Raw genomic sequence first — 72,089 nt, 5'->3', positions numbered from 1 at the left:
TATAAACTTCTGGCTGAGGTAGCGGCTACTGAAGCAAAGTTTCCATATCACGAAGTGCATGTGCATGCATTTTTTTACTCCCCTATTTCATGACGAGTATGAGTTAGTGACGCCTGGTACCTGTGTCCTAACTTTTGTGTATACGTGGCAATTCGCGCTTTTCAATGTGTGTAGTGTGTTTTCCGATGTTTTCGCAATTCGGCATTGGTTCAGACACCGCCGCATCGCCGTTATCACCGGGGTTGGCCACTCGGTACGACTGATTATTAAAAGAAAGAAAGAATGGAGAATGGAATGGCACTGTTACAAAATATGGCTCCCGATTTTGTAACCATTGATTTTTTTTATCCGTTCTTTTCGCCCCCTGTCATTGAGTCTCGATCACGCCACCCTTTTAACCGTGATCTGTCACTCCACGAGACGAATATACGAAAACAGTAGGATTGAAGGAAAATAGAAGGCGGAATAGTCCGCCGGGAAGTGCGGACGCGCAAACATCGGCTCCCGTTTCCTCAAATGTTTTCGGTCGTAAAGTCCGCGGAAAACCTTGATTATTGTGCATCATTCGACGCAGTTTGTTGCGGGGATCAAGCCGATACCGGATTTATTTCGGTAGGTGTTTTTCTGGAACTATTATACGACTTTGAACTTTTCGCCACGCCATGTGGAGCTAACCCTAACGGGCTAACACCGGTGACGAGTACGGGCTAGGCCTAGGCCTAACTCGGTGGTGGTGGGGCATCATGCCCGAAGTCTAGATGGTGGAGGGGGTAGAAATCACCCCCGAAGAAGCAAGGTGCCCCGGCTGGACCACGGCAACGGGCAAGAATAAGAAGGTAAGGCAAGAGACGCCCAAGTCAACGCAGAGCCCGGTAAAGCAGGGTGGCTGCAGGGGCGGTCCGCCGCACGGCAGCCCCGCGGAACGCGCTGAAGAAGCTGGCTGCCGCCTCAAGGCTCCCGAAACTTCCTCGGGACCATATTCGAGTCATCTTTAGGCCACGGGGTGGCCTCGACGTGAAAAAGATCAGCACTATTAGGGTGGTACAAGCGTTGGCTATGGCGGCGGCGCTTTCCCCCGACGAGGTAGGTGAAGACATCGTCTGCCCTAACAACGTCAAAAACATCTACGTCGTATCAACACCAGAAGAAAGGAACGCGCGTGCTTACGCGATAGTTCAACAGATCTGCCTGCGCGAAGGGGTCTTTGAGGTGGCCGCGTACATGGCCGCCTCGGACAATACGTGCAAGGGTGCAAGTGCGAGGGGAGTCGACGCCGAGTTCAACGACGCTCAGCTCCACTCAATGATCGTAAACCAACGGAACCCCACCGCATTGGAGGTGCGTCGCATCAAGACCACCACCACGGTTATCGTCCTATTCGACGGACTGAGGGTGCCGAACTTTGTCATGTGCGGCGCGGGCATGCTGCCCTGCACTCTATACAGAAGGCAAGTGGATGTGTGCTACGGTTGTGGGGAACAGGGCCACAGGGCCGATGTATGTCCGACCCCGAGTGTGAAGAAGTGCAGGGGATGCGGAGCAGCGTCCCCCACCGAAGGCCACCAGTGTGAGGCGAGATGCGGCATATGTGGGGGCCCTCACCCAACGACTGATCGTAAGTGCGAGCAACGCTTCCAAACGCCATATGTCGTCAGGCGGAGACGCCGAAGACGCCGGCGGAAGAAAACTGCCGCCGCCAAGAAGGGCGCCAACGCGGCACACGAGGTGAGCCAAGCACTACGTCAGCGCTAAGGAAGAGGAGTTCTTCGAGGGAGCGCTCCCGCTCGAGGGGGCGCTCCCGCTCCAGAGGGCGCTCCCGCTCGCAGGGGCGCTCCTTGCAAGGAGGGCGCTCTCAGTCCAGGGGCCGCTCCAAGTCTAAGGTGCACATCCCAGGAGGTCCCACCTGGGCCGACAAAGTGAAGCAGACGAAGCCGACGGTCCAGACGAAACACGCCGCCGCACAGGCGAGCGAGCGGGCGCACGATCCTAGGATCGCGCAGTTGATGAACGAAAACGCCAGTCTCAAGGAGGAAATCCAGAGAATGAAGGCCGACTTCGAGGCATTCCGAAACGCTAGCGCCGCCCAAGCGGCCGCGGCAAGGCAACCTTCTGCGGAAGAAGGAGCCACAGCAAGGGCGGCCAAGCGCAGAGCCAGCTCATCCCAGGGTACGGTTGAGGACGTGAGCACGGCGGAGGCTGCCATGCAGAGGTCCTTAGACCGCATGCAAAAATCGTTTACCGAGCTGGTACAGAGCAACCAGACCCTTCTACCCAGAGTGCAACTGCTCGAGAACGAGCTTGCCAAGCGCTGTGACGTACACTACAGCGACGCCGCCAGGCCGGAGGTGATGTCCAGTGAAATGCTAGAAGACAACCAGCAGTCGCGGGCTGACGAGCAAGATGGCATCCCAGCCCACCTCCGGTTCAACAAGCCCAACCATGGCGAGACCGGATAGTAAGCTCATCGTGTGGCAGTGAAACTGCGCCAGTTTCCGGAGGCGCAGGCCTCAACTGGTGCAGTTCATCAAGAGCCGGGAGCCGCAAGAGAGGCCCCACGTCATTTTGCTACAAGAAACGGGAATGGAAACAATTACCCTCCCGCGGGGTACCGAGCCGTCTCCTCGTTAGCGGAGAACGGGCACGGCATCGCGACACTCATTGCAAAGAAGTGTGCCTTCCAAGAGCACAATCTCCGCCTTGGTAACACCAGATCGTCGCGAGCATACCCAACAGCTGGCTCAAGAACAGCGTCTACGTTATCAATGCGTACTGCTCTCCTAGGGACAACCGGCAGACCTTCTACAGCCTAACAACCAAGGCATCGTCCAAGGCGAGAGAGACGCTGCTCGTTATGGCCGGTGATTTCAACGCGCCGCACGAAGCCTGGGGCTACGTGAGAAGCATTCCCAAAGGCTGCAGACTCATGCAGGCAGTAACTTACAGCTCCCTAGAACTGATTACCGACCCCCATTACCCCACGCGCATGGGAAACTCGATCTCGAGAGACACCCCCCCCCGGACACGGCCTTCGTCAAGAACACACCGGGAGCGGAGTGGCATAACTTACAAGAGAACCTGGGCAGTGACCACTACATCGTGGAAATCTCCCTCCCGGTCAGCGCGGCCCCACAGAGGGCCTTCAAAATAGTGGACTGGGACGCCTTTTGCAAGAGAAGGAAGGCCGACCACGAAGAATACGAGACCTTCGCGGACCTCGTAGCGAAGCTCAAGAAGGACGTGGCTGCAGTCACCAAGACCGTTGAAACGGACCTCAAGCTCGACCGCATGGACGCTCGATTGGCGCACCTGGTCGAAGCCAAGAATTCCCTCACGGCCAGATGGAAGACGCAGAAGCTGAATCGAAACCTCCGGAGGAGGATCGCGGCCCTCAACCGCGAGATCGAATCACACTGCAAGGAGCTCGGCCAGCAGCAATGGAACGAAGTCTGCGCGTCGGTCGACGGACAGATGCACGCGGGAGGCAAGTGGAACCTCCTCAAGCAGTTACTGGACGACACGCAGTCCAAGAGAAACCACACTCTGGCCATCGACAGGCTGGTTCACAAGCTCACTAGCGAAGGCGCATCTGCGAACGAAGTGATGGACAAAGTCGCGCGTCGCTACCTCCCCATCGGGCAGTCCGGGCCGGAAGATTACCCGGCCTACGGTGGCAAAGCGGACGAGGACCTCGACGCCCCCTTCTCTGTCTCGGAAGTCAGAGCGGCCCTTCAAGGCCTCAACGGAAGATCGGCGCCCGGGCCGGACGGAATATCGAACAGACTCCTCCGAAATCTGGACGACGGCTCGATTGAACTGCTTACCAAGAAAATCAACGAGGCCTGGGCGGCCGGAACCGTACCGGATGCCTGGAAGGAAGCCACAGTGATCCTAATTCCGAAGCTAGGCAAGACACCGGCCATAGACAGTCTGCGACCCATTTCGCTCACGACCTGCGTGGGCAAGGTGGCGGAGCATGTCATCCACAACAGAATATCGAGGTATGTCGAGGAACGACAGCTCCTCCCGCCGAACATGGTCGGTTTCAGACCATCGCTGTCCACTCAAGAGGTCATGCTACTGATCAAGAGGCAGATAGTCGACGTGGTCACGAGAGACGTCCGAGGCATCTTGGCGCTGGACCTCGCCAAGGCTTTCGACACCGTCAAACACAAGCACGTCCTCGACTCTGTGTCGAAATTGAACCTCGGCGAACGCTTTCACGCGTACGTCAGCTCTTTCCTCAGGGATCGTAAGGCCACGATCAAGTTGGGCGAGATCAAGTCGGACGGATACGCGCTGGGAACCCGCGGCACGCCTCAGGGTGCGGTGCTATCCCCACTGCTCTTCAACATCGCCATGAGAGACCTATCGGTCCTGACTCGACCGAATCGGGGGCGTCAATCTCAATTATGCTCTCTACGCGGACGACATCACCATCTGGTGCAGCGGCGGGTCGGACGCAGCGGTGGAGCGGGCTCTGCAAGAGGCCCTGGACGTCACGGAAGAATTCCTCGAGGGCACGGGACTGGTCCTCTCGCCAACCAAGTCGGAGCTCTTGCTGTATCGGCCCGACAGAAAGGGCCGCAAGTTCGACACGCCGCTGGATCAAGTACCGATCGATCTCAAAACGAAGACGGGTCAGCGCATCCCGAGGGTTGATTATCTCAGGGTGCTCGGACTGGTCATCAACGCAAAGGGCAGCAACGTGCAAACGATCGCGCGCCTGAGGGCGAAGACGGAGAACATGCTCAGACTCGTTTCTCGAGTGACGAGCCGAAGGGCATCAGCGAAGCCAACCTCCTAAGGATCTACCACGCCTTCCTCATGAGCCATATAAACTATGTGGCTTCGGCACTAAACTGGTCGCAGTCTGAGGAGAACAAGATTGACGCACTCATCAGGAAGAGCATTAAACGAGTGCTCGGTATCCCTGTGACGACCAGCACGGAGAAGCTAATGCAGCTCGGGGTCCACAACACCCTGAGCGAAATCGTAGAAGTACAGAAAACGGCACAGATCGGTCGCCTGTCTGCCAGCAAGTCCGGCCGCCGAATACTCGAGATGGCGGGCCTCACCGCCATGGCCGCGGAGTCGTGCGCCGTCCCCCTCAACCAGGAAGAAAGGGACGCCTTTCGAGTCTCCACATTCCCGAGGAACGTTCACCCACAACACAACGAGGCCAGGGGCGCAGCCAGGGCCCGAGAACTCATCAAGACTGCCCTGCAGAACCCAGAGCTCGCGTACTTTGTCGACGCGGCGCAGTATCCCAAATCAAACTCGTACGTGGCCACGGTGGTTGACCCCCAGGGCAAAATCCTGAATGCAGCGTCCATCCAACACTCTACGGCGTCCGTCGCAGAGCAAGTCGCAGTGGCGCTGGCTCTGAGTGATCCCGGGCGCACCCAGATCTTCACGGACTCCAGGTCGGCGGCGATGGCCTTTCTCGCCGGCTCCGTCTCGGTCGAGGCTGCGGCGGTGCTTAGGACCCGCAAGCCAGGCATGGTCCGTCACGTCATCACTTGGTTCCCGGCTCACATGGGTCGGAACGTCTCTCCCGGCTCGATCAACCTCAATGAGCTGGCCCACGACCAGGCGCGAGGTCTCGTCAACCGCGCCAGTCTGAGGGGCCCGGATTCGCAGGGGATCGACCGGACCACGGACCCGCTGCTTGCTTTCCACGACATCACGGCTCACTACCAGCTGGGACGCAGGTATTTCCCGGCTCCTCACCCGAAGATTGGCAGACCCCAGGCCTCGGTGTTGAGAATGCTTCAGACGGGCTCATTTCCGTCTCGATCCAGGCTGAGCCACTACGCTCCGGGTGTGGATCCCCGCTGCCCCGACTGCGGCGAGGAAAGGTCCACCTTTAACCACATGCTGTGGCAATGTTCTGCGTTGCACCACTCGCCTTTCAACAGGCAAGAAGACTGGGAAGAAGCCGTCAAGAGCGACGACCTTCAAGTCCAGCTTCGGGCTGTCCAAAGGGCCTGCGAAAGGGCTGAAGATCACGGTCTTCCGTCCCCGGTGCAGGTGTGGCCCGCGACTACGACAAAGTAGTCCCTTAGGACAAGATAAAGTTTCTGGTCTGTCTGTCTGTCTGTCTGTCTGTCTGTCTGTCTGTCTGTCTGTCTGTCTGTCTGTCTGTCTGAAGGAAAATAACTTTGACGCAGTGGAGCAAGGCTTATGACGGACACGCAGGCAAAATGTGCATCAATTCTGTATAAATTTTGAAGTTTCAGTATAAATATTTATTTGTCACACGGACGAGCATCGTATGGAGTTCACACTTTGTGTCAATAGTGCGTGTTCAAGTCATTATCGTGCTAGAACTCATAAGGTACGTATACCTTGTATCAAGCCATATCAAGACCTTACGACGATGCATGCATATGTGCTCTCATATAAAATTATATAGTTTTCATACATGTTTATTTACAAGGGTTGTTGTAAGATCTCTTTGGTAATACAAAATCGCGGCTTTTATGGACGCATTTGCGCAACGCCTTAGGACGGCGGGCAATATGTCCTGTATAAGTACAACTCGAGTGTTCCTATCTCAGTACGCCATGATGAATTGGACGCGCTTGATACAATGCAATACTTTGCTGGTTCCAATGCCCTATTGGAACCAGCAACCAGCACAATATTTCGACCTCTAGGGTGTTAAAGAAGTCACTACGAAACAAACACACACACACACACACACACACACACACACACACACACACACACACACACACACACACACACACACACACACGCACACGCACACGCACACGCACACACACACACACACACACACACACACATTCTTGTTATATATATATATATATATATATATATATATATATATAACAAGAATGAAGCGGTCACCATTTCGCGGCTTCGCACGAACGCGACGGCCCTTGGCTGCCATTTTCTGCAGGATGCGTTCGGCATGCGAAATATTCCGCGGCTAGCAACGCACAATCCTCGAGTGCGCCGTTCTCCTCGTCGTTCGGAGAAACGCGAACACGCAGGCATGCGATGAGTGCGTCTGATATTCCACCCGTTGGGTTCTCCTTACTCCGGCACGCATTGCCTTATAGAGGCAGCCCTTGTACTAGAGCACTGCACGGGCCGATTTTTGCGGCCCGGGCCCGGCCCGGGCCCGTTTTCACATTGGGCGGCCCGCCCGAGCCCGATCAAAACTTTTATGGCGAGACTCGGGCCCGGCCCGGGCCCGGAAATAATTTACGTTACCCGCCCGGCCCGGCCCGCCAAACCTTTACCTTAAGCCCGAGCCCGGCCCGAGCCCGACTCGAAACCGGCCCGAACCCGGCCCGAGACCGAATAATACATGTTTTTCAGAGTTGAGAAGCCCGAGAATAACTCGCAGAAAGCCCGAGCCCGGCCCGGGCCCGCGTCAAAAAAACCCGAGCCCGGCCCGGGCCCGGGTCAAAAAGCACACGCCGTGCCCGAGCCCGGCCCGAGCCCGTGAAAAAACTCCTCTACCCGGCCCGGCCCGGCCCACGGGCCGGGCCGGGCCCGGGCTTTCGGGTAAGCCCGAGCCCGTGCAGTGCTCTACCTTGTACATCCTCTCAGTTTACACACACACACACACACACACACACACACACACACACACACACACACACACACACACACACACACACACACACACACACACACACACACACACACACACACACACACACACACACACACACACACACACACACACACACACACACACACACACACACACACACACACACACACACACACAACACGCACGCACGCACGCACGCACGCACGCACGCACGCACGCACGCACGCACGCACGCGCACGCACGCACGCGCACGCACGCACGCACGCACGCACGCACGCACACACGCACACACGCACACACACACACACACACACACACACACACACACACACACACACACACACACACACACGCACGCACGCACGCACGCGCACGCGCGCACGCACGCACGCACGCACGCAAAAGCTCTTGATTCGCACTGTTTGCTTTGGCAAATCGTACACAACGAACGATGTCTGAAATTGTCGGGGGCCAAGCACACAATTCAAGTAGAATAGCATTTTCGTTGCCGAACGGCTTTCCTTTGGGCGCATCGAAGAAATACAGGCCAAGAAGCCATGTCTTTAGAACGACACCTTACTTTGCTGCGCCATTGAAATGCGGGTGGTCTTACGACGCTGAATAATGCATTAGACCAGGGTAGTGATTTCGGGCAAGTTAGTAGATGTTCATGATTGAAAACCAGCGCGTTGCATGAAGTGCAGGGAGAAAATATGTACAATGAAACGAATGAATTTCAGTTGTTAGGCCAGTAACTCTTTCCGTTTCACCTAATGCTTTCGTGTTTCCTGCGCTTCGTGCTTCGCGCTGTTTTTCACTTGTGAGCTGTGGAATGTATATATCACTCCACTTAATCATCTCTGCGAAATCTGCGCCACTCCTATAGGAAGCTTTATTTTGTGTTCGTACATGGACGCTCGGGGACAACGTGCACGGCTCTTTGGACGCGAACCTATACGTGATTTTTTTTCGCTTGAATTTATTTTCTAATAACAGCTTTTATGAAATGTCAATTTTATAGATACGCGAAAACTGTATTGATGATTTTGTCTCAAATGGTCTCTCGAAAATCAATACACGCGCCTTTTTGTTATTAGGTACACACGGAAGAACACCTGTCCGTCGCTGTAGCTGAGTGTAGTGTAGAAAATATTCGCTAGCCTTCAGTGCTTCCTGTAGCTCGTTTGGCTTTAGATCACATAAGATTGCTACTCCTTCCCTTCAGCATTGAGAAAAAGTGACAGAAATACGGTACAGCCATAAAATTTTCCACAGCTATATACGATGGTGTCGAAAGGCCTGGAGTTATTATTGAATTATAGAAGTAGCAGCATCACGGCCTAAGCAGAAGCCGAACGCGCTGGATGGACAGTGACCAGTCTAGCCGAGGCTCAAAAGGGCAAAACTGAAGACTTACCCGCCACCTCTAAATAATGTGGTACAAAAAAAAATGGTTCAATTCGACAACTCAGGAATCTGTTCTATTTTAAGGGCTATAGTTCTTGTTGCTTGGCGTATCTTGTATTCCTCCCTGACAAAGCAACAAATGTCTTGATTTATCTTCTTGCGAGTGGCAATGCGGAAAACCACCGAATATTTCTGTATTTCTTCGTCGTCGTCTCGCCCGGGCTGCGCTCAAAAGTGCAGACGTCGCTTAAGGATATAAGGGAAACGCTTAGGTCAATAAAGCGATGCGTGAGAAAGACGCTTCCTTGGTTCTCGCACACGTGCGCAGTCACTGCGCGCCAGAGTTCAGTTCTGTTTACGCTGGGAAAACCTGTTACGGGTCCCGTCATATGCGACGACTGCTGGCGATCGCTGAACTGGAGATCGATCGGTTTGCACTATTCAAGCTACGATGGGCAAGCTATTAAAAAAAAACAGAAAACATAACGTATGCCTCCCTGGCAGTTTCCAGCTACGCTTAGAGCGCAGCCGGCGTCACACACACTGCGAAGTTCGGGGCAGTCCGCGCGCCGTCTCGTCCTGGGTTACGCGTCCGCGGGGAGGCGTAATGAGGAAGTGTGTGTAGGTCGACGAGAACAAGGTACTTTGCGCGACGTCTAAAAAAAGGCGACGACCTTTGCTAACCCCCAGAAGGTATAGAGGTGTCTCCTCTGTGCTCGAGAGAGAGAGGAAAGTTCTGTTCCTTCTTTTTCTTTCTTTTCCTTGGGCGAGAGAGCGCAGAGACAGCGATATACGGAGAACCCACTTTCTAGGTTATGTAAAGCGTAGTCCTGGCAAGTTTCGCGTGAGTCGGGTAATGCACGCGGATAGTGGTCTAAAAATGTGGCTCGTCGCCTTTCTGTTTCGGTTCCCAGCTCCACGGGTGTCTGCGCTAAGTGCATGGGCGCGGAGTGTACAGTGCGTGTTAACATTAACTCGGGGCTATCTATGAAACTTACGACGGCGAGAAAAAAGTTAAATGTTGATGTTTGCTTTAGCTCTTCAGTTCTATTTCAACTTTTCTTTTGGGGCAGCTGCCCCTAAGCAAGCGGTAAAAAAGTCCTTTCTTGGCTAAATGACCGGGAGTAGGGTGTTTAGAAATGGGCCGTGTTGCTGAGTATTTAGGGCGCAGAAATGTAACGTCTGCGCGAGGAAGCCATTTCGAGGTAGACATGGAGTGGTGTGCAGAAACAAATAAAATGTCGGGCGGCAGAAGCGCGGGAAAAAACAAAACAAACGAGGTAAGGTCGTGAAACTTTATTTCGCTCCGTTATGATGTCTTCTAATTTTTAATCAGAATGTAAGTTACTTAATATGACATCGCCACTTAGACCGGTTCGCAGTGACGCTTGGGGAAGCAAAGTGCCCTTGTTTAAAAAGAATCGTGTCAGAATTGTCACCGGTAGATGGCGAACGCAAGCCGATTAAATATATATTTGCTACTGGGCTTAGATGAAATTAGGAAATGTATAGGTATCACAACATGTAATATATGGCATAAACGTTCAATGTAGACCCAAGGCAAGTGGGCGCACATGTTGAGCGGCCGGCCTGGTGAATAGGTGACGCTAGAAAAACAGGGTAGTTATCTTGAAAAATGAAAGAAACGGGAAAGAAGTCACTATTATTATGATCTTTTCCAGTATTTTTCTTCCGTTTCGACTCCGAGCTGGGCGCCCCTCAGCAAAACAATTGTCATTTGTCAGCAATTATTGGCTATGGCGAAAGCCTATTGCGCCTCTGTCGAATAGCTTTGCACTTTTTGTGATCCTTAGTGATGCGCCAAGGGATGCGCTTAGGATGCGACCACCTTCAGCGCCACTTCCGAAGACGGCTGCTTGCCAATGTTATTGTTGTGTTGCAGAATTTACCACTGTCGCGACGTGAAATCCTTCAGGCCAGTGGCCTTGACAGTCACGAGGGCATTGTGCGTGCGCGTGTGTGCGTGCGTGTGTGCGCGTTCGCTGTACTTGCACTCTGAGTTCAAAGCAAGCATCGGAGTATGACTTGCAGTATTAGCTCAAATAATAAGAAACACTTTTGAGGCAAGATAGCATGTTATTTAAATATTCATTGTGGACATTGACCCGAGAACAGCAGTCAAGAACACCATCAGCTACAACCTCTGAAAGGCAAGGGACTGGTGCTCAAGCAGCACATGCTGCTTATGGTAACAGTGTTTGCTCGTACGTTCGTCAGAGGACTTCTTCAGACTCTATTAACTGAATGGTCAAATCTACTATCTGCTGTATGTTGCTTTTCGAACAATACTTCACTATTCAGATATTGCGGTGAACATTGTGAAGGATTTCTGCAATTTTTTTTACTTCAAACTTTCGTCACAAGCCTTGCGAATTCAATCGTTTCCCTTCAAGTGAATGAGTTCCTGGAAGGCGCTTAATTCAACTGCGCTACACGGCAACCGCGGCGCGCGCGGCGAACTGGTTTCCAGGGCCTTAGGCCTGCTTACTTATTCTAGGCAATACTCCCAAGAGGTGTGCGAATTCCATTCGGTCTATTTGAGAGGGCAGTCTGCACGGCAGAATAAATATGAAGGATAAGGTCGATAGTTTTGAGGAAAAAGAAAATAGGTGGCTCTGTACGTTTGATTCCGCACTAATATTCTCTGACCTTAATTCCATGAACCACAACTGCAGTTATTGTTATTGCTCTTTGTTGTTAGCAGGCCACTCATCCTTTGCTGCCAATGTTCTCTTTTTGCGAGGACCGTCTGCTCAATTGACTTACTCGACGTCACTGGTCGAGTTCGCGCAATTTGACCTACAGGTTGTTGTTCGTTAGCTTTAGATTATATTTACGAATGTTTTTTTTTCTACTGGTTATTGCTTTCATAAGGCTTACTGCAACGGTGTCAGTAGCTGCACGTACTTAAATGGGGTATCCACGATATTTCATGTGCACTACCTGCTTCAGCTAAAATGAAATAATTTGTTAAGACAGCGCAGGACAGGTAAATTGATTTGTGTTTTTCGGCAGCACGTTTTCAATGGCGGCACACAGAAGACGAACGTGATGAGTTACCAGCCTGACGACGAAGACAAAATGAACTAAATTCATTGTTTGGTAGTAACGTTAGGAACCACCACCAAGATGTGTCACAAAGTACATTCATGTTTAACGCAACACTGTTTAACGTAACGTCCCGAATTGTATGAAGAATGTTGTTTGTGAAAATAATGGGGGCAAAACCGGTGTCTATCGCGGCACATTTTGGGGGCGGATATTGCTGTCGCGAAGCGGTTCTAGTCCTGCAGGATTTCTGGTGTATGTATGTGGCCACGATGACTAGTTTCCCTCATCTTCAATGTTGCGAGATGTGCCTAACGATGTGCACGTGTTACAGAACTGCAAACGAGTTGCTCATGCAGAAGCGCGGCTCTGTTGATCTCGCTTCACTAATGTGCTGTGGTCTCTCCCGGCGTAGTTTGACAATATGTGCTGGTCATGGGGCATCTGTATATATATAATATATATATATATATATATATATATATATATATATATATATATATATATATATATATATATATATTCAAGGACGTCCACTGCCGCGGGATGCGCGCAGCATTTTTGCATGCTAGTGAAAGTTTAATAGTTGGAACTGCTAGTGCTGTGGCAAATTTTCATGAAGAGGTTCGCGAGTGCCACGTTATTTGTTCAATTTATTCTGACAGGCTCACGCGAGCATCGAGCATTTTGACGCCGGCAACAGCGCTGCGATCGCTGCAGTGAACTAAGTCTCGGGCTACATTAGTCGTACAAATCTCAGTTCGCAAAGTTTACTGACTTACCAGAAGCGGTATGGTATTAAACCGCCTTTTGGCTGCTGTACCAGTAGAATGGGTCGGCAAATTAGCACCATGTCTACCTATGTATTAATTGGGCTGCTGTAGAGATGTTTTGGATAAGACAGAAATAAATATTGGCTTTATTTGTTCTACCGCGACAAAAAGGAAGCAAATTCAAAGAGAGATAGACAAAAAGCGAGAGAAAACAAAATAACAAAAAAGACACGAATTCTTATTATCCCTTCCTCCTGACGCGGCTTTTCGCTATGGAAGTTGCTGCTCCTTATGGAGGGCGTCAAACTTGAGCCTTGCGTAATTCGTCAATACACGTGCCTGAATTCCATTCAAGCTCGCGAAAGAGTCAGTCTTTTCTCGCTCTCTCCTTCAGCAATGCTAAGAAAGAGGTATACGTGGCCTAGTTTCGAATTGACGGCGGCAACGCTTTGAGCGGCCTGAAAGTTAACGCTCCGTTCTCTTCTTTTCCTCTCTGGCGCTCGCGGGCGTTCGTTCGTACGGGCACGTGCCTTTTAACGTTTGCTCACAGATTCCAGAAAGAAACGAGTTGCGTGATAGCTAGCGAGTGGGTGAACTGGGTGTTTGGGAAAGGACAACGCGGCTGGAGAGCAAAAGAGTGGAATAATAATAATACGAGCGTGTTAGCGCCCGCGGGAGCGCCGGCCGACCTTCACTCTCGCTGTGCGCCGCGAAATGGCGTCCCGTGCCAGATTCGCTCTCCTTTCTCCATCCAGCTGCGATCGCGTTCGCGGTATGGCATCAAAATGGGGCGGCTGCGAAGTCACTGCAGTCTGGCACGGATTTTCTGCCGACCTCCGCAGAGTATTATTTTTTTTTTCGTTCTTCCCCGACTCACACCGCGTTTATTATAGTTGTTGTTTGCTTTATTTGCTCATTTACTTTTTTTCTTTCTTGGGAAACACACTCTTGCGTGCTGGGATTTGGAAAAGCGAGAAGCCGCGGTCATCACAGCGTTCGCTTTCTGTCGCCTGCTTTTTTTTTAATTATTTTCTTTCGTGGTTTTCCAACGCCGCCTGCAGCTTTCACTACTCCACGGCCATATGCCACACGACGACGCGTTTCAGGGTCATCTTTTCTGTATGTGCGAAGAGTCCTTCGCGTGCTCCCGGGAATCGAGAATTTTACAGTGTCAACGCTGCTTCGTCGCTTAGGACCTGAAGTTGAAGTGCAGTAAGCGGCGTAAGGTCGTCGAAGCTGGCGAAAGAGTTTCAAGGTGTAATCCCCGAGGGCAAAAAGGCAGTGGCGCGACATCGCAATTGGTATGCGCCGTGAAAAATGTAACGGGACACAAGCGATATGACGTTAGCGCATTAACTGCTATAGCTTTAATTGTGTGCACATTCAACGCAGTGCTCGCACAATGACTATCCTTCTCTCCTTTTTTATCTTTATTTTCCCCTTTCCCCACTGTAGGGTAACAAACCGGGTGAGAGCTAGGTTAACCTCCATGCCTTTCCTTCTTGCCTCTCTCTCTCTCTCTCTCAACGCATAGGTGCAAAAAGTACCTTTACGCCTGTTGCGTAAGCTCAGCTGGACGTATTTTCTGTTTCTATTTAGTTAATTATGCCTTACTTTACGTGCTCCCTAACGGCGACCTGCGACTGTATTGCCATAGAAATACAAGTTATGAAAACACGGTGCTGTATACCGGGTATTCTTTTTTTTTTTTTTTTTTTTTTTAAAAAGGGTCCAAAGAATGGTGCAGATAGCACCATTCTAACCCTTGATCTAAATTACTCGACGACGCGGCCATTAGTTCAACGAGCAATCAAAATGATTAATTGAATAAATTAACATAAGAACGCACATAAACTTTTTAATTAATTACTTTACGGCACATATTTCAATCTACGAATTATAGCCGGTAAGTTCGCAAGGTACGCAAGGAACAAATTCTCTTGACTGCATCAGTATCGAGATATTACATTTCCGTGTGTCCGACGAAATGCATTGGCGTTCCAGTTACATTTTAGGAAGCGCTGGCTTTTGCATTGAAGCACAAAAGTAACTGGAACACCAATACATTTCGTCGGACACACTGAAAGGTAATACCTCGATACTGGTGCGATACGCTTGCGAACCGTGCTGCTGTAATTGTGCTGCTTTACGGTGATTAGCCTCGGCCGGTGCCCTTGAACCGAGGCAAATCAGAGAGTATTCAGCGCGTTATTTTTAGCTATGGCGCTTTTTGTCTTTACTGTGTTACTAGTTTCATATTGCGAGCATTTACGCATAAGCGAGCACAAATACAGTGAAAAAATACGGTTGACTCTGTAACTATGCACTGCACGCATAATGACCGCAATATAGAGAGTAACAACATGAAGTGATATGTAAAATTGATACGTAAAAATAAAATAAAATAAAAATAAACACGAGGAGTAGCCGGCGCCACCTAAGGCGGCAATCTCTCCTACAATTGTATAAAAATAGTAAAAATATACTGTTAGGTGTGGCCGTTGTGTTGCATAGTTCTTGTAGTTCTTGTTGCCGTCGTACCACACGTCGTGTGTTCCGTGCAGTGTGTCTATGCGAGATTCATTAATCCTGATATTTAAATTATGCAATGCTTCATGCAGCACCCGTCTTCATGAACTAGTAATAAATTGTGTGCATTCTTCTTAGAATCACTTGCAAATAATAGCAGCGAGGGAAAAGAGGTTGGCTTATCGATAACCTAACCTAGGAAAATATTTATAATCTTGAAACTTTCGGCAACAGCGCAAACAGACGACCACAAGAAGGGAGACACGTACACACAAGCTTAGCTGCACGCATTTTCTGTTTCTATTTAGTTAATTATGCCTTACTTTACGTGCTCCCTAACGACGATCTGCGACTGTATTGCCATAGAAATACAAGTTATGATAACACGGTGCTGTATACCGGGTGTTCGTGAGCGCTTGTGTGTACGTGTCTCCCTTCTTGTGGTCGTCTGTTTGCGCTGTTGCCGAAAGTTTCAAGATGTACCAACTCGCCCAAAAAGAAGTATTGATATTTATAATCATCTGGAAGCTTTTCCTTCGCAAGTGTTGAGAACTTTTCGGACCACGTAAGAGCAATCTCGTTGTTTTTAAGGTATTTGATGACAGGGACCGCGACTCAAGTGAACCTCAGCCACTTTATGCGTTTGACCTCTATACATTGCTCTGGGGCTTTATCCTCGAATTATAACTTTCGGGAATACTTACACCTTCGCGTTGCGTATATATAGCGTTGAGTGCGACGCCTCACAGGAGCAGCGGGCATTCTGAAAGCCGGCTCAGGAAATAAGTGTCAGTTAAAACTGATATCCCCGAGAGTGAGCGACCCAGAATGCGGCCCATGATGTGAACGAACAGCAACTTGAGTCGTCCTTTCATTACCCGAGCAGGAAAGTCAGTGACTCCTTCGAAAGCCTTGAACAAGATAATACACATAGGTCGAAGCTCGAACGCCCCATTAAATGCAGGTATACGTGAGCGCGTACTGCGATGATGAAAGGCCTGCGCTCTCTGAGGCCGATTGCATATGCACCGCGAGTTTCACTACCCATCTCATGCAATGAACGCATTCGAGTCACGGCCGTACCTCGTTTCTTCTTGGATTAGGTCCAGTGTCATGAGCTGTAACGCGGTCCTTGGCATCACTCACACGACGCGCATGCGTGTCATCTGAAGAGAGAGCAGGGATGGCGTGCGCCGCGCGTAATAATAATTACAGTAATTAAAAAGAGCGGCAATATTGCTCAAATCTGTAATAAAACTCTTGAATTTTGAGCGTCATGTGGTAGGTAAAATATGCGAAAAGTTAGATCGACAAACTACGCCAAGTTAAGGTGTCGTCTGCAATACACACGGTTCTTTTTTTTTTCATATTATCAATTTAAACAAGTTGCCTGGGCTAGAGTGCGCGATTATGATTTAGCCAGCAGTATGATATGTGAACAACCGAACATGACCCTGCGTGTAGAGAGCAGGGGCTGAATTCACAAAGCTTTACGTTCGTAAGAGCTCTTCGTTATTGGCCGGCCTCCTTTGCTAATAGTTCACGGCACAATCGTTCGCTTTCTCGGCACATTCGCACTGAAAAAATTTTACAAGGTGAAATGACCATGAAGAATTACAAGCGTTTTTTCTTCATTTTTTCCTTTTTACTTGAGAAGTGAAACGGTTTTTGAGAGCAATCATTGAGGGTTTTCTTTCTTTCTTTTGTTTTTGGTGGTTGTGATGGACGCTTCTGAGAAGGCTCTGGGAAGAAATGCTGCAATAACTGGACAAAATTTGACGAAGTGCTGAGCACAACTGCTAGCATACGGAAACGAGGGACACTCTTTTGTCGCTCATCGAACGATACATTAAGTGTTGAAATGAGTGCAACGCAGAGTAAGCTTAGCTAAAGAACAAACGAACGAGCAACTTTTGTAGCAAACGCAGAATCTGAACCTAGATCTTTCCTCGAGTCGCATCGCCATATCTGCCATGCCACTAGCGTAACTCATGCACCAAAAGGCAAAGTCTTTGGTGTGTTATAACGACGCTATAGCGGCATGCCTCATCAATGCCAACCAAGAGCATCAGTGTGGACATTCGTCGTCGTCACTGTTGTTGTTTAATAACCACGCACAAATGAGAAGGTATACAGGCTTCATTAGAACCCGCTATTGAAAAGACACAGTTGTGAAATCTAAACCACGCATTTCCCCATAAATACACACACGCACGCCACAAACGCGCATACATACCACGAACGCGTATATATACTATATAAGTCTACAAAATACTTAAACGATAAAAAAAAAAAACGAACAAGAACCGAACTAAGAGAAGTGACCCGCTGCACCCGCGTTTTTCATGTCCACTGTGTAATAAAAATGCTACTCTATGCGTAACACACGGATGTCATTCTTCAAGTAGTCGATCCTGACATCAAATACCCAATATACATAGAGTTCATAAGAATCTTGAAATCCAATCGGATTACTTGGCCATTCTGTCTGCAGATAAGTCCCGTAGGGCTATCAAAGCACATATCGGTTTAGCGGGGTATGACCATGGACCAAGTATTTTTGTAATGAAAAATGTATCTGTCCAAGTGCCTTAGTTTGTCACGAAAATGTACTCGTTGTTTATCCCATTGTGGACAGTATATCAGTGTATCAGAAAGTGTTCACAGAAGCATCTGGGTTGTCACAGTAGGTGCAGTTGGTTTCCCACGTGGTGCAAAAAACAGTGTGGACACTGTCATGCATGCCGGCTTAAACATCGCTGAGATGGGTCGATGTCTAGCGAGTGCTTGTAGCCAGTCATGCTTTATAAAACGACTACGGGAGTGCACCCTTAACAGCTATCGCTGTGAGAGCTGTAAAAGAGGGACACGCCAAACGGTGTCACAGAAACATTTTGCTAGACATTTCATATATAGTCTCAGTGTGATCCGAGAAAGAGACGCTTAAAGGCGCTATTGTGTCACACCTGCTTGCGTTAACAATATCGACGTTTATATCAGTGGAGCAATGACGAAAACTGCGGCATCCGTATTGGAATAAAATCTTCCACGTTTCGGGGCAAACAAGTGAGCCTCACGAAGAATCCGATTCGCCACATTTGTGCCCCTTTGGACCCCATGGGGCTTTGCTGTGGCGTCTTGTGGCTACTTGCGCTTTGGGGTTGGTCGCAACAAGTAAGAAATCCGCTCACAGTTTATGTATATTGCATCATGATCACATCGGACCGTTTTGTATACACAGACAAAAACGCACCCTGATGTCTTCGTGTGCCTGCGATGCCCCTATTCCTTGCGTTTCTTGCTACCTGCAATTATTCGCGCAACGTTTATTAATATTTTTTTTTGTGTGTGTGTGGTCCTTCAAAAGATTACTTCTGTATACTTACACGTGCCGCCTCTGCGCTGTTGCATTGTACTGTAAAACTTCTTTTTCTATATATGTTCTACATAAGCACAAAAAAGAAAGAAATATGAGAGTTGTCAGTTGCAACACAACGGTCCTGTTTTCCCCGTGGCAATTTGCATTGTCTCAACATAAAATTAATTGTGATAAAATATTAGAGTTTCAGCCCCCTTCCCAAGAGGCTGCAAAATAAATCTATAGGGGCTCTCAAAAAGGAAGCTTCGCACTAGAAGAGAAATTCTCTGGACAAGGGAAATCTTTTTCATCTGCGAAGCTGTCTTTCTCAATACCGGTATGAGCAACCAGTGTTGAAACTTCGTGTGCCAACAGCAGCAGCACCATAACACACATCCTAGAGAACGGAGGAAGCAGTTTTCTACTGTAGCACACGCCGAAATATCGCGTCAGCAAATTCACCTCTTATCTTGATGGGTACATGTGTCAAGCTTCCGAGCTGACAGGGTACCAGCGTGAACGCATCGGCTCCTCGCAACGTCCAGGACCGTGGACAGAGCTCGCTTTGACGCATCGGGCTATGGCGTACGTTGATGCAGGCACGCGTCTGTTAGCATTCGAATTGTTGTGACATTTTCATGGCCTTCGTACCTGACTGTGTCAGCATAGTTGCACACTCAAAGCGCCGTAGCTTCTCCTGGCCGGCGCTAGTTTCATGCGGGTGTTAATTTTCCTTTTAATCCGTCATTCAAATTTTCGCTTAACTCAGGCTATAAGCAAAGTGGTGCTTAACTTAGTTGCCTTTTTACTGAAGGCAATCTTTGCCTTTAAATTTTCCTGCATGAACATGTCGACCTCATTTACTGAACTGAGCTATACTATAGTCCGCCATGACAGTCTTAATGGTATTATTTCTCCAGTTTCTACTGGCGAGTGAGTACGACTCGAAGGGCTGAACCTGATTGCGGGACATTTTTTTTTCTCTGTCAAAAAGACGTATACAAAATTAATCTCATTGTGCGCGTTTGAGTGCTTGTTGCAGCTGTACATAAACCATTGAAACAGCAGAAACGAATACCTCAATAAGCTTCGTTTCCTGGCTGCTTTGCTTTCACCCGTGCGCGATACGTCGGCCTTGTTCGCTGTTTTAACACGGTTTCCTTGTGCCATATACGCATTGCGTCGTCAGACTACTTGTTTTGCAATCTGCATTAATCAGGCTTCTTTTGAAAAAAAAAAACTGTACGGCTGTTTATTTTTGTTTCGTTTATTTTTGTGCTTAGTCAGAGGAAGTCTTCCGTCGCCGCTGCGTCAAAGCAAATATAGCGCCGCCCAAGGGCTCTTTTCTGGAACACACTTATCGTGGGCTGACGAGCTTGACCAATTTTTATTGAACCAGCGAGGCTTTTGCGGAATATTTCTTTTTTTGTGTGTGGCAATCGCATAAGAACCATTTGAAAAGCACAAGTTGGGAGACACCGCTGTTGCTGTATGCAGTTGTCAACGAAACGACGACGTTTTGATGAACCCATGCGGTTGCGAAAGGCGGCACTCTCGTGTATGTCCTCACTGCCAGCTTGATTGGATTCGGTACGCCGCCATTCTGCATCGCGGCACATCATGTATGTAGGTGGCTGACAGTGATGAACGAGAACGAACGACCATCAATAATTCGTGTTAGTCTCTTTTCTGTAGAATTCGTTAGAACGAGGGAAAACACAGCGGCAGCGTAACTACCGACTGGCAAGCGGCCGCGCTGGTATGGGCAAGGAAACGACACAAGCTTCTGAACGGTTGTTGAGAATGGCTGTGAGCCGCCAACAACGTATACTGGATTGCGTCTGTGCAAAGACGCCTGGAACGTCTGAATGAGAAACGTAATTGAATGAATATAAACTGGCGATGTTTTCCCATAATTACGCGTTTATATCTGGTATACGCGCTTTTCAACGCTATTCGAGATTTCTTTTTTTATCTTTCCGGGTGCGTGAAAACAGAATGGAGTTAATTATACGCATTACTGCTTGTTCAAAGAAAACTAAGTATTGCGGTGTTCTTCAAGGAATTATATTTCGCATTGTGCATCCTCACCACGCTGCAATTCCATCACGAACAACATATTGAAAAAAAAAATGCGTTTCTCTTCGCTTTTCATTATACGGACAGTGTGGGCAAAATATGCGATTGACACACCTGCACAAGGAACATATATAATTTTGGTGCTTTCCCACAAAGCTAAAACAGAAGAAAGGAAAACAAAACTAAGCAAAAGTAGTGACAACGCAAGCGATGGATATGGAAGAAGGCTATGCACTGCCTATTAGGTAAGTATGAAGGCGTTGTGCGCAGGAACTTTACTCACCAGAGCCGCTCTTATGAATCTTGTAAAATCTGTGATAATTTGCAGCAGATATGTGAGATGTGATAAAAATATCTTGAGGAGTAGGAGACTAGAAGTGACGGGGGAAGGGGGGGGGGAGAGGTGAAGGGGACTCTTCGGCTATATCAGTTTAGCTTGGCTTCTTTAAAGGGATCTACCCGCGACAGTTTCCCAGGATTCATATTGTACGAAAGAGAAGTGAACATGGCACCAGATAAGTTTCACAAATCTACTGTTAAATTATGACAAATATGTATAGTCTCGTACAAATCATACCTGACTTATTTTGACGACGTAGCGACGCAGGCCTAAATGAGAATGAAGTCGTACCATTTAGCGTGTCAATATTGTCGCGGGGTTGGGCACATTTTTGGACGCGGCAATGCACTAAGTATAGTGTTTCCACAGAAATTGCGTACAACCATGCCTTACGAAAAAAAAATATCTGCTCACAAAGCGTTGTTTTTTGTGGTCGTGCTCCAAGCAACCGCGTTAAAAGCAGAGCAGCGTTCCTCCGGGTTTCAGGGCATGCATTTCCGGGCGAATTGAAAGGGTCGGGGACACGTCGCCCAACTTATATCTCGTTCTGGAGCTAGTAGAGTGCCGCTCCGAGCGAATTGCACTTGTCACTCTTACAGCCTCCGACATTAGATTGTCTATGGGGCGCACTACCGGAACCGTGAGTGGGCAAGAGAGCGGCGCGCAACGGTGCACCCAATTCCGGTGCACGAACCTCGCGCACTGCTGTTCTCCCGGAGGAGGGAGCGTGGCGGTGCCTGCGGCCTCGTCGGTCGTGCGGCCGCTTCGTGGCAATGGGGCTACAAGCGCTGCGAGTAACGAAGAGGGGGGCGACGCCGCATTCTTGGAGCCGTCCCCCCGTCAGTTCTTGGCTGCAACGGTGGCTGAGGCGCCGACCCGCCCCGATGCCCCCGTGCAAACTCGTTTACACCGATCCGGGCAGCATGCATGGGGGCTGCTCGCGAGAATTAGCGGCTGCCTGCTCCCTAGGCCGTCAGCCACCCCTCGGCAGGCCCATCTTCTCTCACCGCTGCTGCTACTTGCGCGTGGATCGCGGAATGCGAGGCTCTCATCACGCGCGACTGCAAAACGGCGGGGCGGAAGTGCCGGTCATATACAGCAGCGTCAGCGGTCATATTCCGGCGGATGGGAGGAAGGCATCTGAGCGAATGATGCTCTGAAAGCTGCATGCTTCAAGGAACACTTGTAGATTGATTCAGATGCTAATACGTTGAATGTGCGTAATGATATGCACGGGCCGTCCATATAGGACACTCTTGAGAATGAATACAATGCCCAGTCTGATTCTTTCATTCCTTTCCTTTTTCAGATATATTATTACAATCGCATACTTAAACTGCACTGAATACAACCGGCATCTTTCATGTCACCTTGCTTTGATTACCATTACAAAGTTCATATTCCTCGAGGAAACACCGTAACATATTCTCATTCTGTTATACGAAAAAATTGCCGTGACTGGATACATTTTGTGTGAGCTTGTGTGCGTGTGCGTGTGTGCGTGTGCGTGCGTGCGTGCGTGTGTGTGTGTGTGTGTGTGTGTGTGTGTGTGTGTGTGTGTGTGTGTGTGTGTGTGTGTGTGTGTGTGTGTGTGTGTGTGTGTGTGTGTGTGTGTGTGTGTGTGTGTGTGTGTGTGTGTGTGTGTGTGTGTGTGTGTGTGTGTGTGTGTGTGTGTGTGTGTGTGTGCGTGTGTCACCATCTTCGACATTTCGTGTGCCTTATGAGTTCTGACACAAGCTGTTTTCTGTCTTTTTCTGTTTTCTGTAAAGTGAACTTCCTTAAATTTGGAAGTGTTCTTTGCCCCTCTCCTCAACAATGCTGTAAAGCGCTGAGGGTACAATAACTAACTAACTAACTAACTAACTAACTAACTAACTAACTAACTAACTAACTAACTAACTAACTAACTAACTAACTAACTAACTAACTAACTAACTAACTAACTAACTAACTAACTAACTAACTAACTAACTAACTAACTAAACTGCGATGTCATCGATGTTCATCGTCATCGCCATCGTTCCATCGTCTTCGACGTTTGTTGTTGGTGTAGCACCGTTGTTGTTGTCATCCTGACATCGTTGTCGTGCCGATAACTACTTTATTGAAATCAGTGGGCGGAATTCACGAAGCTTTTCGTTCATAAGCGCTGTTTGCCCCCCTGGCCGGCTGCCTTCGCTAACAATATATCCAACATCACGATTGATTGACATCTGTTTTTTTCGTACATTTCTAGCGTAGGAGCATTTTGTGAATACCAGCCTGTGTCTTTTTTACGTGTCGGGCGGGAACCAAGGCAGGACGAATGAATTAATGAGCAGGACTGGCCCGTTCATATAGAACTGTTGCTCGCAGTAAAACTATATAGAACTGTATATAGGCTGTTGCTCGCAGTAAAAAGTAAGGATATGCTGAGCATGCCTCATAATAAAATTGTGGTTTTGGCACGTAAAACCCCACAATTAAAAATTGTGCTGAATAAAATTTCTCATTGGATCGCTGGAGGGAACAGGAAGACTTCTTTGGCCAAACGTCTTGGAAGACCAAACGGCTTGTCTGGTCGGTTCCCGAGACCCATGCTGCAAAGAACAGGTATTCAGTAAACCCTGTGTTCATTTAATACCTTTAATAATGCTGTCTATACCTCGCAAATCTGGTGCCTGACAGAAGGTTTCACTTTGAGGTGGCCCTAACCAGAAGCATAGAGCGGCGGCATGCACATTTGCTATACTATAGCGCAACGCGATGATTAAACGGTAAACATATTGTAACGCATATTGAAAGGTAAACATATTGTAATATTCAATAAATCTACCAGATGATTTATTTTAATCGAAATGAATTGAAAAAAAGCGATATTTAACCAATGGGGCTTACTATTCGTTCTTTCAGCAAGAGTAGACGTCGCAGTCCGTTCCTTAGTGAACAAATATTAATTAATTAACTCTTTAATTACTGGTTTTAACACCAACTTCGCAGCGGTAGCATTGGAGCAGGACGCCGCTGAAGGCAAGAGCAACTTATGCGATTTTAAAAACGCCATTCGTTGTTGAGATATTCGTGGACAAAAATTCGCCTCCTTTCGCTCCGATGCCGGCGCTGGAAGCACTGCCCAAGCTATTATCGACGCTGCCTTGACGTAGAGCAGCCGACCTGCAGAGGCCTCCATTACGTCGTCGCGCGTTTATACCGCAACCGAAGGTTGGTCGCCGAGACGTGATCTTCGAGAGATAAAATGATAAGGGCGCGGGCAGGTGGTCAACACAGAGAAACCAAACGAGGCGGGAAGCATCGCGTGGGCAGTTCTTTCGGTTCTGTTCGTGCACCCTGTTTCGGTATCGAAGCGGGATAAGGTTCGTCGATGAATATCTTAACGGATTGCGTTTCAGCGTTCATCTCCAATACTGCCATTACAACGTTGGCGTTAAAAGCAGTGCTTAAAATTTACTTAAGCAATCTTAGTTAAATAGCGAACGGACTCCGATGGCTGCTCGAGCACCTTGTATCCGCCGTGCTGAAAGAATGAATAGTGAAAAAAGCATCATGGCAGCGCTTAAATCTTATTGAAAAAAAAATGTTTCCATTAAAATAGATCGAATGTTGCTGGGTGAATCCTTTAAAAGGGGGTGCAGAAGATCCGCTGCAGGCCATGGATTCTACTCTGAAAGCGAGCCAAGGCGTTATTCATTGCGTGTCGGTGCTGTAAGCTTCTGTTAAGCTGTACGGCCGAATACGTCATGCAATTTTCAGCACACTCACTGCAAGTATAAAAAGCTGAAGGTGTCGTACACCCCAGCCGTCACGGTGGTATACGCACGGCGTTTTATTTTCCTTCCTTTTTTATATATGGAGTGACCGGCAGAAGAAACACTAGCGCTGACTAGGCGCGCGACATATGAGAATGCATGTGTGCACCCACATGAACCTTACACTCCTCTTGTAACCACCTACACTTCCTCGCCTCAAGCGCCTCCCTGGTTTTGGAGAGAAGTCGTCCGACGTCCGTGTGGAGAACAGTTATATTATAGGGCTGTGACCGCCGCGTCAGCTTCCTCTTATTTGCGGGACCTTATTGAGCCAACTGCCGGTTTCGCATTGTAACCTGCTCTCTGAACCATACCAACTTTAGGGGGGGGGGGGGGGGGGGTGGAATCAATACACAGCTTGCTCATAATTCTCATCTTAGATGGTTGCGGCGACAAGTTCCATGCTAATTGAGGCTGTAGCAAGGGAAGTGTATAGTGGAAAGAACATTGCGCCAATGGGTGTGAGAAACTTTTTTCCAGGGGCTCTTTTGACCCGTGAGGACAGATGCCGATCTCGTTCATTCGGCTCAGCGTTGTTTATCTGTGCAGTGCTGATGACTCACGAGGTGAAATGGAAATGAGCCCTACTTGCGCCTTGCTGTTGTTCCCACACACACGGTGCTGCGCGCCAGGTAACGACTCGCGGTGGTCGGGCCAGACCGTTTTCAGACGACCCACGGCCCGGCGGAAGTAACACCCTCCCAGACGTTTCGTTCGCTCGCGCGCGACCCCGTTTCGAGCCGCTTTTTCATTGTCCCACACAGAACGTACGTGGACGTCTGGCAAACAAGTGCGTCTGATAAGCGCACTAAATGCGTCGCCGTAGGGTAGCATTTTACACGGTTGTCGACGCTTTCTGGTGACACCTTCGATTGTTTGCGAACGCGCGTTTCGTTAGTAACTCGCGCACCGGAAGTAGAGTAACTGGAGTTGAAGAAACGAGCGACGAACGATGGTGCAACCTTACCTGCGCTCCAGGTGGAGAAAATATGGAGGAAAATCTATTGCGGTGAACTGACGGCAAATGAGACGTGATGGCGGATATGCGACCCCTTGGTCGCCGTACAACAATAATGCAGAGACCCTCAATTTGGCACTGTAGCGAAACTATGGCCTTATCAGCTACATATACAGCGTGATGATTTTTTAAGTTTTACGGAATTTTTTAAAGATAGACTGCCGCACATAAGATAATTCTAGTCCTTGAGTTGGAGTATTCAGAAAGGCGGACATTACTTGTACGAGAAATCTAAACACATATTCAACTAATTAACAAAAAATCACTAATAAACTTCTTCATTAGTTACTTTACGGCGCAGTGCAATTTGCCAATTATAGCCGGTGAGGTTGCAAGGCGAATGAATTTACAAAATGGCGTCAATTTAGATATATGCGCCATCAAACTCCCCGTAAGAATGCACTGTTGTTCCAATTACATTTTTTTAACAAAACGCTCTTTTATACATTGAAGCACAAAAGTAACTGGAACGTTCATGTATTTCGTCCTACACTTTGGGAAATAATATTTCGAAACTGGTGTCATCTTAGAAATTCATTTCAAATGTACACGTCTTGCACGCTCACCGGGTACTATTGGTAAATTTCAATATGTGCCGTAAATAATTAAGATGTTTATTATTGATTTACTGTTAATTAATTCAATATGTGTTGCTATTTCTCCTGATAGTAATGTCCGCCCCTTCGAATAATCCAGCTCAAGGACAAGAATTACGCTACCTGCCACAGGTGATTTTTAAAGATTCCATAAAGCTTAAAAATTATATCCCCGTAGAATGGCCATATGCGTTCGGTTAACTATCCTCCTGAAGCGAAGTGGATTGCGTGATAGTCATAACTGATGAGGTTACAGTCCATGCTTCGTGAGGCCTATCCCTTCTCCATTTTCCCTACGCAGAGCTACGCAGGGTAGCAGATCAGAGACAAAGCTTCTCCAGCCGACCTCTCTGCTTTTCTCAGATTAAAACGTTCTCCCTCTCTTGGTCGTGAGGAGCATCGTAGCGAATGACAACAGATCAAATTACACCATTTCTGATTTTTTTTTAACATACGCCGCTACTGAGTATACCAGCGTTTTCTTTCTTTCTTTCTTTCTTTCTTTCTTTCTTTCTTTCTTTCTTTCTTTCTTTCTTTCTTTCTTTCTTTCTTTCTTTCTTTGATCTTTGTCATCATTGAAATGCATTCGCCGATGCCGGGTAGATAGGTTGCATGCTACCCGCTTCAGCAAATTTTAATTACTTTGAAAGCGAACAGAAAAGGAAAACGTAATTGTCTCGTCACGTGTTTGATTAAAAAAAGTATTAAAATACTTAGGCGCTCAGAACTAAGAAAAGAGAAAGTAGTCTCAGTCACGCTTCAGACACTGCACTTGAGAGTGATTTCATGATTCCCGTGCGGAAATTGCATGGAATCACGCCAGATACATGTTTCTTGTACCGGTGTTGTGATATTGGCAATGCGTGTGATGGAAGAAACGATGCAAGCTGGCCTGATGGCCACGTGTCAAGCTGAATCAAAGAAGAGAAACACCAACACGCCTAGTAATCTAGCGAGAATAAGAAATCCATCGGTGTTTTCCCGATGCATATCATTCAGCTGGTTTAGGAACGCGCGCCAGTCGCTCTGAAAAATTACAGACCTCTTAGGGTTGACACTTTCCATATCTAATCTTACTGGTCATTGTCGATTGCTTCCATAGAACTTTGGGCGCTGAGCACCGTAGTTAGCAATTCAGAAACCACAAAGCGATCACTACAGTCATTGACTTTGCTCAGACGTTACGTCCAATAGTTTAGAGCTGTCTAAAACAATTTTTTTTTATCAGTGGGTACAGATGTGGATTGATCGATTTCCTTTTCGTGATAATGGATGCTTTTTTCAAAGATTGCATTTGTCCTAGCACATTTATTTGTCCCTGACTTAGTTGTATATGAATGCATCCAAAATGCCAGAGAACACTCAGGGAAAAAAAGTGCATAGTCTTCTGACTTGAGCAAAATGAGTATTCTGGTAAATAAACAGTACATGGGTCGATCATGAGTGTAAGCGATTACTGGACAAACATATTGCTCCGTCATCTATCTATCTATCTATCTATCTATCTATCTATCTATCTATCTATCTATCTATCTATCTATCTATCTATCTATCTATCTATCTATCTATCTATCTATCTATCTATCTATCTATCTATCTATCTATCTATCTATCTATCTATCTATCTATCTATATATATATATATATATATATATATATATATAGTTGTCACACACTCTACTTAGCTACTCATATTTTAACTGCATATATTTTTTTTGTCTATCACTTTAAAATAACCGACTCTCATGTAGCCAAACTTTCCATGCAACAATATGCAACAATAAATTGCACACTTTGAAGATCTGGTAAGGGGGATAAACACGCAAAACGCGTACTGCTCATACTGCCATCGACCCCCGCGGTATTATTTCTCTTTAGTGAATAAGTGTGAGGCTTGAGGATTAGCCTTTTGTTTACAACACAAATAAATTTTTTTAATATAAATACCGCACCGCTCCTTTTTTGAGCCAACCCTAGAACATTGACTGTATTGAAATTCACTTCCGTACTCTAGAAATATCTTGTACCGTCTTTGTAAGTGGTTGCCACACTGGCCAGGATCCTGGCGAGTGTGGCAATTGCAAGCTGACAAGCCCCCCGAATCCTAGCCCCGCTTGACCCGCCCCCCCCCCCCCTCCCGCTTCCGTTTATGTCCCCTAATTCTATTATATCATTTGTATACAGACAGAGCTAGTGACTAATAATAATAATAATAATAATAATAATAATAATAATAATAATAATAATAATAATAATAATAATAATAATAATAAAACGCGAGGTTAGTCAGGCAGACGTCCGCTTCGCAATCCTCCACGGGTATATGAGATAGCACACGAACGTTGTCATAAGCGTTCGTTTCTAGCATCCTTCTGAAGCCGGATCTGAGACAGGACTTATTAAATTAAGCTGCAAAACGCCGAATCTGCTGAACACGAGAGGACACTCGGAGCCAGTAAGCAGGGCGTGCCCTTTTGGCATTTATGCGTTCTATCGGCGTGACGGTAAGAACTAAAATCAAATAATGGGCATAACATAAATTAGTGATAGAGAGAGAGAGAGGGAACGAACGAACGAAAGCCAAAGTATGAACTGAAAGCAAACAAGGCCAATCGCTTTCTTGCAATCGCAGAATACGTGCCGTACGCTAACCTGTTCCGATATTATCCTATTATCTTGCGCTGTGCAAGTAGCGCGCCATTTCAATAACATCATTCTTGAGTCGTCACGGTCATGTGCACCGTAAATGTTCGTATTCGTAAAAGCAAAGTCGTCGACACCCCTAACGCTTTACACGCCACGGCTTGTTTAAAAATCCTTGTCGTGTCGCAGCTAAAACCTACCGTATCCGCTGTTTCTTTTCCTTTTTTTTTTTTCGCACATTACAGATACAATATATTCAAAGGGATATATATCCGACTCCGCACCACGAGGTCCATCTGCTCTTCACATTCTTGGGTCATGACTATAGGCTGTTTGATACTAGAATCCGGTTCGTTGAGCTCTGTCTCCCCAGTCACCATCTGACCGTGGCCAGTTTTTATCCGTACCGCGGTCGCTCACCTCTAATTGTATCCTCCGCACGTGCACTACGCTGTAACCGTCATCCACTTCAGGCCTCCGGCGCGCGTGCATGAACTGCTTAAACCTTCAACAGCAATTTTATGGCAGCAAATGCTCAGAAAGGAATGGTCTTTCACATGGCGAGTTTTTGATGGCGCTCACACTGAAATATGTGTAGAAGATGTTACTCTCCAGCTTTCCATCTTGAATCATCAAACTGATGAGCTTATTCTGCTTGGCTCCATATAGATGTTAATATCTTGTTGCGTAGAGCGCGCTTTGATCGTTGTGCCGACTTAAGAGATCGATGCGACAGAGTACAGCAGAAATGTTGATCTCTGGGTGCGGATTGTAAAAGCTGTGGACACACTCCGTGTCTATTTGATCATATGTTCTGGCTGTGCCCCCAACCAAAGGGCTTCGGACCTCAACAGTGAGGAGGACTGGAGTCGACGCATATCCAGCGAAGTCCTCCAAGATCAAGTCCTGGCCGTCCGGAGAGCTCACGACATCGGGAAAGCCTTTGGCCCACCGGTGCCTACGTGGGCGGAGCGACCGACTTAGCCTGGCGGCTTTTGCCCTCGGGCCCTAGTTTCTCTGGACCAAAATAAAGTTCTTGCCATGCCATGCCATGAGTGCACCAATGCAAGTCTAGGGAAAATTGGAGGACGCTTAAGGTGGCGGTCCCCCTCCGGCGGCACGAGCACCCCGTTTTCCGTATTTTTGGAGCAACCGTGGTGGCTCTTCTACTTAGGATATGAAGTTGTCGTATAAACCATACAAAGCTTAATTCTTGTAGATTCCAACTATATATAATATAAAGAAATTGATTGATGTGATTTAGAAATAAATGTTCAAGAACAAGCATGAGATACATGGTTTTTGCGAACTGTGTCTCACTTGTGACCATATTTAGAAGAAACTACCGCACCTACTGCATTGTGGCTTGCTCTGTAGCTTTAGGACATATTTATCTAGTTCCTAGACGTAGAAAAATAATTTTGAATTTTTACTTTTTGGATAATTTGCTTTTGATAATTGCCAAATATCGCGATCTTCTGTTGTAAACAGCCCGGCAACTACATGCTCAAGGAAGCTAAATTTTGTATAAAGTAGAGTTCAAGGAATTTACATTTAGGACGCAAAATTTCATTCATGTAACTTAATTAGTTCTTCTAATATTGCGGCCGAAATTAAGCAATATTTAGAATTCTGGTTTTATTTTTGGCCATTTTTGCGGGAAGGTATTAAAGTTACGAAGCTCCGGTTTAAAAATAATAAAGGTACATGAATGAAATTTTGCGTCCTAAATGTAAATTCCTTGAACTCTACTTTATACAAAATTTAGCTTCCTTGAGCATGTAGTTGCCGGGCTGTTTACAACAGAAGATCGCGATATTTGGCAATTATCAAAAGCAAATTATCTAAAAAGTAAAAATTCAAAATTATTTTGCTACATCTAGGAACTAAATAAATATGTCCTAAAGGAGCAAGCCGCAATGCAGTAGGTGCGGTAGTTTCTTCTAAATATGGTCACAACTGAGACACAGTTCGCAAAAACCACGTATCTCATGCTTGTTCTTGAACATTTATTTCTAAATCACATTAATCAATTTCCTTAATTATATATAGTTGGAATCTACAAGAATTAGGCTTTTTATGGTATATACCACAACTTTATATCCTAAGTAGAAGAGCCGCCACGGTTACTATAAAAGTACTGAAAACGGGGGGCTCGTGCCGCCGGAGTGGGACCCCCACCTTAAGTTTCGCCTTTAAGAGAAGAACGCGATAGCGTTATCGGGACCCGCTCGCATCGCATCGTTCGCATACGGCATGTAGGCTTCATTCACTGCAACACTGAACGTGGGAAAGCCAGCTTACAAAGACCAAGCTTACACCAATCCCCTTAAAGTTTGCCTCACTTTTAAACTGAAATGCATTGCTGGAAAGACGTTTTTCCAGGGGCAATATAAGTGGTCTTATATTAAAATGTGAAGGCCCTAGCACCTTTTTTTATTCTTTTATTAATTGTTTGCTATTGCCCCGACGCGCGCAGGTCTGGTAGAAATGCTGGAAAAGGGGTTTGTGTTTGAGTTTCCTCGTAGCAGAATTAGGTTTTCTCGTACATTCAAATTGCAATCCGACGCCGATTGGTAAACAATCCGACGCCGAATGGTAAAGTCGTACTTTACCATTTTTCTGACTGATTTCATTTTGAGAAATTAAATTTTCGTTCACCAAAACCTTGCACCACGTGGAGGGCCTGCGCGCGCGATCGATGTGGTTGGATGCTTTTCTCCGCCACCCGCGATCACACGCCGGTAGCCGACGCCGGAGTTTCTGTGACACGGGACCCTAAACGCTGTCGCATTAAAACAACCTTCTGTATCGCTTGCCCTGTGACTTGTGGAGCTTCTCCAGGTTATTATTTATTACGATGTAGAGGTGAGAAAAAGCGCGTTGTACTCGAGGCGCGTGCTTGGTATATTTTTTGTTTTATAAAATTAGCATTACCGTTTCTTTATCACTTCATTTCTATCATCTTTTTACTGCTCCATGTTTCTAACATAGGAAAATTCCTGACATTATTAAAAACAAAATATGACGGGGAACTTATTCATAGAGTAAAGTTGGCTAGAAGGACTTGAAATCGCCTCTTCCACTTCGCCGAGTCGTTCCTTTCACTGCCATCTGAATGGTGCGGTATGACCGTTCACTGCTGAAACATTAAAGTTTCATTATATACTACAGTTGTAGTTGTAGTAGTTGTCGTTACCGTTGTTTTGCCTTTTCTTTTTCTAGTTCTTCTTATTCTTGATCTGCAAAAAAAAAAAAAAATCTTATCGGGGGGTTGAATACCAAATAAATAATGTTGACTTTTCGTGCATATCAGTCTGCCTGTTTTCGACTGCGGGGATCATAGAAGCTGTGCTTCTCATTCTTGGCATTTCTTTTTCTGTCCCTACACTTTGGCCTTACACATATCCCTATATCTCCTGCACTGTAAATGGAGTAACGAGTATCCTTAAGGCTGCAACAGTGCGGCTTGAACAAAGGCTTGAATGACAAGGAGAACGCACATTAACGGGATAATATCTTGTCGTGTGGCGCGGGTTTTTAAGTTCCATCCTAATCAGACTCACGCTGCTTCATTTTTCTCATAATAAAGTGGACCGACTATCCCTCGCCGAGATGTTGCCGGCGTCCTCATTTATGTCCTCTCCCCACCTCTTCTCTCAGAAATAATGAATCGTCCTCTTTCTCCATTCTGAGTAGACCGAAGCTCTGTCTATAGCGCAGCCGAGTGTTCTCCGCTGCGAGGTGTCTGCTTGCACACCGTACGGTGCGCGCGAAGCGAGAGCAGCCACTCGCGAGGAGCGCCTCGGTTTCGTCGCGGCTGCATCGTAGGCGCGTGCGCTGCATCGCAAGAGCGCAGGGCAGGGTCGCGCCCCGTGCACGCATGCATGCATGCAAGAGTGCGATTCTCGCTCGGGACCCAAAGAACCGCTGAAAGCATCTGGATCGCGCGCGCGCCTTCTTCGCTCGTGGCGCGGTTGTCTCACCGGCGGGGACGCGCGCGCGCTCGTCACAAGTCGGGCAACGGGGACAGTGTGTCAACGCAGTTACGCGCGACAGAGCACGTAATGGGGCGGGCACGCTTGGTCTTATACCCGCTAGGGGCGGCATGTGTGTATGTGTGTGTACGGGGGGGGGGGGGGGGGGAGGCGAGCGCTCATCCACGCGCTTCTTCTGTTTGCGTCACTCATTCTACGCGCTGGTGAGGCGGGGAGTTAACAAGTGAGAAGTGAGCGCGACATAGCGCTCTAATAATTAAGGCGTTAACATTGCGTTTGCGGCACCTTGACGACTCGTGGTTCGCGGCCTACTAGTTTTTTGGGTTATTACCGCCGTTGCTTCGGCGGATACGCTTGAATCACAGTGTAGTAATTATAGAGGTTGTTATGCGTGTAGTATTATAGTGCGACACATTCAAGTTGTGACTACATTACAGATGCTCCATCGTAAGCAAAGTCTGATAAAGCCAGACTGACGCGCCAATGGAAAATCTCTTTACTTGACTCCGAGTACTCCGCAGTCCCTGCTCAACGGCGCATGCAGGAAGATTATTATGCAGCCTCAGGAATTGGAAGCCGCACAACAGCGTGTATTACGGGCTGAGGAACACACACCGGCCCAGTGACGACTGCATGGTGTTATCAGGTGCCTGCACTGATTCCACGATAAGCAGAGCTCGCGAAATGCAAGAGTTTATTTGGGAATGTTGGGGAAATGGTTGGTGCCTCATAGCGACAACAAAATGAAAAATGAATGAATGAATGAAGGAAAAGAAAGAAAAGAAAGAAAAAAGAAGAGAACAGAGATACCGGCCGTACTTATGGCGTGTAAGTGAGGGCTGCCGAAGGTAGAAGCGAAAATCAGAGTGAGAAAGCATTGAAAGATAAAAGGCAAGAGGCGTACTGCATACGTCCAACCATTGCGCAAACAAAGTATATCACTTGTTTTCTTTTTAAGTTCGAACCCATTCTGTAAATATCACCCGCGACAGATACCGCTGTCCAGCTTTTTCAGGCGAATAAGAGGCGTAACTTACCAGCATGCGAAATTGCACTGTTTCAGATTTATAATTACCAATACTCACTCATTAACTTTATAATTATTCACTTTAATACCCATGTTGTAATTGCAAAGTTGAAGCCGAGCCCTATAGTGTGCTTAGAAGCAATCCTGAAACTAGTACCACTTTTGAGATATCCGTCCTTGGTGTTCTAGTTAACGATTTGCCAAAAGCATCCCTTATAGAAGTTCGGGAGGGTCTTAACACGAGTGTCAATTCGGTTTTTAGCATAATTTGGTGAAGAAGATCTCGAAAAGGGAGCTCGTCTGTCGATTGCGCTGCACTGCGTTAGTGGCGTTCTTTAGAGCGATTTCAATTGTGAATGTTTATTAAGTTACTCAATTTATCTTGATCTCTTGCTTTTGAAACTACTGATTATACTGAATTATTCCCGTAGAGTTGATCCGCATGTGTCAGTGCCGCCGCAATGTACTCGTCGCAGAAAGACATTACCCTCTTGTCGGTGAGGGTGAGTGCGTGAATTTAGTGAGAAGAAAGTTTCATTTTTTTCCCTCTAATACGTGTAAGGGGGCTTTGGCGTCCATAAAAAAATAAATACTGTTATTTTCTATCCTCTCCATGGCCACGGAACAGATCAGGGCCCGAATTCACAAAAACTTCTTCTGCTAGAATCTGTCGTAAGAAAACAGTTTAGCCAATCCGGATGCCAGACATATCATTAGTGAAGGCAGTCAGCTAATGACAAAGCGAACAAAAGCTTTGTGAATCTGGCCCCAGGTGTCCAATGATAAGTGAGGCAGTGACGACGCCCGTGGCTTTTCCAATTACTCCTTTCCTTTCTATGAATTAATTTAAATTACTACTACTAAGTCTTCTGCGATAAACCAATTGGTTCAGGCTTACGGTGATGTCTTTGTGCCATTATATGTCATACACTGTCGTGGTTTTCATGGGTCCGCACCAAGAAGCTGAAGAGTGGAATTTTTCAAGCTCCTTCAAAAACACCTTCTTCCGATATTAAATCTGAAGCGCAAGTCGGCCTTGCATTGTCTTCGTGTGAAGCTCGACAAATCAGATTGCAAGAAGCCTGCATTTTGATCTGGATTACATCAGATCGAGCGATGTGAAAGAGCCGCAATAAAATTGAATCTGAAAGGAAAGTATTTCTTCCTGCTTTTATTATGGATCGTGCTTAGTATACGTACTTTTTCATTGCGAAAATATATTGGAACGTTTAGAGCCGATTGAATGCAACAAATTATTCACTTAGCATTATTTGTAATAACAGGCACAAATGTACTGTTGTCAAAAAAAAAGCCCGACTTTGAGAACGATGCCGAATTTAATTGTCCAGTTCAAAATCTAGATGCTCCTGCTGCAATTTTCCCCAATAAAAATACGTGTATTGTTTAAACAAAATGACTGTACTCTTGGCTGCAGGTTAAGAAGGATTCATCCAACAGATTGCCACCATGAAGTAAGTTGCATGAAAACACCGATACTATTGGGTTCACAAGTGGCTTCGACATGATCTGGAGATGGTCACGGAAGTTACCACGCGGTTTATCTCTATTTTCTTGTCTTAATTATTCCCATGAGAGAGACAGTAATATTAGAATCAGGCGTGGAAGATGCCCCCAGTCCTTGCAAAAAAGAGAAAAGGAAGAAAACGCCATCTTTCGTTAGATCCGACTCCGTACAATACAATGGTGAGATCATGCAGGCATTCTAATTTAGTTCTGGCGTGCTCGACCTTGTTTAGCACCGTCGTCAAAGACGAGCGTGTCAGGAGAGTCTAGTCGTCGCGACGCCGCTACAGCGGAAATAATAAGAGGAGAGGCGACAGGACGAACTGAAAGCGCCGCTTGCTCGAGCACAGGTTGAAGCCCTCCCTCGCCTGAATGAATAAAACCCAGCCGCGGCAAGAGAAAGAGCAGCTGTCAGGCGGCGGATGTTTTGACGGCCTCTTCGTGTACGGAGCGCGCTCTGTCCGTGCCGCAGGAATCCCCGCTGCGCTGCATGCTCGCGTCACCTTCCGCTTCCTCGGCGGGGCTGCAGCGTGAAAGAAAGTACCGCCGGGGCTGCCGACCGCTGGAGGTAATTGGCCCCGTGACCTTGTACGCCGGGGAGCCTGCCGAGAGGCACAGCGCACGTCACAGGACAACCTATATAGGATCAGAGTGCCACTAAAGATAGCTGAGAATCTCGTTGTCCCCAAGCTTCGGCGGTTGTGAACTGTACCAAAGAGGTCAAGAAGGCTCGAGGCGAAAGAGGGCATAGCGCGGAAATGAAGTGCTTCCGTAGTGGATGATATTATTTTATGTTAATAGTAGATTCTGCTGTATTAAAGGTACGGTGAAATAAGGCATGATTGAAGAGGTGACGCGTTAATCGATGGCGAAAGATACCGTTACGTCTTCATATGCTCCAATAGTATAAACAACGACACTAAATCGATGTCATTCTTAAAGGCATCCCCTCAATAAAGATGTCCATACTACTATTCCCTACCCATTCTCTTATGCTTTCCTTGTGTTCAGTGCATTGGTGATCGGGGTGGTTGCAGCTAAAGGCGGGTTCAACCTGGCAATCTATAGGTCGACAACTGGTGCTCTTAAGCGTCTTTTTACTTTGTGAGTGCGGAGGCACCACCCTGCGTTTTCCATGGTTCTGGTGCAGGCTCGTGATGCGCCCAGGAGAGTACTGGTTCACAAGCACGCGCCTGCGGTGTACACCCGTTCTTATAAACGTACAATCTTGATTTCGTTTAGCGTGAAAGGCGTAGTATCGCCATTATTGGGTCTAGGCTTTCGCTGCGGCTTGGCATTGCGGGAAGCAAAAAGTGCAACTACGTTTTGTTTTTAACCTCGCACCCTCCCAGCATTTGGGCTCGGGCACGCGCCGTTTCGACCAAACGTTCCAGGACAGAAACTCTATTATAGGGTTCTGGCAACTTCTGCCACAAGCTTCTTTTAATATGAAACCTGGAAAGAACAAGCATTGTAAAGCCATTTCGTGAAGCCGCGGACAAAAGAGTAGCCATTTCAGTTAGGAGATTCGTTTGAGCGCTTTACTTGAGTGTACGTGGATCAGAGTAAAGTGGCGTGGGATGCAACTCCATTCCAGCATTTAACGTCCCAATAACAAGCAAGGTGCGAGCAAGAATCGGCAAACGTTGGTTTGCCGATTGTTGCTCGCGCCTTGCTTGTTGAGTGAATGAACCCGTTACACGGTGGCTTCGCAAGTTTAGCTTTTTTCAGGAAGCTTGGTTACCCGAAGAAAGAGGCTCTTGTTCACTATGGTGGCCGCCTTCTCGAGCGGCTAATAGCCAGCCTACGCCCCGGCTTGTTGAGAAGAGGCGAAGCCCTCGCGGAAGAGGTGCGCCAGAGCCTTGTGTGCGCGTTGACATCTTCCGGCAACCGGCGCTGACGGAGCCTCGTTTTTTCGCGACAGGACCTGTTTTCTGAAGACGAGCATAGTAAATGCTTGTTAGGAAGAAGTAATGAAACAAAACGGCTGAGCAGGGAAAATGGCTTGCGTCGTATGGTATAGATTCATGAGGTGTTTAATTAAATGGCACTGACAGCTGGTTAAAGAGCGTGCGTCATTCAATTAGGTCGTCGGTTTCTTATGATCGCTGGTGTCCGAACTCAGTTCGGAGATTTTTCTGCTGAGGATTACCTAAGCCTCACTGCTTATTAGTCAAGAGAGTAAATGCATGATGGCCGGGGACAAACTGTCGAACTGGGTGAATTAAACATACGCGACAGTTAACGTTAAACTACAGATGCTCTCTCATGCTAGACATCGGCACCACTTTTACAACGCAGCTTTCTATATTATTGGATGTAGGTGTCCGAATTACAATATTACCATTTTACGATTAATGATCAGGATACTGGACTTCGTGCTTCAGGTGTCTTGGTTACAAGTCTACAATGTCGCACTTAATATCGGGGTCAGTCTCTCGTTGAGCCTGATGTCGTACGCTGCAGTAACAATGTACATACAATGTACAGGGCGTCCACTCTGAGTACGAATACGGCGCAGCGTGGCCGTGGTCCGCGGAGCGCCAGCGCACACATCGCGGCCGCGCATAGAAGCTAGGCGGCGCAGGCGCACAGGGGCTTCGAGGTGGGGCTTCGTGTTGCAATTTTCCCTGTACATATAAAGTTAAGATATTGTGTGTGCTATACGAACTGTATTCTCCTAATTTGAACAATTTCGCTTATGTATAAGTTGACAAGTCCTAGCGCAGGTCTCTTGTGGTACAGTTACATTGTGAGAGCTCACATTTCTTCACGTACAGCTGCAGCGGAAAAAGATTAGCACAAGTGGCCGATGACCGGAGCTGGGAAATTGTGATACGCGGCGCTCTTGTTCGCGCGCACACAGGTATCCAAGGCGCCACATGATTCGTGTTTCAAAGAGGGGTATCTGGCACTCTCGTTTTCGGCGTGCTATAGGGAACTACAGCGTCGCGTGCCGCAATTCATGCGCTCAGATGATCGGCATATCGAAAGCAATTGCAAGCACACATGCCCGTCTTGTTCTGTTGCTTGTTAGATTTGGCTGCTGCGAACGTTATCCCTTCGTATTTCCGCCACTTTTCAGACGAAAACCATGGCAAAGTATGGTTATGTTTACGCAGATGCATCCCGACAGTTGGGTGTCATGTGAGAAAACTCGCTTTTCTCTGTCACATATATACTTCACATCCAATGCCAACTTCCGTGCGTGCGTGCAGGCTCGCTACTCGAGCAGAATTACCCTCTGAGCTTGCTACCCCGTTTGATTTGCTCGTTTTATCTATATCTTCCCGCAGGACTGGCAGTCGCTGCCAGGGGGCAGAACGCGAGGCGCATTCGCGGTCAGCCCAGCGTCCCGCTTATACGTGTGCGTGTGTTCGTGCGAGCGCCAAGACACACGCAACGCCCCTCGAGCATTATTTTTATGGCATATATATATATATATATATATATATATATATATATATATATATATATAGTAGTAACTGGATTTTTCAATGGGCCAAGCGTATTTAGGAAAGTCAGAAGCACAACTTCGCGGTTATCTTAGGTTTAATATTTTCCCAACAGTTTCGGTCGGTGGACCCTTGAAAAAGGTCGGTCCACCGACCGAAACTGTTGGGAAAATATTAAACCTAAGATAACCGCGAAGTTGTGCTTCTGACTTTCCTATATATATATATATATATATATATATATTCCTCTCTCCGCGTACGTTTTCTTATCTTAGTGCGCAGGACGCTCGTCCCTTCCGAATAGCACGGCGCTTTCGTCGTTGTATACCAACCACCAGTCGTCGTGCCTTATTTCTGCTTCTTTGGCCCCCGTCTGGGGCTAGCTAATCTGGCGAGGGGGGTCCCGTACGCGACTGCTGCCAGGGTCGTGTCGTTCCTCGGGCGGTTCCCGGCTCACAACCAATCGGCGTGCCTCGGTCTCCGCTTTGGAATTCCATCGCTTCAACGTCTGTCCTCGTCTTGACCTCCTCCTCCTCCCTCTCATTCTCCCTCCTGATTGCTTACCGCGCGCGGATCTGTGCGCCGGTGCAGGCGTTGTAACGGGAAGGGCGGGGAGTAGCCGAAAAGGAAGGAATGCTCAGTGCGCGGAAGAGGATATGGAGGTGTACATGCTGCTGGCAGAAGCACACACACGCACACACGCACGCACACGCACGCACGCACGCACGCACGCACGCACACACACACGCACACACGCACACACGCACGCACGCACGCACGCACGCACGCACCACACACACACACACACACACACACACACACACACACACACACACACACACACACACACACACACACACACACACACACACACACACACACACACACACACACACACACACACACACACACACACACACACATGTCCCTCGTTTATTTTAGATACAACGTACCCGCGTTTCCGCCTGACGCGAGTCTATAATTTGGTGCTACTTCGAAATCACTCGAGAGTGAAGTTTGAAATCATGCGGCCGCCAAGAGAGAGATTGCTTCCTTTCGCGCCAAGGGAGCAGAAACTATAGGGTTTATTTTTCGTTCTATTTTGTCTCTAGCCGTTCTGGCAAGCCACTGGCTGATGCACTGCAAGAAACAGAAGAAACGGAGAAAAGAGAGAAGCAGGCTCCGTTAAGCAAGACTGCTTCCTGCTTTCTTTTGTTGTCATCACTCTACACTTACGAATCCCAAAGAAAGATCCTAAACGTGCTTGATTGTAGAAATGGTATAGGTAGATTTGATATATGCGCCTCGATGTTTATTTCATCAAGCGGAAAAAAAAAGTGAGGGGGAGACCAATGCAGGAGAACAAAATGTGAATGTTTAGGAATGCTTTTTCGTTTAATGTTGGCTGTCAGTGGTGGCGCAACAAACAAACGTTCGGGGAGGATTTCTTGGTCTGTTAAATGCTTCAGATTTTACTCCTTCACTATGATCGCAATTTATTATTTGGTTCGCCCGAACCGATTTATTCCAGAGGCTTATTGGTCCCCATACATAGTTTTTTTTATTTTTTTAAACAATACAGATTTGTGATAAAAAATCTATTACCATGAGACACCTGTTGTCTTCGCATAAAAACTCTTCGTCGAGGCTGAAATACCTTGCCCCTGCTTAAGCTACTCTGAAAAGAATATTTAACAAAAATTTATTAACTTTTTTATTAGTGTCTTTGGGCCTGTTGTTTAAACTGTGAATTCGAAGGCAATCACATATTCATGCACCCTCATTTTTTAAAGATATGGAGAATCGCACCTAATTCGAGATATTTATCATGGAATTTCAACTGTAAATCCAGGCAATATCGAAACCGAGCGCCGCGGGAGCGCAGAAAAGGCAGCCCTGGGCCGGTATTTTGTAGCGTTGCGTTATGCCTTATTCTATACTAGTCTTATCATCCACCGCTCACGGCCGGCTGATCCCGTTGATAACGTGAGCGGACCGTCTCTCTGACCACTGAGCAAGCGCGATAAGCGCGAAAAGGCATTAGCATAGGAAAGGCATCACTACAAAATACCGTCCCTGGGCCGGTATTTTGTAGCGATGCCTTTAAAGTAGTAATGCCTTTTCGAGCTTATCGCGCTTTGTCAGTGGTCGGAGCGACGGTGCGCTCGTGTTATCGACGGGATCCGCCGGCCGTAATCGGTGGATGATAAGACTAGAGTAGAATAAGTCATAATGCCTTGCTACAAAATCGCGGCCCTGCTATCATATCAGACCGAAACGCCCCGTGACAAGAGCGAGGAAGTTGGAAACCGAACGTCTTGGCCAGTCGCGGCAGCAACTGATATGGCATTGCCTGGTGACGGCGTTGGATTTTCTGCGGCATATCATTAAAACTTCACCCCCCACCCCCCCTTCTTTGCTGGGCGTTGCCGTCTGACGCGCAACGTCGGGACGCGTTCAGGCTCGATAATGCCTGGAGTTGGCATTCAATTCCGATGATGAATATCTCAAATTACATGCGATGACACCCTACAAGTTTACATACAATTACACGCCACAAGTTCTTCATATAAATAACTGCCCTCACGTTAATAATTATAAAGTTTATTAACATATTTTTGTTAATTAGTCTTTTCAGAGTAAAGTAAGCAGCGTCAAAGTATTTTCGCCTCGCCGTAGAGCTCGTATGCGAAGATGACAGGCGTCTCATGGTCATAACTTTTTTATAAACAATCTGTGTTGTTAAAAAAAAAAACACCCTGTATACTCGTAGCACTTACCCAATTTCCTTTATAACCGTTGCCTTCACGCTTGCGCGACGGTTGAGATATTGCAATGTATTACCAGGCACTATAGTGATCGCCTTTTACTCTCCTAACTTGTACCGGCTCGAACGCGGCCTTGCCGGTTCGGGGCTCACAAAGGTTAAGAGGACGCGCGAGCGCACTGTGTATACAGCCACCGACTCCGAAACGACAGCCTCCGCACCGCTGGCGCACGATGCAAATGAAGCAGTCGAATAAAGAAAAAGTTGGTCGGCCTCGACCGCCCCCGTGGTATAATAACGCGGGCAGGCGACCTACGTAGCATGCGCGGTCAGCTCAACGTGCGCGATTGCGTGCCCTATAGTGGGCGATCACGTGCACGAGTATGTACGGGGGGAAATAAGTGAGCGCGTGCTCTCGCCTGCACTCAGTGCGTAGTCACAGCAGCTGCCACGGAAGCCCACGATGAATCTTATCAGGCACCCTGCAACTGGTATGTGAGGATATTTCGCTCGTTCGAGCAAATAATCAAAACTGAGGGATGCGATTCGCTGTTCGGAACGAACGAGCAGTGTCCCATATACACGCGATAAGGCCCCGAATATTTTACGAATACTTTCCCGGCATATATAGGCTGGGATTCTGAGTTATACAGTGGACCCGCAACCTAAGTTGAGCATCAAACGAAAGCGACTGAACGAACGCCCGGCTGGAACAGCTTCAACAGCTTGGTGCCGCCAAAGAGTTAACAATGAAGTCTCGAAGCATAACGGAACAACTTTCAGTGCTGCCATGCCCTACTAAAAATTCAGAGCCCTTTCCCTGTCGAAAAAATGGGGGTAAGCGATACTGTTGGCAAGACAACACTGTCGAAGGCGTTCCGCTTCGTTTGCGCTAAGCCCCGGGTCGGCGTCTCTTCGCTGACGTTTGGCCTCAACATCGCGCTCCTGCAACTCGGGGTCTGCGGCTCTTCGCTGACGTTTCGCCTGAGCTTCGGACGCCCTCACGCTAGAATCGGACAAGCTTCGCTTACCCCCATTTTCTCGACAGGGGAACTGCAGGTGATATTGTTTTTTTGGGTCCCACGTGTGACAAGGGTAGTTCAAGGGCGCTTTACAGGTCCCCGAGCCCACACGGGTATGTGCCATTGAGCTTGGACCCATTCTGCACTACCACCAGCATGGGCCCACTTTTCAGCGGGACACCACTACCACCGCCGAAACGTGTAGGCTTCGCTTAAAAAGGAAAGTATAATGTCCTTGCAATGTAGCACGATACGGGTGTAGACTAGATGGCAAGTGCAAGACGTTTCTTCACTTGTTCAAACAGAACACACCAATAGATTTGCCCATAATGTTGAACAGCTTGATTTATTTTACGTTAACTCAAAATAACTCAGCCTCAATGAAAAAAAAAAGAATTTCGAATTTGGGATCCGCCTAATCTAAATGCCTCGCCCGGGCACCTACTGAGAAATTATGGCGCCACAACGTGCCGCAGAGTGATATTGATGATATGCAAGCTAAGGTTCCTAAAGTCGAAATTTCTGAAATGAGACAAACGGTGACCTACCCACCTGGACGGGTGTTCTTTGGCGTGAGCCATTTTATTTTCTACACGTACGCCGGATTTTGTGACTATGGCTAAGTCATTCGAGTATGAAAGAAATGCCGCTTAAAAAAAAAAATGCACCACCGTTATGAAGGTACTGCCTCGCAAAACTCTGGCCGACGCGCTTTTTTTTTTCTTCTATAAAACGCATCAATATTCTTAATGTAAACGTATCGAAATGCATGCTGCCGTAAAATACGTTATATGATCTTTCTAAAAAAAATTCAACAGTGGAACATTAATGTTTGTTCTTTATTTAGCTGGCAGTAGAAATCCCCCGCAACACAACCATTAAAAAAAAGGAGCCACCTTCTTCGCAACCTCTCGGTTTTACAGATAGAAGCCGAAAAAATAGTGGTTGTTTTTGTCACACTTCGACGCTATAGAAAATATTGAAACAATCTGGTAACACATTAGTATATTAGTAATAATGATAAAAAAAGAACAAGATAGGTATGCTGCCGCGGGATGTCACTCGTATCCTCCACTTATCGTGTTTTGTTCTTCCCAGTGTACCAACCTTGCGTAGAACGTGAAGTGCCTCCTTTGGCTTCAAGACGAGGGCGGTGCAGACGACGGTCGACGAGCTGCACCAATTTATCGTTTTCTGATAGAGGCCGTGGCTTGTGTTTAATAGTACTACTCCGCACTGCCGATTGTGACCTCCTGGCCTTGTGCACCAAACGAGTATCTCTAGCACGAACTGGCTTAGAACGAACGTGCCCTGACCAGTTATCCCAGCCGCTTTCCTGGGCGTCCACGCACGATATCAGCCCAACGTTCTCTTCCACCTTGCAAAGACTCAATACACGCAGCAAGAACACGTTCCTGCCTCGACGAACCCATGCAGCACTCTTGCTGAAATTTAGACGCTGGCTGCAAAACTTGAAGACCTGCATAGTGGGCATTTGGGTTCGCTCTAATGAGAGAATAGTCTTCGTTTAGCACCATTTCTGGCCTTTAACAACAGCTACGTGGGTTGCATGAAATGGCTATGGATTATAGAAGACCACTTGACCAATTCTAAGATTTTTTTATCCTATAGTTACAAGAGAGAAGTATATTGCGTCAACAGCATAACATTCGTTTGTGAAAATATTTAGGAATCTAGAAAAAGTGCAAGCTTCGCGATCTGAGTTCCGAGGTATTCATACATTTATTAAATTCTTGAATTTTACGTTCCATAATTACGACATGATCATGAGGCACGCCGTAGCGGGGGACTCCGGAATAATTTTGACCATCCGGGGCTCTTCAAGGCGCCCCTCATGCACGGCACAAGTGTTTCTTTTTTGCATTCCGCGCGACCACCGCGGCCGAGATGGAACCCGCGATCTCGTGCTCAGCTGCTCAACATCATAGCCACTGAGCTACAGAGACGAGATGTGTTCCGAGGCATAAGCATCGTCGGTGAGGAAATGTACTTGAAATCGTTACCTCTATAGATACAACAGGATTGTTGCCCTGGATGATTTTTAGGTATGGAGTGCATGTATGTGCATCCATCAATAGCAGGCACATCATAATATAACCTGTTCGCACAACATTATCATTAGCATACATGTGCCTTTTTTATTCCTTATCAGAGACATCACACGCCAGAAAGACGTTGGTTTTTACCCCCCTCCTCATCGAGGGATACACTAGCAGTCACAATGATGGAGATAATGCGTGTGCGTGCGTGCGTGCGCGCGCGTGTGTGTGTGCGTGTGTGTGCGTGCGTGCGTGTGCGTGTGTGCATGCGCGCGCGCGCGTGTGTGTGTGTGTGTGTGTGTGTGTGTGTGTGTGGTGGTGTGGTGTGCGTGCTGTGTGCTGTGTGCTGCTCGCGCGCGTGTGTGTGTGTGTGTGTGTGTGTGTGTGTGTGTGTGTGTGTGTGTGTGTGTGTGTGTGTGTGTGTGTGTGTGTGTGTGTGTGTGTGGTGTGTGTGTGTGTGGTGGGGGGCATATTAACTAACACTTCTACCTTTCGTTTTTATGTTATTAATCGTGTAACAATAGGGTTACATACTAAGCCGCTCCGAAAGCGCATGCATGCTATTGTAACATTATTTATAGAAAAGACGACTCAGTGTAAGTACCTGAATGAGCTTATATTTAGCCTTGTCCATGTGACGTGTTGAATAGTAGTAGCCTGTTAGTAGATATGTCTATTGCATCTCTGAATCAAGTCCCATACGGTGTGCGCCAGAAGCTTCTGTGCCCTTTCCCCAATGACTGGAGCGGTCGTTGGGCCACGTGGACCTTGTGGAACTTTGGCGCTGCCGCGAAGGCCAAGCAACAGCATACTGGTGATTTGAGATTCGCACTATATATACATATATTCGCAAACATCTGTTCATCGCGCAACACCCGCGCCAATAGAGAAGTGCCCGGAGCGACCTCTGGGTGGCGGCGGCAACAGCAGTCGGCGGTGTCCGCGGCAGCGCCCCGCCAGCGAGGATCGGCTCCGTGAACCCGGAAGCTGCAGCGATCGACCTCCCGCCGAGGACACGGCCCGAGAAATGTTGATTTCTCGGCGAGCGATGAACTAGAGCCACGGATTACGCAAAGGGCATACGCGCTCCCGTGCGCGCGGAAAGGGGAGCCGCGGGAGAGAGAGAGAGGCGGACGGATGCGAGGAGGGGGGTGCTAGCCGCCGCACTGGGCCGATTCGGCCGCCCGTTCCGCCGGAACTTGGGGGAACCCCCCTCCTGTGCGGCGTGTCATCCGGGCCTCATGTGCTGTCGAGAGGCGGCCGTTACGCAGTCTGTGCCGAAACAATCGATGTCCGCGAGAGGAACGATAACCCAGATATGATCACGACGCAGAAGAGACCCGCCGAAGACGAGACGCCCGGTTCCGCGGTGTTCCGCCGCCGGAATTGCCTTTGCTGCGACGGTCCGATTGTTTCCAATGGGCTCTCTGCTGCGCCGCTGAGCGGAATGTTAGCACCGATGTCTCTTGTCTCGGATCGAAATGATCTCGTATACGGTACAAAAGGATCGGCGATAGTGCGCCGTTAGGGTGATTTGCCGAAGCTGGTCGTGGGGGTATGAGGGCGTTGATGACCTCGCGTTGGTCTGCATGAAGGTACACTTTTTTTTTTTTTTTTTTTTTTTTTTTACGGTTGTTGGCGCGCGTGAGAAACTATAATCTGTCTTGGTTAACAGTATCAGACGCTCTCGTGGGAAGCTGAGGGCTCCCGACAGGTTATTGGAGCAACCTACGCACTTGTAACATAACTTGCGTATTAGCATACTTTGGTAATAATGTCGGTACCATCATACTCAGTTAACATTGTTCCGCAGTGAGGTTGTAGAATAGCCGAACTCCACTTACATTTGTCACTCGTCTCCTACCACCTCCAAACAACTCGGCTTATTATTATTTTTGGGCATGATTTTATTCTTCTTAGCACTTGCGGTTATGTCTCCACGCATATATACACTGCAAGTCACACATCGTTGGTGGTGCCGTGGCTCCAACGAGTGTACTTAATTCCTACCTGCTCCTTTGGCACACTGCGGCGAGTAGTCACAAAAACTTAGTGCCCGATAAGCGGCGTTGACAGCGTGAACTGCTTTCTATGTCTCCCCCCCCCCCCCCCCCCCCCCCCACCTCCGGAAAAGGCATATTTTCCTCCCTCCATATAACATGCGGGCGTGATGTTCGCGAGCAGCAGCATCTCCTCCGCGACGTCGAGTGCCGCCTGCGCCGGTTGGTTGCCTCCGAAGGCCAGCCGTCTTGCATCGCTGGCAGGGAGAATGCAGCAAGAGAGAAATAAAGCCCGGCTCCGGTTCCCACGCAAAATAAGCGGGGCGCGTTCCTGATCTGCATCTCTCGTAAAACCGCGCGCCGGTCTGCAGCGTCCTACCGCGGCGCCCTCTCCCCCAGAAGTCGCTATTGTTTCCGCCGTCGTGAAGACAAAAAAAGACGACGCGCTCTTCTTGGCAAGCAGGCGCGCTGGGCACAGCGTGTTCTCTGAGCGCACTTCACGAGCTATATACTACAAACCTACTGGAGGCGCCGGACTTGAGCCCCGTGTACGAATTTTACGCCTTTCCGCTTCCGGGGATGTTGATGCACACTGATAACTCCGCGGGGTTTATTTATTTATAGGGACATTCACATAGCGAAATTTTCGAATCGAATACGAATGTTCGAGAAAAGCGACCTCTAATCGAATATGGAATTGAATTCTGAATATTTTTAATTTCTAAACAAAGTGAAGCGTAAAGGGTCATCGGAGTCTGTTTGGCAACAGAAGACTTAGTTACGTTATGCGATACATCTTATGCCGTTAACAACCGCATTTCAGGTTGGGCAACTTGTGTATGAGGAACAGAGGAAAGGTTACCGTATCTGGTGCACCATGACAATGACCACAATGAAGAAAAGCAACAGAACCTCGCCAGCTAGATGCGCTTATTAGAGTGTGTAGTGCTCGTTGAAGTCGCTAAGTGCAATATAGTACAGCACAACACCCTCTTTTCAATTCCATCCAAGCACGGTGGGATTGGCCAAATTTTAAATTACCTTGCCCAAATAGAACAGAAAACTCGCACGTTCCCAAAGGCGAGACATGCTCATTTAATCACTGGAAATGATTTTGCTCAAGTAATCACCATGCGTTCGCTCAGGAACTGGTTCGTCTGCGCAACAATTCCTGCAGCAGAGCCAGTCAGAAGAACTTGCATCAATATCTCTCGCTATAGACTGCAACAGATGTTGCTCTCCGTTATAGTATTCGAACGGAACGAATATTCGATAACTTCGGATATTGAATTCTCGAATCGAATACAAATCGAATAACAAAGACTATTCAATTCGTAATCGAAATTTCGAATATTTGCCCATTCCTATTTATTTATTTATTTCACGTGGTACTGCGGTGTCATATTGCTGAAGGTCATTGTTACTGTTAGAGGGGAACCTTCCTATTGACCGCATGGTGCCCTGTGGAATAAGCTAAGGGAGAATTCTCAAGGGGTAAAGGAGTTAATGACTCGTTTCCTTACAGCGATAAGACGTCAGAATGGCTGCTGTACGTTAGCTATTATACCATTAACTTTGCAGGTCCATTAAGTAATCATTCAGCAGTCGCGAGCCCACATTACTGGGAGCGAATGCTGATTCATCTACACCGGGTGCTGCCAGTTCACTCTGTGCATGTGCTTTTTGTGTGTGAGACGGCATCGAGAAATTGTCAAGTCACCGAGTTGGCAGTTTCAGACCAGTCGCTCAGTGACGTGGGTGTTCAGGCTTGAGTCGCAAGGATTTCCGTCCTATTATAGCACGCACGGCTGCGTGCAAAAATAATCCGATAGCCTTTCAAACGCTCTTACATTCACATATTTGAGCGCTAGAGTCAGGTAGGCACCCTTGACAAAGACCTAAGACGTAGCAGCGTTTCTGAAAGGGGCGCTTTGCGGAACGTGCCAACACTTGCCATAAAACGACGTCACGCGGTAACGCTGACGGCCCTGCATCTCAGCGGAGTGTGCGCATACGTATAGCGCGGCCATCTGTTTCCCATAAGTTTAGTGGAGTGGCGACTTCGGCAGAATGGTGCGGTATTTTTTTCAAAACGGCGCTATAACAGCGCGAGAACACAGGACACAGTAAAGGGAACACACACGTACGTCCCGTTGTGTGTGCGTTCTCTTGTACTCTGTCCTGTGTTCTCACGCTGTTATAGTTCTCTTTTCTAAAACGTGTGTAGTCATCAATAGCAGTAGTAGCAGTACTAGTAGTAGTAGTAGTAGTAGTAGTAGTAGTAGTAGTAGTAGTAGTAGTAGTAGCAGTAGTAGTAGTAGTAGTAGTAGTAGTAGTAGTAGTAGTAGTAGTAGTAGTAGTAGTAGTAGTAAGTGAGTGTTTTATTGTACTAATGATGGGGAAAAAAGTAAGACAGGCTAGCCGCGTTCTGACTGTCTATAGCATTACGGCTCACATCTAAATGGCGGCCAACAAATGGTAATGAGGGAATAGGAGTAAAAGAAGGGAAGTGACGATAGGGGAGAGGATGAATACTACATAGGAGAGTATACCGGGTGTTTCAGCGAACACTTTCAGACATTATTAGGAATTGCCTGTGACAGATAGCACAAATCTAGTTCTAGTCCATGAGCGCGCCTACTCGAAGATGCGGACATTACTTGCACAAAAAATTGAAATGCATAATTGACTAATTAACAAAAAATCGATAATTAAATTTCTAACTAATTACCTTATGGCACATATTGTAATTTACAAATTCTAGCCGGTGAGTTCGCAAGGCGGATCCACTTGGAAGGAATTCTCAGGATGACACCGATTTAATTCGCCAAGTTTCCACACGCAAAATGCTTCGAGCGGCCAGTCGCGCGGAAATTGTGCGTGTATTCGCGGGCTTCTTGCACGCTCGGAAAAACACTTTTATGTAGCACGTATTGAGCAAACAGAAAGCTGTATAGGGAGTTTTTCATGTTGCTGTACAATTTTCTCATTCACACTTTTAATCTAATTATAATAATTGATAAGTTGAATAATTAATTAAGACTAAGGATCTGATTAGGCGGAATGCAAAAAAAGTAATCTGAGTATCTGAAAGCGACGGCAAACAACATTACCTTGGTTCTGTCCAGCTACGTATATCTATAGCCATTTGCCTATTTTTAAAGTTTGGCCCAAGTTAAGTGAGACACCCTGTATACAGTTCGCGACTAATAAATAGTCGCTTAGTTCGCATGTCACAGAAGATGGGAGTGTCGGCCTTCTCAGACTAGGTCGAAGTCAGAATGTGGAAGCGTTCTGTAATCTTGGAACTGTTGATTGTGCTGCTTAGGTGCAATCGTGCCTGTGCCCTTGCACCGAGACTGGACATTATTATTGCACGCTGCCCCAACGACCGTGGTCATGAATGCGTCCTTTCTAACGCAGGCTTATTCGGTGTAGATCAAGGCGACTGAATTCTCCTTCGGCGGTGCCTGCCCGTTCCGAGGACTTGAATCCAACGAGTGAGCCTGCCTGCTTCCCGTGACACCAGCGTCACCGATGTCGAGGAGATGTTGAGGCCGCCATTTCCAGCTGTCGTCAATTTCATCGCCTGGCCAAAGCATATGCCACTTTCAGCACGCATTTTTTTGGCCATGGGCTACATAACCAAACTTTGTTCGGATGCCATTTGGAAAGCACCACAGCAACGACAATGGTTACTAATACGTGCTCTCCAACGCTGGTTGGTTATTTACGAAACACCCTTTTGCTATCGCTTTAGGGACCCATTCAGTGAGGCACTCTCGTGCCCCCTGAGACATATGGCATAGGTTTCTTTACCAGCCACTGCGTGGTTATGTATCAATGCGCATGCGTAATTCTCTGTTGCGTGTTCGGGATGGTGACATAAAAACTAATGCTGACCTACGCTTGAGTCTTGACCTACGCTACGCATTTTTGTGGGGGTGGGAAGCAAGCACTTTGCATACTATGCAATTTCCTTGTTTTAGCCAAAGTAATCCAACAGCAAATAAAATGCATAATAATTATAATAATATAATGACACCAAGGATGATGACGATGTTTAGTGCTTCAGCGTTTTACTCAAAGTAATATAAATGTGAATGAATAAATACAAGACAGTGATAAAGTGTTTTTGTTAATCAGGAAAATTCGACCATAAGCTACCTCCTGAATTGTACTGACAATGTGAACAGAGCACTGAAGGTACACGTTGGACTGGTGGGGCTGGACGCGTGGGGGGTGGGGGGGAGTTACAACCCCCCCCCCCCTCACCGTCGGTGCGCCACTGGCTCTGGGTGTACGCTTAAGAACCCTACGTGGCAAAAGTGAACTCAGTCCTCCACTACAGCGTCCCTTATATAGCCCTCAATGCAGCTTCGTCACGTCAGTCTGAGCGGAAAATCCTGTTAGGCCACCATAATTTTTTACCGCGCAGCTTGGCCCATTTTCACAAAAACGTGCTTAAGCTAGAACTGTTCATCAGAGCAGACGACAGCCATTCGTTATGTCGGAAGTATGATAGCAAAGGCGGCCGGGGAATGGCCAGCAGCACTTTGAACGAAAAGCCCCTGATTCTGAGCGCTCTTTCCTCGACGAGCTGCCCTCTGTTCTAAATTGTTAGTTCTGCCGGTTTCCTCACGCTGACTACGAACTTTGCGATGACTCCAACCTTGCCGATACTAACTGGAACAAGTTAACTGCAACTTCGCGATGATATAAAGAGTTCTATAATCTCATACAAATGCTTCGGTTTTTTTTTCGGTCAATTGACATACCTACTCGCCGTAATAACATACTTGTCCTCACTCTCATTACCAAGCTAGAGTTTCTAATCACTGCGCCACGGAATTTGCGTTGAAAGAGAGACAGAAGAAAAGGGAAAGGCGGGTAGGTTAGTCTGAGCGGAAAATCAGGTTTGCTAGCCCTCACTGGGGAACGAGGTAGGGGTAGGTAGAAAGCTAAGAAAGTAGAGAGAGAGGGAGCACAGACACACGATCACTGTCACCGCAGACAGCACACGATCACTTGTAGCACAACGAACAACAATTCAGGTGCAGTCGCTTGTGACGTTCAAGTGTCATAATACTATAATAGTAGTACTATATAGGAGCACGTCACGCAGGTCTAACAAAGTGTGGCGAGTGAATAAGGCGCGACCTTTTGCCTGTGACTCTCCCAGGACGAGAACTCGGCGTTGCAACTATTGGAACGCTATGCTCGGCAGTGGAAAGGCAGGTGCGATGAGACGAGTCAACCGTATAAACTAAACCATAATTTCATGTTAACCGTCACGCAAGAGTCATTTACTGTAACGACTCAGCAATTTTTAAAGCCAGCTGTAGTGGTAGTTTCTCCGTGCCGCAGGAACGGGCATGACGTCGCTTTTACGTGCTCTGGAATTTTCGTAGCCCCACCTAACTACTAATCACAACACGCGCGCATACTCGTCGATAGACCTTAAACGCTTGTCGCCTTAATTCACTCTTCTCACACTTTTTTTTGTTTTTTTTGTACGCGTTGTCCTAATAATCCAAAACTGTGCCATATCACATCAGCTCTTTTCGAGAAAACGTACGCTACTTTTAAATAAAATATTGTCACTAAGCGTTACGACAGGACAGCAACGAAGGATTCTGACAGGACTGCTTCGAGGGACTTCAACACTAGGTCTTGATCAACGATCACATTTCTAATCGTGCTCTATTTTTTTTCTTTTTTTTTCTTTTCTTTTTCGCATGGAGTATACAGTGCAATTCGGTCTTTTAAAGTGACTTATTTAAAGAAAGGGGTGGGGGGTGGAGAGACATTCCTTTCACGGCAAATCACAAAATCCGACTAGTCAAGTAAAAGATTCACTAATAAACTCTTTAATAATTAATTTTAGTATTCATTTTGAAATCGCAAAATTATTTATTCATTTATTTATTTATTTATTTATTTATTTATTTATTTATTTATTTATTTATTATTTATTTATTTATTTTAGTAATGCCCTCCAGGCCAAAGGCATTACGGAGGAGAGTGGTTACACCATTCAATAATTGTCAGTACTGCTTGGCTTCAATAACATTGAAGCCGAACAGTAGTTCGGCTTAGTAGAAATCCTAACCCATTTCGAGATATCCGTCCTTAGGTGGTTTTGGCACGTAAAACCCCAGAATTTACTTTAATTATCCGTCCTTAGAATGTGCTACGAAATACAGTGGCATTTCCAGTAAACAGGGGCCAAACTCACAATGCTCGTTCGTAAGTGTCGTTTGCCATTGGCCGTCCACCTTCACTATAATCATACGTACAAAATCATAATTGACTCGAATCTGCTCTTACGAAATGTTCCAGCGTGAGAACTTTTTTGTGAATACAGGCCGTTTCCCAAAAGGCACCCTCTAGTAATTCGGGACGATAATAACTGCAACATCACTGCATTCCTCAGCAGATTCTGGGGACATCTCCGAGGTAGTGCTAGACTTAGGACTTGTGCTAAGCATACATGAGTTCGCTACTGGTCTACTTCAATTTCGCGATTTCAACATGCTTCTCGAAGTGAAAATTTATAAGTTAATTAGGAGATCTTTTCAATTAGCTACCTCGTCATTGCGATTCCTCATGTAGTTAACTTCTGCCTCTAAAATAGAAACAGGTTGTGTATGTCTAAATGTAAATAGCTTGCAATACACCGTTTGCATGCTCGTTCGAATCTGTTTGATCCCGTTTGCAATATCACTGCTGAATCGCCATGAGCTGCATGCGAAGGTCTCACTAGCAGTACTGCATTTCTGCACAATGTAGGTTGGAGTAAGAAAGTATAGGCTAACAGAGCAGTACAAGCCGAAAACGAGGAAAGCTTAATGGAGGATAGATGATTAACTCGTACTTGTCATGGCTGCAAAGAGTATTGGTTTCAAGGCTCATGCATTGTGGTCGTTTTAGACTCAAATTTACTCTAGAGTTTCGCTTGCTATTCGAACACACCGCGACCCTTCTCTCTTGACAGACACATATGACGCTGTCTGTCGCCGTGAGACCACCCTCTCTCATCATCAGCTGCTGCTGCCGCTGCTGTTACACACGTGTCCGCATTGTTCCGCCCCCAGTTTCCTGGACTCTTTCCCTTCGCCTGGGCTATGCGCATATTTGGGCCAATTTCCTCCGTTCCGCCAGCAGCCACACACTTCCTCAAGGCAGCGCTTAGGAAAGGTCGCCTTCCTCCCCCCCCCCCCCCCCCCCTCACTTTGTACCCCACCCCACTTCGTAGCCAAGGCGAGCAACGTTGTTTTGTTTCGCCGCGGGCCTTTTGGGATCCACCGGTACGCCGCCGTGGGATTGGCCGTGGTGGGTGGTACCTCCAGGGGCCCGTTTCGATAAGGGCTGCGTCACGCTGTTGCACATGAACTTCACCTCGAAGCAGACTCTATTTCTCGCTCTTTTTCTTCTTCTGCGGCGGCGTCGTTGTCGGAAGCAGCTGGAGACCGTGACCTGGAGCACGAATAATTTGATACGTCTCAATCCATGAAATGTTAATCGTACGGAGCAGTAAGGCGGGACCGAGCTTAGGCCACTGTACCGTCACGCAATGTTACGCCAGCGAGTTTGCTTCCCTAAACGGCTGTCTGGAGCAATAGAGCCCAATCTTCGTTCGGCGCTGTTCGGCGCGATAACCGAAAAGAAAAATAAGCGAACAAAAGCGCCTTCGTGGCTTTGCCAATTGTTCAATTATTCTCGTAATTTTCTTGCACCGTGCGCACAATCTCCTGCTCGCTTACTCACTGGATACTGGTCCTTGAAATGCTTAGTGCCTTTACTTACCAGGAATTTGGGACATCGACTACTACGTCGGCTGGGCGATGCGGTCGAGTCACTCAGTGGTGAACGACTTTTAAGAATGGAACTGCAGCGCAACCCACTTCTTTGTACATTCAAACAATTTCACTGACGCCTTTTACAGGGTTTTCTCACTATGTGCAAAGTCGGAAATTATTTCGAGAAGGGTTCACAACGGACACTTTTATGCGACCCATTGGAACTCTACAGCGGTGTGTGTAGAAAGATGACATCAGATAAATGTATGCACCTCCGTCCACTCAAATAGCTTTACTGACGTAACTACAAGGTCTCACTTTGCTTAATTTACGAGAACGCGCGAAATATGTAGATATGTTATGTAAACTTGCCTTTCCTTTAGGCGGGTACGATAAGGCAGTCTATATTTCCAAAACACTTAGGGACAGACTTCTTTCAAGCGACGTTCAACGTCAAAGGGCCTTCACCGACTGTTGTATTTGCACAGAAACCGTTTTCGTCGAAACTTCTCCTGCCCTGCGCGCTTAGGAGGGTACCGAAAAGCTGAAACAACCATGACCTGAAAATAACAAGAAAAAGGACCCTGAAAGGTATTTTCGAGACTAAAGAAGAGAGCCGCCATAGCAGTCTATAAAAAAGTGCAATGACATTCATCCCTAGTCACAGAGTTCAACAACTATAGTGAACGAGATCGAAAGCTTGGTCAGTTAACCATCAACAATGCCCTGTAAGCATAAATGAGAAACATGTAGGCGCTGAATGCTCCTCGCCCCTTTCCTTTTTTCCCTCCTGTAAAATGTAACGGTACTCAGGAAATGGTGCCTTTCTGATGAAGTGCCATTCGTCGCTGTTATCATCAATAAACATATAACGGGAGCTGTATACAGTAAAACCTTATTTTACATTATTAATGGTACTCCTATTCGCTCCACGAAAAAGGCCCGGACATTAAAGGTGAATTTTGAAAAATTACCCCGAATTCGTACATAAGCACAAGCTTAGCGCTGGAGTTTAAAGCATTTGCGCAATGCAGTAAAATCAACACATAGGGGGGGAGACGCGAAGTAAGGAGTTGAAATAAGTTTCTAAAGAAATAATATAACGAAGCAGAAAACAACCTCCAAATAGGACTCATTAAACAGACTCGATGTCTGCTAACAGAGTGAGAAACAAATTCGAGTGGCACGTGGCGGCGAAAAAGGCGACGTAAGTCGATGTCCCATATTCCTGCGAGAAGCGCATGATTAACTACATTGACGTATTGGGGGCACGAAACGCGCTGCACTATAAGACTTCTTTCGTATCATCTCGTTCTCTCTCTCTCTCTCTCTCTCTCTCTCTATCTATATATATATATATATATATATATATATATATATATATATATATATATATATATACAGGGTGTCCCAGCTATCACGCAGCACGATTAAAAAAAAAAGGAATGGCGTTACGCGAAGCAAACCTAGTGCGTATTGTTTCCAGTAGAGTGGAGTAGCCGCCAGTAATTTTTTCGTTACTGAGATTTAATTAATTATTGTAATAATTATCTAACTCGAGAAGTACTGTCCTAATTATCAAAGTGTCAATGAGAAAGTTGTAGAGCAACACGAAAAATTCCCGATACATCTTTCTGTTGCTCAATACGTGCTACATAAATGTGTTTTTCCGAGTGTGAAAGAAGCCTGCGAATACACGCAGAATTGCCGCGCGACTGGCCACTCGAGGCACTTTGCGTGTATTCGCGGGCTTCTTTCACACTCGGAAAAACACATTTATGTAGCACGTATTGAGCAACAGAAAGATATATATCGGGAGTTTTTCATGTTGCTCTACAATTTTCTCACTGACACTTTGATAATTAGGACAGTACTTCTCGAGTTAGATAATTAATTACTATTACCTAATTAAATCTCAGTAACGAAAAAATTACTGGCGGCTACTCCACGGTACTGGAAACAATGCGGACTAGGTTAGCTTCGCGTAACGCCCTTCCTCTTTTTTAAAATCATGCTGCGTGATAGCTGGGACACCCTGTATATATATATCACGATGAAATTATTGACGCTATAAAATTATTTACAACTTGCACTTCTGAAAAGAGATAGAGAATGGATTCGTCATGCAATCACACGCACAACGCCAGCATCAGACAAATTCGCATCTCTTACAGGACACCTACACAGCTGGTAAATTTTCGCTCTCAAGGCAAGGTGCCTCGCTACTCACTTGTGCAACTTTGATTGCCACGTGTGCTTTTTGTACCATGCATAAACTTTTGTAAATGTAGCCCACGAAGTACCAAGCACCTCTTTCACTACGTAAATCACTCGGACAAACAGATGGTGGAGCGGAAAGGCAGCCTTCACAATAAGTACACTGCACGTGGTTTTTATGGTTTAGCGCAATAAAACCAAAAACGAAAAAAAAAAAGTCATCATTCTACATTTCGCGTCCCGATGAAACGTACTCGCCAGGGTTCAGTACACTGAAGTTACAGGGAAATAAATTCTGCAGCGAAGGCTCTTCCACAGACGTTCATTATTACTGACCCGTAAACTTGCTTGTCTGTTTCTGGAACTTAACTCTGGAGAATGCCACTTGCAGGCGCGCCCTGTTGACGACGTAGCGAATAGTGGCGCGAGATGATGCCTGCACTTCTACCGCCCAGACACGTATTTTTGTTTTTTTTTGTTTTTGTTCTTTTCCCTCTAGATTACGTTCGTGGTGGCGCCCCGTCGACTCTCGCTCAGTTTTCGCGGTCGTCAAGTTTTGGGACGGCCGGAAGCTCGTGATGTGCGCTGGCCGTTTCCCTTCTCGAGAAAGATGCCCGCGCGTGCACTCCGTGAGCGGTGCGCGCTTTGATCCGCGAGGGGGTCGGCCCCTGGCTGAGCTGCATCATGGCGCGGGGCTTTTTTCTCTTTTCTCCCGCCCGCCGTGACGTGAAGGCGTGCCGCCTGGATTCTCCGGCTCGTGACAACCAGGAAGATGCACTGGTCGGTGTCGCGCCGCTCTCGCCATCTCGCTAGCCCCCCACACCTCTCGGTGTATGACATGGTGGCTGGCATAGCAGAGTATTCGCGCGTGCACGGCGGGAGTTGCCGATTTTTGCATGCATACCGAGGGAAACGGTAAAGAACTCCGCAAGTAACAGAGGTCGCGGCTAGTTCGCCGCAGACTGAGTGCGCTCAATTCGACGTGCAAACGCACCGACGTTATGCGCATGCGCTCTCTCTATCGCCACTTTCACAAACTCGTGCACACGCACGCAGCTCCACGCAATAGCGCACACATCAATCTATACTCACCACCTCCTCAGTTTCATATCGCCCGTACTCTTGTTCGAAAATCGGGTGCCTGTCAAGAGACCCATTCGAACGCTCGTGATCCGTTTCGCTCTGTATGTGTACGCGCCACTCCGTTGAGGAAAAAAAAAATTGAAACTTCCGCAATTCTATGACAACGGACAGTTGCTATAGATAGACGAGGAATCACATTTCAAGAAGCTCCCGGAACGGTCTGGAAGCTATCGCGCATGCCCAAATCTATTTCAGACATCTCTAATAGTGCTCAGTGAAACCAGTGGATGCTGCATACCCGGTGGTCTGGTGCAAGTTGCATCTCAACTCCGATAGGGTGAGTGGAGCGATATTAAGAAAAATGAGGAAGGGCGTAGGCTTATTATGGTTTTTAGGTTCTCGCGGAAATAGCTATTGTCCACATTCCTGACGCGGTGGCTCAATGGCGTTCTGCTTCTGAGCAGAAGAACGAGGTCGCGGGCTCGATTCCCGGATGCAGCGACCGGGCTCCGATGTGGGCGGGATGCAAAAAAGTACCGAGCTTTGGGTACACAATAAAAATCCCCAGGCGGTCAAAGTCAACACGGGGCCTTGCTTTGGGATGGCAAATCCCATCTATCAATGAATCAGCATGATAACATCTCTGACAACGTACGTTTAGTCGCCTTATGCGAGCAGCGTCTTTTAAAAGATGCTACTATGCGTGGACGCTTTTCTTTTCATGCCACTAGTGCCTTATAGTGTCACAACCCTTCCCCTGTATTTGAATCACCGCTGCTTTAGTATGGTTCGCTTTAGAGAGAAAGCAGCGTCCAGCTGTGTACTGCTAATCAAACAAAATCTCGCGATCTCGAGTGTATACTTCAACTGTTTGTTTATTTTAGTTTATAATTTTTCGTTTTTGCGTGTCATTTCTCACGCATAGAAACCCCTATTTGGCGTTGATAGCCTTATCAGGGGACAGTACAACACTGTTGTCACGCACGCACGCACGCACGCACGCACGCACACAAATCCCCCGCGTTTTCGTGGTTGATATCGACAAGGTGACCAACTGGCGCTCACCTTATTCAACTGCTTCACAGTCACAATTCGCAAAACCAATAACACTTTGCCAGGAGTCACTGAGCCCGAAAAAAAAAGGACGCCTTGTGCACTTTCGAAAATGAGTTGTTTCATGTCGAACTGCTTCTAAGAGTTGGGCGCGTGATTTACCTTCGATGAAAACGGCTCATTCTGATCGCCCGCTTTCACTAAACAAGCGTGCATCTTTCCGTGTCGCACGAGTAGCACATTTATTTATCTACGCGAGTCTAGCCGTCCCTCTATTTGTGACGCAAAGGAGCCGAATCCGAACCGCTCTACATGGGTCGCGGAAATAACCCGAGAGGGAAATGTCCCGGATCGGGGTCCGGCGGAACGGCGCTATGCGTCTCAGCGCAGCTATAGCCGGGACACTGCGTCGGTCACCGAGTGAGCCCCGTAATCGCCGGGTATAGCGTTGAAAGAGGAAAAGAGAAGCGTGGCGGCGGTTCGTTCTGGTGCCCGCTGCATGCGCGGCTAAGGGCATTTTTCCGGTCCACGGGTTCCGTTCGCGCATTCATGTATGCGAACCCGGCTCGCTCTCGTCTCTTCCGCGCAACTCGAGAAAGAGAGAGAGACATACGAAAAATAACACACAAGCGCAGGAATGCAGCGATCGAGCCCGACCGACCGGCAACGGCGTTTATTGATCTGAGGAAAGGACCGTTCTATGAAGAGGAAGTTGTGCGCGCGGATCCGTTCCGTATGCTTGCCGAAACGAGGTGGGGTGTGACCGAGTTCTCTAGACTACGGGACCCCTGCGAGGAGGGCCGCCCCGCACGCTGTATACGTCGCCCTTTGGGTGACACCTCGTATACGAGGGTGTGCCCTCCGCCCATAAGTGACGGATGGTCGCGCGCCACGCCGACACGTCTCATCAGGCGTGTCTTCGGCTCTTGAGCTGCGCTCACACTGATTTCGCATTCGTGTACACCTTCCGCAAGTGTAGATGGCGGGGTTCTTTGGCAGTTGTTTATTAATTTATTTGAAGTATTTTACGTGCCCTGTCGTGGCACTGAGTTGTGGTTACAATGAAGAAGTAGCGCGTTAGAAAATGAGCAGAAAAGACGCGATAACTTTATGCCAGTTGTAACGGGTGCTACCTCTCGCCGAATGGAACATAGACCAGTGTTAACAAAAATGTAAAAAAAAAAAACTTAATCAGACTTTAATCCTCGATCGACCATTGTTGGGTGCCTGGCAGAAGCCTGCCGAAGACTCCTCTGAAAGCGTGGCGCAGAGACTGCTTTGTGCATCGACGTGAGCATCTAGCTACGTGTGGCGACAGGAGAAACTGGGCTCTGTGCCACAAGTGCCCAAATAGGCCGTTGGTCAATCCCTGCGCAATGTACACAATTCCAAGGGAAAAAAGCGTAGGCATGCCCTCAAACAAGTTCTTGGGTAGTGATGGATACACTGCCACCGGCTAAATTACGCCTAAGAGCAATAGTAAGTGACAAGCATATAAATTGCCTTTAGTGCATTGTGCATGCGCACTATGACGGATTGGCCACTTAAATCAGATGGTACTAGACGCTGACATTGACAAAAAACATAATTAAGACATGAATTCCTTACCTTTCTTCACTTCATTTCTTTAAAAGTGGTACGAAAGCTCAGGTGACTAGAAAGACGCTTATAAATAAGTTCGTCTAGGCCTTAGGCCTTTTTGTCGACTTTTATTCTCTCAGTTTCCACCATATTCTCACCATATTCTCAGTTTTCTCGCGGGAAAGTCATGGGGTGCATCTGTGAGGGCGATGCTCCAGCTCTATAACGCACTCTTCTTGGGTCTCCTACGCTATAGCTTACCTGTACTGAGTGGGACCGGTAAGACCAACCTCCGTGCCCTCCAGTCTGTGCAAGCTCAAGCTCTGAGAATATGTCTTGGCCTTCCCAGGTGTGCATCCACGGCAGCAACAATAGCCATCGCGCATGATCACCCCATCAATACGTACATTCAAGTAGATGCTTTAAGGATGCACATCCGGCACTTCGCCCGACTTCCATCGCATCATCTCGCCTCCCTTCCTGCCACTCTACCTCGTTCAGCGTTTAGCAGGACTATTGCCGCCAGCCATGGAACTTTACCATCGAACTTCACGCCTGCAGCACGACCATCTCTACCTCTGTGGTGCCTGCATCCAATCCAAGCCCTTCTTGTAATTCCCGGTATCAAAAAGAAAACCGAGATGTCGTCATTCGCCCTCAAACAAACCGTGCTTTCATTCATGCATGAAAAGCACAGAGAACGCACCCACGTTTACACGGACGGTTCTGTCTCCTCCAAAAGTTCAGCCGGAGCAGTGGTAATTCCCGTGAAATCTGTCACCATCCAATTCAAGACGTCTCACATTACATCATCGACGGCTGCAGAACTCGCAGCTATCCGTGCTGCTCTGGAATTTATTGGTCCCAAATCATCACAGTCATGGTCCATCTTTTGTGACTCGAAGGCAGCTCTCTAGTGCCTGCTGTCACCTTTCAAACACGGACCTAACGCACAATTAGTCGCAGACATCCGACTACTTCACCATCACGCTACCGACAAGGGGCACAACATCATCTACCAGTGGATACCGGGTCACTGCGGAATTTCGGGAAATCACAGTGCGGATGACGCTGCCCGATCGGCCCACGATGGTGCTCCTATTGTATCGATACCACTGTCGAGAACAGACGCAGCCACAAAACTTCGTTCCCTCGCACGCGAGCTTACGCAGACTCTGTGGAACACCAGTGACTTCAGCAACGCACGCCTCCACAGACTGGATCCACGTCTGCAACTCCGTCTTCCACCAGGGTTACCACGAGCGGAAGCAACACTTCTGTGCCGCCTGTGGCTCGGCGTGGCATTCACGAACGCCTATTCCTTCCGCATTGGAATGGCCGACAGCCCTGCTTGCAACAACTGTGGCTGCGAGGAGACAATCAAGCACCTCCTCTGTGACTGTCCCCGCTACAATGTGGCAAGAAAAGCGCTCGCGACTGCGCTTGAAAAACTGGACAATCGCCCCTTCACAGAGGAAAAAGTTTTAGGACACTGGTCTAGACGGGCTTCGGCACTCAAGTCCTTAAGGGCTCTGCTGAAGTTCTTAAGGACTTGTGAATTGTGCGACCGGCTTTGAACGTTGTAGCGCGTAGGGTCGCGTTATTGCGCGAATTTTATTTTATTTTATTTATTTATTTTATTTTATTTCTTATTTTTTATTATTATTTTTTTTGTTTCTTCTATCCCCTTTCATTCCCTTTACCCCTTTCCCCAGTACAGGGTAGCAAGCCGGTATTTACACTGGCTAACCTCCTTGTCTTTCTTTCCCTTTCTTTCTCTCTTTATTCTCTCTATTCTTCTTCGCGGGTAGCATTAGATATATGATAACATTCGCGTTGCATTAAACGCTTAATAGAAACCATGACGCATGCAATGCGAGTGGAAGTTCCGTTATGCAATTTCTTTCTAATATAAACGAGCTGCAGCGCTGCGGCTTGGATAGAGTTTCAACTTTCGGAAACCATGGGCCAATATGTAAACCACTAAACCATGTAAATCGCATATAAGCCAGTAAACCACAACGTTTATTTCACAAACAGCGCACAGAGCCGCACTTAAATGGAAAGTTTCTGCCCAGTGCAAGAAATATTTAGCTGGGAAAACGCCGGGAAGTTAAGCCCTCGTTGAGCTGCTTGTGATTTCGAGCTGCATTCGCATTACAAGAAAACGCAAAAGTATGGACTTAAGAAAATCTGAGGATTATTTGCTGTTGACTTCGAGATTACCGTTGTATGGTCTGTCTTACGTACTGCTGTCGCCAAGGGTCACCTCACTTCGTGTGATGGTACATAGCCGCCACAATTATTATGACATTGTCTTTCAATGACCTCATACCTCTATAAATTCTACCCTATTCTATCGGGTAGCAAACCGGAAACCAATCCTGGTTCACCTCTCTGCAATTTTTCCTCTTTTTCTCACTCTCTCTCTCTCTCTTATTGCCACAGTTTGATGCAGAATTCCCGACAGATGCGCGGTAAGGTTTACGCTTCAGTTAAGTTGTTCATTTACGCAGACATTTATTGGGAGTTTCATCCTATCCTTATCCGCTATACCATTAAGGAATACCGCAGGTAGCTGATTTAAGCCAGAGTGCGGAGAACTATATCATTGCAATGACGGACTGTGTGGTTACTTAGCTAACCACACAGCAAGAAGACGTCGGAAACCGCATAAAAATTAAGGTGTAGCAGCTCCTTCCTTCTCCTTCGACGAGAACATAATGACGCACACAAACGTTCCTGACGCTTCTTGGCTGAACAAATAAGGGCAAGGTATCGCTACCATGCAGCGCTACTCCTGCCGTTCACGGCTCAGGAGTCTCGCTGTTCCATAATATGCGGCACGAGTACAGACAGGCGAAAACTCATCTTTGAATTCTCTTACAAAACTCTATCCGCAATGCCGACGGCAAGCATTTGCGCATTGTCGCTAAATAGTTATTTAAGCCATCTAACGACACCATGCGAAGTCTGGTCTTTCACTCACATTGGCATCTAAAGCCATGTTTTTAGATGATAAGCAATGTTACCCACCGCGGTAGCGCAGTGGCTGTGGCGTTTCGCTATTGAGCTCGATGTAGTGGGTTCGATCCCCGCCACGGCAGCCGCATTTCGATGGGGGCAAAATGCTAAAACGCTTGTGTGATTTAGATGCATGGTAAAGAACCCCATGTGGTCAAAATTGATTCGAAGTCCCTCACTACGCCGTGCCTCTTAATCAGTTCGTGCTTTTGGCACGTAAAATCCCACAATTTAGCTTTTAAATTTAGGCAATGTTCTATATACGCGTCTGTGCTTGAACGGCATCTCAGATGAGTTTTTAATCATGTCAGAAAAGTGCTTCCTTTAGATTTTTCCGCGCCTCTCGTCACGTGTAAGATAGTTGAATTAAACGAAAAGGAGAAAACCTCCACACCAATACCAAAACGGGACTGATCAGCCCATAGAACTGGCCCACGTGACGTCAGTGAGAACGTAAAAGGAGGAACGCGCAGGGAACAGGGGCGTTAGTAGCGATGTCTCGGGACAATATGTTCAGCAACAGCAAATTCAGAACGTTCTTGGGCCACATGATTCTTCTCGGCAAGAAAAAAAAAAGGAAACAAAAGGGTTGCTTTGTAAAGATCACGTTACAGGCGAAACCTTTACACCAGCAGAAAGTTGAAAGCAATTGCTCATGGCAGTAAGAGTCAAGTACGCGTTGTTTAGACAAGTTCGAATGACCACGGCTCCAGACCAGCTGCTGGCTTGCTAACATACTTCGACTTTATTTTTAAACAACCGCACGAAGCCAGCAGACAATGAAGCAAAACAAAAAGAGCATAGGGGTAATTCTATTTAGACGTATATATAGACTTAATTCTAAATTTTGCGATAAGGTCTATGTCCCCCCCCCCCCCCCCAAAAAAAAAAAGAAAAAAAAAAGAAATCAAGCAAGAAAAAAAAAAAGGAAAAAGAACGTGCTGCCGGTGTAGGATCACTGCCTGCAACCCCCACCTGATGCGTGCGTATCCTCTATCAATTGAGCTATGGCAGCGGCTGTCCGTCCGTCCACATTTTAGCAATAGCAAGGACACTCACGGCGCGTTCGCGCCGCTGGCGCCACCGCCGTGCTGTCACGGTACCGAAGGTGTATGCGCAGCCTGCGCGCTGATGGTTACAAGGTCTTCAGGGATGCACTATGTGTTTGACGGCAAGAACGACGAAGCCAAGCGGACGCGCCTTCACGCTCCGCGCCATCAGTTCTGCAGCGGAGCCAGGGAAGCGTTCTGCCTTCCGATGCTGACGCACACACACTAGCGTTACTGCTCAGCGGCTGTGTCTATATGCTACACCGCATGCTACACCTACTGAGCGGAGCAGAAAGTAAATGTCAAGCTAAAGCTATCTAACCCTTGCATTGAGCGCTGACAAACGCCGACGGTTTAACCCCTTCAGACATGAATTATGATCGACGGTCGATACATGTGTGAAACATACATAATTTTATGCCAGGGTGCTTGAGACTCCACTGAAAGCAAATCAAGGTGGTAGAATGGCTCTATGCATTTTATGATGAGTCATCATATTTACAGAGTAACTAAATATTTGAATATTGTAAAGTCAGTCATACTACGTTTCTTCATGACAAGGATTGCATCACACGCTCGAATTATATGCACAAGTTATTTATTCGCCACACGTGTTTCAAGAAAGAAAAACAAATATTTCGAGGATGCTTCCGACATTCCCTACGTCAAACGTCATGTAAAACACGGTTGGGCCTTCACCAAAGCGGTACTCTGTAACGATACATATCACTCAGAAGTACAGTGGAAGTAATATAGGTTAGCAGAATGTTCAATTTAACCTAATTAAGCGTAACGCTTGTGCTCTAATCCTTGTTAACAGTGCACAGAAATGGCAAAAATAGGTCGCGTCCACGTATGTGGATGCCGTGTCTGAAGGGGTTAATATCAGTCTCATGTCTGAATGATGCTTACAAAACACTGATTTCCTAACGCACCAGCGTTGTGAGACGCCTGGTTATCTTCCATGGTGATGTTCTTGCTGCGAAGCAGCAGTTGTCTTGCGTGCGGCGTCACGCCAGCACGTCGTCTCCGCGTACTGTTAGAACACCGTACCAGCGGCTCTAGCCAACGCCACCTAGATAGCGCAAGACACTCCGATCCATGACGTCATGCTAGCTGGCCCGACTGCGATGGAATCTAATGGGGATGCTCCCGCGTAAGCAACAGTGATTTTCACGTCACCGCTGTCGTCGCGCCAGCCTTGGCAATGGCAGTTTCGGGCCAGGTATAGCATGACCTCATAGATCGGAGTGTGTAAGCCTGTGCTATCTATATATAGGTGGTGTTGCTCTAGCGGAACGCTAAACCTTGTTATCGTTTTCAATGCTTCGCCTTCGGGCGAAACTTCCTTTTTCGCGCGTGCGTATGTGTGTGTGCGTGCGTGCGTGCGTGCGGCGTGTGAGTGCGTGCGTGCGTGTGCGCGCGTGTGTGTGAGAAACTCAGCCTTGGGATGTGTTGTGAGTGGCGCCAGCGCCACTCACAAGACGTTTAAAAAATCTTATATTGCCAATTATATGGACACCTCAACCGGATTTCTGCCGTCGCCGTGAGGTTCCCTATAGATAAAGTCTTCGCCGTGCGCCGTATGCCCGAGCGGAAGCGTGCGGGGATGCGCGCTATCACGGAAAGCGAACGCACTCCATCACCCACGCGCAAGCAAGGAAGCGGGAAGCCAGCGCCGGAGGGAGCGGGGGGGGGGGGCGCACTTCTACTCTGCCAACAACCGCTCTCGTCGCTCGCCCGCACCGTCTCTTATCTCCACACGGCTCTGACCTTTCTATGCGCTGTGAATTTGCCGCTCAGTTTCCGTTGAAGCGATAGACCACACGCACCTTCGTCTAAAGCTTTACCTTCGCCCGCGGCGCTGCCAGCGTTTTGACAGTCGTTGTCTGCAGTCATTCAGTGTGATCTATCCATGTTTGTTTGTGCGCGCTCACACCACGCTTGTTCATTCAGTTAGTAATAGTCGGGCCACATTTTCCAACGCACGCTAGACATGCAATGCTGCCCGGATCGGCAGTGCAGCACTACAGGTGTGTCCCTTCGCACGCGCTGCCCACGGGAAGCGCTTCTCATCAACACCACCGTTTCACACGCGCCTTCTCGTGGTCATCGAGTCTCTCTTCATGTCGGTCTACTTACGCCGCAGCACACCTGCTTACTTAATCAGCTCATGTTTACTACAATTCATATTGCTACCAAAGCCGCTCACCTTACTTCGTATGACATTGCTGTGTTGCTATCGCATTCATTGCTTCGCCCTTAGGGCGAAACTGTGACGTTTTTTTAGCAACTGCTGCTTTTTTGGTTTGACCAAGAGAGAGGGGACTGCAGCAGGCTCACTTCGAACCGATACGCGAGGTTTACTGTGCGAGGTGACCCTTCCGCTCGTTGATTTTCTTGAATTTGCGGTGTTTCCAAGTCATTGCTTAAACCGTTGCTAGTGTTTAGTTTTCTTGCGGTGATAACTAGCTAGTCCGCTAGTTTGTTAGTGTAACATGGGAGCGCTAATGCAGGCAGTAGCCTTGCAGGCTACAGACAATTGACGCATACAGATCACGACGACAACGGCCACCTCTATACAGCCACCACCAGGAACTTTGCTCGGTTGACGTTTAACTTTGTAGCTCGAACCAGGGCAACAACGTGCGCGGACACAATAATATGCACTTTAGTTTCGGATACTTATATGTAATTTCATCTCTTAGCAAGAAAAAATTGCTTCTGTCAGAGTCGAGCCCTATAGCACCCTTTTGTTAGAGGTGTATGTGTATGTTTTGATCATTTCTGAAAAAGCTCTTGAGAAGGAGACGATACATCTAACTTGCGTCTAACTGCCATATTGTCCCAATGCATTATCTTTTATTGTAAGAAAAGTGCCACCTTGATTGTTCTATGCAACATGTCAAGCGTAAATTCTATCCAGGTATTTTGTCCTAGCTAGGCTTTTCATGCCGAGTCGGAGGCAACCTTTGCTATTATACGTAGTATCGTGGTATTCGTGGGTCGGCAGCTTCACAGTCCTTCCAGTCCAGCAATAGTCGGTTAAATTTAGTAACCAGTGGCTGCTGGTTAAAAAAATAATAAATAAACAAGAGAAACGTTATGTCAAAATGTATTTCGTGGTCGTTCGCTGTTTAATTAATTGAAAGCGACGGTAGTCACTAAGCGATGTACTCCTATTAATATAAACAGGCATATGCGCTGGGCTCAGCACATTATTTTCTTGCACGTCACAAAAATACCTAATTTCACGGTCAGGCCAATAATTGCACTACCCATGGTAGGTGGATCAGCAGTGGTGACTGCGACGAGCTCCGCGCGCAGAATAAGTCATCGACGCCGAAGACTGTGCTCGGTCTGCTAGCCTGAAGATTGTGCAAAGACCAGACATCGGTACCACACATGGCAGCTTTTACTGCTAAGGTATTAATTGCAGTTTTCTAACTTACAACTTGCACCTTTCTTCTTGTTCCTTCCTCTCTCACTTTGTAACTCAATTCGCAGACTTATACAACTTCCTGGAGAAGAACTGGAGCAGCATTGTTAAAACATGAGCTGCATCTGCTGTATTAGCCGAAAAAAAAATCTCAGCACAAAGACGAGCGTAATTTTCTTACGTTGAATCGTCCGGGCTAAAAGAAAAGAAACATGTAGGGGAGTCTCGAGGAACAATACTACACGACAAGGCAAGAGGTTGCTCTGTAGATCTCCGGTCCCACTTCCTGATCGCCGGCTATAATGTTTATTTCTTTTTTTTTCTTTCTTAGAGATGCGGTCTCGGACAGCGCAAGGAGAGCGCCTCGTTTTGAGCCCTCTCTGTAGAACAATGTTTCGTTCATTTCATCCTTCCTGAATGCTGCCGCAGCGTGTCGCGCCTAGAGAGGCAGGAAAACAGAAAATTCAACAGCCCTGCGCACTGACCGTGACGTTCAGCCTCGGAGAGACCGCGCTCTTCCTACAATTCCGCCGCCGACGGTCGACGAAGTTGATCGCGTATAGCCCCGTCGTGGTATAATATTCATACAGCACTGATAAGGGACCTGGAGTTCTTGCTGAGCATTCGTTAGTATACTGCTTGGTTGCACTTAATACGCCGCTCCAAGTGTTTGGAGTCGCTCATGTCTGCTTTTTCTCAGTACGCGACCTATAGTTTGCAAACAGGAAACGCAAAGTCGCCGCAGTATCGTCTTCCATGATAATTCGGAGCACTCGTTCTCTTTTTTTCCTGTCCATGGAGTTGAAGCAATTCAGATTCTCGAAGAGAGCTTCGGTAACGGATGCATGCCCATTTATTATACAGGCACTCCTTGGGAAAACATATCTGTCGCTTTTCTGCTCAGCTGTACATTAAGAAGAGAGGTCAGGCTGTCTTTGTTGAGGATGAACAAAATTAAGCTGTCCTATCATCGTCTTCAAAAGAAAAAAGAAGGCAGAAGCATGCTTGCTTCCAATCGTTCTAAATTACTTTCTCATATATTTGTTGCAACATCATCGATATAAAAGGGCGTCATCTGACCAGGGGCGAATCCATGGTATCGTCAAGGTCGGATGGAAAAGGTTGACGCTACGCTTGACGACGGTCAAGTGTGTTTTCACTATAATCTATGGGGCCCGCCTTACTGCACCCTGAATTTTGTCGGCGCATGAATTTTTCGCGCATCATATATACCCAGAACAAGGCATGTTCTTGAAGAGCCAGCATGTATTGGCTGGAAAGGGGAAGTTCTTTATAAGCTCGAGTCCCGTTGAAGGTGCAGTGCCGCCATCAAAGACTGTCTCTCTGACGCGTAGCGGCAGCAGTCGCACAGAACATGTTGCAGGACTTCAGGGCGTTACATTCAAAGCACATTGGAGAGTCCGCCAGTTGAATCTTGCACTTGAAGTAGTTCGTGTAGGCGACGTTAAGAGTTTCAGTACGGACTTTTGTGGGTTGCGAGAGGTGCGGTTGTCATCGCATATTTCTTAACGAGGCGCCGACAGGCACAGCTTCGTTGAAAGCTAACTTCAATTCTCTGGAAGTTCTTGAATGTTCTGGCTTCCATTACCGCCAATGGAAACGAGAAATGTTGCTATATAGTTCCATTTTTTACAAATACGTTATCGCTTCGCTGGCTTATGTCAAAGTAAGGATTTCTGTTTTGTTTCATTTTTAGTGCGAAGCATTCTTGTCGATTGGGTCCCAGTTTTTCCTGCCACCTGTGTGATCGTTTTCTAGAAGCAGCTAGATAGACCTCTCCCGGCCTATGTCACGACGAGTCAGTCACGTGATCTAATTAAAAAAATTAAAATTATGGGGTTTTACGTGCCAAAACCAGTTCTGATTATGAGGCACGCCGTAGTGGGGGACTCCGGAAATTTGGACCACCTGGGGTTCTTTAACGTGCACCTAAATCTAAGTACACGGGTGTTTTCGCATTTCGCCCCCATCGAAATGCGACGTGATCTACGGGTAGGCGTTTGGTGGGTGTTCGGTAAGTGTTTGGGAAGTGTTTGGGGGTGGGTAAAAAAAAAGTCGCACTTTCGAAACATCAATTGCGATAGCAAATTAGTAGAGAGCTATACGGATTAAGGATAGTAGTTTCATCGGCTGTATAAACTTGGACACATTCGCTTACTAACTGAATTGACAAGCATGTTCTCAGCGCACACAAGCAAACGTGAATAGATCACGCTGGATGACCGCACACCACCGCTGTCAAAACGCTGGCGTGAGCAAGCGCGCCAGCAGCAGCGAGCGAAGGTTCGTGCGCGGCCTATCGCTTCAACGGAAACTGAGCAGGCAAAAGCACAGTGCATACAAAGGTAGGAGCCGTGTTGCGGATCACTTTCAAAATACGGTGCGCGCGACCACCCGCAGCAGCGCAAAGTACAAGTACGCAGTTGCTCGCAGAGCTGAAGCCGCACCTCCTCAATCGCGCGCTGCCTTCCCGCCTTCCTCCTTTCGCTTGCGAGATTCCAGTTCCCCTTGCGCCCGGTCGCAAGATACGCATTTGGTGCCGCAGCTAAACGTCGCCTCCCCCCCCCCCTCCCTCCCATCCCCCCACGGCCTTTCGCACTACGAAAGACGTCGCTGCTACGGCGGCCGCATTTCGGTGGGGGCGAAATGCGAAAACACCCGTGTACTTAGATATAGGTGCACGTTAAAGAGCCCCAGGTGGTCCAAATTTCCGGAGTCCCCCACTACGGCGTGCCTCATAATCAGATCGTGGTTTTGGCACGTAAAACCCCATAATTTAAAGACGTCGCTTTTGCTCTCTGCCGTGCGTTCGCTCTCCGTGAAAGCGCGTGTCCCTAGCGTGCTTTCACGCGCGCATACAGCATAGAGCGCGCGGCGACTATTTTATCGCCCTTGGACTTTATACGGAACCTCGCAGTGGCAACGACGACGACGCCGACGGCAGAAATCCGCTTGGAGTGTCCATATAATTGCAATAACAATAAAAGCACGCAGGCCAACGCGCAGGCGCGTTGTCCTGCGCTTACAGCTTCGTGCATCGCAGGCATCCTTTCGTTTTGTGTGTGTGTGTGTTTGTGTGTGTGTCTCGTGCGTGTCCGCTGAGCCATGTCATGTCCGCAAGTTGTTGGGCGGTTTGATGCGTAAATCGCACGAAAACAAGGCAGTGGGGTTGGCTTTTTCCGTTTTCCAGAAGACAAGACGCGGCGACAAACGTGGGTGCTGCCAATGCACCGCGACCAATGGCAGCCGTCAGACGCCGACAGAATCTGCGGAATTCGCTTGCGCTTTTCTCGAAAACTTGAACTAAGCGGCTGCTGCCTCGGCATTGTCCTGCTGTTTTCATGCTGGATGATAACTTGGAGCGCGAACACAGTGGGAAACCGCCGCAATAAATGCGATCACGTTCGCGTTTACGTGATGAAAACAGCACATGACACGTAGGCAGCTCGCTACATGACATTGCATTAGATTAGTGTGAAGTACGTAAATTGAGGTTTGCTAATGGTAGCGAACAAGCATTTAAAATGTTTGAACCTCCTGCCGCATCAATAGATGTCACGCGGGCGTTTCCGATCATTATTTTGCTCGATCCGGTTCCATTCAATCGTTGTTGAGCTTCTTGATCTTGATCGTGGATGTAACTCGCTTGTCTGCCCCCTGAATTCATGCTCAGTGAGCTCAACCAAATGTCCGCACATGTCTCCCCGTGGCAAGCCCGCACGCCTTAAGCAAGCGGTACGATTTCATTGCTCTTCTA

At 47.4% G+C, this 72,089-nt stretch overlaps 1 protein-coding gene and 1 long non-coding RNA gene across 2 annotated transcripts; both read left to right on the top strand.

Annotated features, from left to right (window-relative positions):
• The first annotated feature begins 5,525 nt into the window (after positions 1-5,525).
• Positions 5,526-6,076, top strand: LOC125942713 (uncharacterized). The gene is made up of 2 exons (XM_049660987.1): positions 5,526-5,858; positions 5,919-6,076. Exons 1-2 carry the CDS (start codon positions 5,536-5,538, stop codon positions 6,055-6,057), a joined length of 462 nt encoding a protein of 153 aa, XP_049516944.1. The 5' UTR covers positions 5,526-5,535; the 3' UTR covers positions 6,058-6,076.
• A 17,572-nt stretch (positions 6,077-23,648) lies between these two features.
• On the top strand, positions 23,649-50,691 carry LOC125942712 (uncharacterized). Its single transcript, XR_007465316.1, has 2 exons — positions 23,649-23,739; positions 50,487-50,691. It is a non-coding gene; the product is annotated as an uncharacterized LOC125942712 (long non-coding RNA).
• The last annotated feature ends 21,398 nt before the right edge of the window (positions 50,692-72,089 follow it).

Source organism: Dermacentor silvarum, chromosome 1, assembly GCF_013339745.2.
Source record: "Dermacentor silvarum isolate Dsil-2018 chromosome 1, BIME_Dsil_1.4, whole genome shotgun sequence".
NCBI lineage: Eukaryota > Metazoa > Arthropoda > Arachnida > Ixodida > Ixodidae > Dermacentor > Dermacentor silvarum.
Note: the sequence above shows the minus strand (reverse complement) of the source record. Positions and strands in the feature narration are given on the sequence as shown.

What these genes read in the sequence shown, in the direction of transcription:
- LOC125942713 (XM_049660987.1), top strand. Translation starts at nt 5,536, where the DNA reads ATGGGTCGGAACGTCTCTCCCGGCTCGATCAACCTCAATGAGCTGGCC. An exon ending in CCCGACTGCGGCGAGGAAAG is followed by an intron (nt 5,859 to 5,918) that starts GTCCACCTTTAA and finishes GCCTTTCAACAG; the next exon opens with GCAAGAAGACTGGGAAGAAG.